This window comes from Amblyraja radiata, chromosome 17 (genome assembly GCF_010909765.2).
Source record: "Amblyraja radiata isolate CabotCenter1 chromosome 17, sAmbRad1.1.pri, whole genome shotgun sequence".
NCBI lineage: Eukaryota > Metazoa > Chordata > Chondrichthyes > Rajiformes > Rajidae > Amblyraja > Amblyraja radiata.
This window is the reverse complement of record NC_045972.1, coordinates 36,124,022-36,175,099: the sequence shown is the minus strand read 5'-3', so window position 1 is coordinate 36,175,099 and position 51,078 is coordinate 36,124,022. Positions and strand designations below refer to the sequence as shown.

The window sequence follows — 51,078 nt, the reverse complement described above, 5'->3', positions numbered from 1 at the left end:
TCTGAACCAGCCCCGACCACTCGCATTCCCTCATCTCCCTATCTCCCTGTGGCCCCATAACCCCTCCTTTTGCAATTCCCCTTGGATTATTTTGCCACTGAACTACACTGGAGGCAGTTTACAATGGTCAGTAGGCAGCACGGTGGCGCAGTGGTAGAGTTGCTGCCTTACAGCGCCAGAGACCCGGTTTCGATCCTGACCACGGGTGCTGTCTGTACGGAGTTTGTACGTTCTCCCCGTGACTTGTGTGGGTTTTCTCCGGGAACTTCAGTTTTCTTCCATACTCCAAAGACGTACAGGTTTGTAGGTTAATTGGCTTTGGTGTAAATTGTCCCGAGCGTGTATAGGCTATTGTTTGTGTGTTTGGATTGCTGGTCGGCGTGGACTCATTGAACCGAAGGACCTGTTTCCATGTTGTAACTCTAAACCAACAAACCAGCCTATGTGCCTGTGGCAGGAAACTGGAGCACCTAGGAGAAAGAACACAGAATCCAGACTGTATATGGATTACACCCGAGGTCAGGAAGATGAACGAGTCTTTGGACATGTGAGGCAGCAGCACTAACCGCTGTGTCACCAGGCCATGTTTTTCCTGGGCCGTGTTGAGTTTAGTTTAGAGATACTGCATGGAAACAGGCCCTTTGGTCCACACTGACTGTTGATCACCCGTTCTCACTAATTCCATATCTCACTTTTACACTCACTCCCTACACACTAGGGACAATTTACAGAGGGCCAGTTAACCTACAAGCCTCCATGTCTTTTGGGTGTGGGAGGAAACCGAAGCACCCGGAAGAAACCCACAGTCACAAGGAGAACGTGCAAAAGTACACGCAGGCAGCACCTGACATCAGGATCAAACCCGGGTCTCAGTGCTTTGAGGCAGCAGCTGTGCTACCATGCCGCCTGGCGTGGATCATTTTAGTTGTTGAATAGTAGAGTCATACCGACATTGAGGCCCAACTTGCCCACACCGGCCAACATGCCCCATCTAAACCAGCCTCTACTACCTGCATTTGGCCCATATCCAAGTGGTTGGACAGGCTAGATGCAGGAAGATTATTCCTGATGTTGGGGAAGTCCAGAACAAGGGGTCACAGTTTAAGGATAAGAAGGAAGCCTTTTAGGACCGAGATGAGAAAATCATTTTTTACACAGAGAGTGGTGAATCTGTGGATTTCTCTGCCACAGAGGTAGTTGAGGCCAGTTCATTGGCTATATTTAAGAGGGAGTTAGATGTGGCCCTTGTGGCTAAAGGGATCAGGGGGTATGGAGAGAAGGCAGGTATGGGATACTGAGTTTGGATGATCAGCCATGATCATATTGAATGGCGGTGCAGGCTCGAAGGACCGAATGGCCTACTCCTGCACCTATTTTCTATGTTTCTATCCCTCTAAACCTGTCCTATCCATGTACCTGACTAAATGTTTCTTAAACGTTGCGATAGTAACTGCCTCCTCCAACAGCTTGTTCCATACACCCACCAGCCTATGTGTGGAAAAAGGTTAGCCCTCGGGTTCCCATTAAATATCTCACTCCTCACCTTACACACATGTCCTAATGTTGTAGAATCTTTCCCTGTCTGCACCAAAAACTTGGAGCAGGTGCCGTAGCATCTTGGATCACAATTTCCATTTGGAATAAACAAAGCCATTTTTATTCAGTGGTCCAACTATGTTGCGTAACCTAACAACTAAACAGTGGGGCAAATAACCTTGGATTGCATTCTCCACTAATTGGCTAAAGAATGTGGATAATGTGACAATAACAGGCAATAATGGAAAGGTAATTGTAGTATTACGCCAGTTTATAAGCTTCCTTAAAAAGGTGTTAAAGTTGTACATTTTTCCTGGAGTCGAAACAAGGAACTGCAGAAGGGGTTCGGCCCGAAACGTCACCCATTTCCTTCGCTCCATAGATGCTGTTGCACCCGTTGAGTTTCTCCAGCATTTTTGTGTACCTTCGATCTTCCAGCATCTGCAGTTCCTTCTTGAACAACTGCAGATGTTGGTTTACTGAAATGTACACAAAGTGCTGTTCAGGCAACATCTTTGGAGAACATGGATAGGAGACGTATAGGATCGGGACCCTTCTCCAGAGTTGCTGCCTGACCTGAGTTATTCCAATATTTTGTCCTTTTTTGTGCATTTTTCCTCGTATTTTGCACAATTTTCAAAATGTAGGGCAGTTGTTCAAGGCTCCGATAGGTTGCAATTCAGGACCACAGTTAACTGTTCTGCTGTCAACTCTAGCTCAGTTTAATTCTTGTTGCGATATTCCCAGCTGATTGCTATCTCTGCTTTGTTTTGTTCAGAACCTGTTGAGGAGCAGAATAAAAGCTACGGTGAGTCATCAAATAAGTATTTTACCTCTTCGGTTGGGAGGTCTATCCCTGTGCTGGCTGATGGAGAGCAAGGAGGGGGACAAATAGGGGAGTAAGTAGAGGTACAGTTGGCCGAATAGCCCTCTCTTCCCAGAACCAACTGCTAGGATGGAAGGGCTGTAAGGCCTCCTGTGCCTGAACCATTCTGTGTTGATGGTATTTTCTCAACCATCCAAAATCATCAGGGATCTGATTGTTCGATTTGAACGAATTGTGATCCACTTCTAACCGCTTCTTCCCATGGGTTTTTCTTCCTGTTCCAGAGCCTGTTCAAGAATCCGCCCAGAAGGAATACAAGGCTGGTAAGTTCTGTGTCAGTCCAAGTCTTTTGGGTCTTCTCTGGCCCCTTGTTCCCCAGCCCCTGTCAAGGGTCAGTGGTGCCAGGAAGCCTAGTAGGCCAATTCCTTCTTAGTGCTCATCTATTGAGCAGCATCTGTTAGCAGCTGCTTTAACCATAGTTATTTAAGATGAATGCATGGAATTGGCCATATTGGTCAATACATGACTGGGAGGCATTTTGCTGTGGTCAACGCAGTGTGATGCCATAATAATGATTACTAAGTGGATGGCTTGACTGAGGAAATATAGGGAGCCAGCAGATGTAATGCAGCTTGAGTGTACAGAGAAGGGAGTGGGGACAGGGAGGGACTGAGGAAAGAAGAGATGAGGGAAAGAAAGGGGTTATGAGCGGGAGGATGCAAGGAGGCAATAAGGGGGCTGGGGAAGGTGGTGAAAGTAGGGAGAGGTTTCAAGGAGGAGTGGTGGGTTTGGTGAGAACTGGGGAGAGTGAGGGGAGAGAAAGATGGTGGAGATAATTAGAGATTGGGGGCGAGGGGGCCTGTGTAGGGAGGGAACGTCGGGTGGAAAAACAAAAGGCTCTGGGAGGGGGGAGGGAGAGCCTGAGGATGGAGGAGAAAGATGGAGAAGGAGGGGTACGAAGGTGGGTGGGTGGGGGAAGGTGATGGAGAGATGGCGGACTCTACATTACAGCCAGCAAATAACTATTACTGCATTTCCGTCTTTTCCTAGAAGTGTGCCCTGATGCCAGCAGAGAGGAAATCACGAAGAGTGAGTAACTGTGGCATTTGAGAGAAAACAATCCCACAGGAGGCTCCCATCTGGTTGTGTGGCTGAAGGGGATTTTTGTGCCATCATGGACTCGGAGCTGGCTCAGTTATTTGGGTCACCTCCACCTTGAATGTAACTGGTCCCTTCTGACCTTGTCTATTATCTGTGGGCTTGCAGGGCAGCACAGTGGCACAGTTGGTAGAGCATCTGGCCCACAGCGTCTGAGACCCAGGTTTGATCCCGACCTCTGGTTCTGTCTGTGGAGTTTTCACATTCTTCCCGCGAACACTTTGGTTTTCTCTGGGTGCTCCCATTTTCTCCCACATCCAAAAGATGGCCGTTATACATTAATTGGCCTCTGTAAATTCCCATTTGTGTGTCGGGAGTGGATGAGGTAGCAAAGAACTAATGTGAACAGGTGATTGGTGTTGACTCAGGGGGCCGACGGGCCGGTTACCATGCTGGGTCACCAAACTAAAATAAATCTCCCTTCACTTATCCACGACCTTCAGAATGTTGCCGGACAGACTGAGTTACTCTAGCACTTTGTGTATTTTTTGTCAGACCAGAGTCCGCAGTTGCTGTGTCTCTGCTGAAAACACTCAACAGGTCTGGCAACATCTAAGGTGATAGAGAACCAACGTTCCAGGTCAAAGATCTATCATCATAGCCAGATCAGCCAGGCTTTCTAGAAAACTAGAATTTGCAGCTTTTTTTTTAAGTAGTACAAATTGTATTGAAGAATATATTGATGGTTCTGCCACAGAGCACTACCCCATTGGGAAAAGATTGGAAGCATTTTAAGCCTATGTATTGGAATGCCTTTATTCCGTTTATGTTTCTGGTCTTTGTAAGCAAATGGCATGTTGGCCTTCATAACAGGAGGAGTTGAATATAGGAGCAAAGAGGTCCTTCTGCAGTTGTACAGGGCCCTAGTGAGAGCACACCTGTAGTATTGTGTGCAGTTTTGGTCTCCAAATTTGAGGAAGGAATTTCTTGCCATTGAGGGAGTGCAGCGTAGGTTCACAAGGTTAATTCCCGGGTTGACCGGACTGTCATATGCTGAGAGAATGGAGCGGCTGGGCTTGTATACTTTGGAATTTAGAAGGATGTGAGGGGATCTTATTGGAACATATAAGATCATTAAGAATTTGGACACACTAGAGGCAGGAAACATGTTCCCGATGTTGGGGGAGTCCAGAACCAGGAGCCACAGTTTAAGAATAAGGGGTAAGCCATTTAGAACAGTGATGAGAAAACACTATCTCACAGTTGTGAGTCTGTGGAATTCCCTTCCTCGGAGGGTGGTGGAGCCCAATGCTCTGGATACTTTCAAGAGAGAGCTAGAAGGGCTCTTAAAGATAGCGGAGTCAGGGGATGTGTGAGAAGGCAGGAACGGGGTACTGATTGTGGATGATCAGCCATGATCACATTGAAAGGGTGGTGCTTGTTCGAATGGCCTACTCCTGCACTTATTGTCTATCTGATTGCAGATATTTTAACGGTGGTTACTTCAACTGAACATATGCAATTGGCCGAATTGATCAATAAAGACTGGAAAGCACTGGCCAGATATTTGTGGTTGACTGATGGAGAGATCAAAATCATCAACTTCGATCACCTGAGTTATTCCAACATTTTGTCCTTTTTCGTGCATTTTGCCTTAACATAGAAAATAGATGCAGGAGGAGGCCATTCGACCTTTCGAGCCAGCACCGCCATTCATTGTGATCGTGGCTGATCATCCCCTATCAATAACCCGTGCCTGCCTTTTCCCCATATCCCTTGACTCCACTAGCCCCTAGAGCTCTATCTAACTCTCTCTTAAATCCATCCAGTGACTTGGCCTCCACTGCCCTCTGTGGCATGGAATTCCATAAATTCACAACTCTCTGGGTGAAAAATTTTTTTTTTTCACCTCAGTCTTAAATGACCTCCCCTTTATTCTAAGAATGTGGCCCCTGGTTCTGGACTCGCCCAACATTGGGAACATTTTTTCTTCATCTAGCCTGTCCAGTCCTTTTATAATTTTATATGTTTCTATAAGATAACCCCTCATCCTTCTAAACTCCAGTGAATACAAGCCTAGTCTTTTCAATCTTTCCTCATATGACAGTCCTGCCATCCCAGGGATCAATCTCGTGAACCTACTCTGCACTGCCTCAATGACAAGGATGTCCTTCCTCAAATTAGGAGAACAAAACTGTACACAATACTCCAGATGTGGTCCCACTTATACAACTGCAGAAGAACCTCTTTACTCCTATACTGAAATCCTCTTGTTACGAAGGCCAACATTCCATTAGCTTTCATCACTGCCTGCTGTACCTGTAAGCCAACTTTCAGTGACCGGTGTACAAGGACGCCTAGGTCTCGCTGCACCTCCCCCTTACCTTACCTAACCTAACCCCATTGAGATAATAATGTGCCCCCTTGTTTTTGCTGCCAAAGTGGATAACCTCACATTTATCTATATTATACTGCATCTGCCACGCATCTGCCCACTCACTCAACCTGTCCAGGTCACCCTGCAACTTCCTAACATCCTCGTCACAGTTCACACTGCCACCCAGCTTTGTGTCTTCCGCAAACTTACTAGTGTTGCTCCAAATTCCCTCTTCCAAATCATTAACATATATGATAAACAGTTGCGGCCCAACACCGAGCCTTGCGGCACTCCACTCGCCACTGGCTGCCATTCTGAAAAGGACCCGTTCACTCCTACTCTTTGCTTCCGGTCTGCCAACCAATTTTCTATCCATGTCAACACCCTACCCCCAATACCATGTGCTCTAAATTTAGTCACCAGTCTCCCGTGCGGGACCTTATCAAAGGCTTTCTGAAAGTCTAGATACACTACATCCACTGGCACCCCTTCATCCATTTTATTTGTCACATCCTCAAAAAATTCCTGAAGATTAATCAAGCATGATTTCCCTTTCATAAATCCATGTTGACTTGGACTAATCCTTTTACTGCTATCCAAATGCCCCATTATTACCTCTTTAATAATTGACTCCAGCAACTTTCCCACCACCGAAGTCAGGCTAACTGGTCTGTAATTCCTCGTTTTCTCTCTCGCTCCTTTCTTGAAAAGTGGGATAACATTAGCTATCTTCCAATCCACAGGAACTGATCCTGAATCTATTGAACATTGGAAAATGATCACCAATGCATCCACTATTTCTAGAGCCACCTCCCTGAGGACCCTGGGATGCAGACCATCAGGCCCAGGGGATTTATCATCCTTCAGTCCCATTAGCCTACCCAATACTATTTCTCGCCTAATGAAAATTTCTTTCAGTTCCTCTACCCCCTCAGATCCTCTGTCCTCCAGTATTGTATTTTGCACAATTGTATTTTGCACAATTTTTAAAATGCAGGGCAGTTCAAGGCCCTGATAGGTGGCAATACAGGACCGCAACTCTGCTCTCAACTCTAGTTCATGGCTCATCAGCCGGATTTTCCTGTTGAGGGGATTGTGGCTGCCAGTGTATGATGTTGAAGGCCAGTTGCGTTATTCCCAGCTGATTGCTATCTCTGCTTTGTTTTGTTCAGATCCCGTTGAGCGGAATGAATGCACTGGTGAGTCATCAAATATTTTACCTCTTCTCTTCAGTTGGGAGGTCTATCCCTGTGCTGGCTGAGCCGATCCCACCTGGGACCAAGGTGAGGGGTCTTGATATCCCTGAAGGATGCTCCTCCTTAGGAGTGAAGTAGATGGCAGTGGAGGTTCAAGTGAGATCTTGCCGTGTATCGTTGCCATGATGGATCTTGGGGTAGTGAGGGATGGAGACGGTTCAGCTCAGACCCTGGAACCCTTTCGCTGAAGTGCACAGGGTCAAACTGTAGAGAGTGTAGAATCAGCCTGAATTCTCCCAATCTCCTGGTCACCTCTCCGAGTAGGGGGTAGTTGTGCCGTCATGGACTCAGAACTGGCTCAGTTCTTTGGGTCACCTCAACCTTGAATGTAACTGGTCCCTTCTGACCTTGTCTATTATCTGTGGACTTCCAGGACAGCACAGTGGCACAGCTGGTAGAGCATCTGGTCCTGGAGGGAGGAGTGGGGGGAGGGTGAGGGGGCCCTGACTTCACCTCCGGGCTCGCCCCCGACCCCGGACCCAGATTCGTCCTTGGTTCCAGTGGCAGCTTCGTTCTCGGCCCCGGTCACATAGTGATGTTTCTCTGGTTTTTTTCCCGATATGGGTGAGTTTTTGGGCTGTTTTTAAAACTTTAAACGAGTAACAATTTTGGAAATATATCGGTGGGAATGTGACGGGAAGATGTTTATCGCCTCGACGGGAAAAATGTGAGTATAATGTGTGAAAATGGGAAGGCTGTGGCCTAGCATTTGGAAGTAGATAGGAATTAACCAGATATTCACGCACTGGCACATTGGAATGTCTTTATTCCGTTTATGTATCCGTTTATTTGGTCTTTGTATCTGATTGCAGATCCTTTAATGGTGGTTACTTCAATTGAATGTATGACATTGACCAAATTGATCAATAAAGACTGGAAAGCACTGGGCAGATATTTGGGGTTGACCAATGAAGAGATTGTAATCATTGAATACGATTACCAAATACATGGCTTGATCGAGATGGTCTACCAGATGCTCTGCAAATGGAAACAGCAGCAAGGACACATGGCCACCCGAGCTCAGTTGGTGCAGGGTCTGAAGAAGATCCAGAAGCAGCATCTGTGGAAAGAGTTATGGAGTTGATGCTGGAGCATTAATGGATTTCCTGAATGCTCTGATTTATTTCCAAACTGTGGAATCCCTTTTCCTGCCTTTGGATTAAAGACTTCTCTTACTTTTCAGAATTAATTGTAATCTTGACTTGTGTCGGAGGTGCAACACGTTCATTCATGGGAATGCAAGACCAGTCTCCTACCTTAGTTTTGCCCAGGCTCCTACACGATCTGTTGCCTGTAAACTGTTGCAAATTGATGTGCAAGACAAACGTCGTGTGAGGCTTGCTTGCCCGTACACACTTCTCTGGTTCATGAGACTGTGGGTTTCAGGCTAACACTCCACGCAGCGTCCTGCTGCACGTACTAACTGTCTGTTGGAGGCGACATTGAATTGATTCCATATCTGGCCTTTTAGGACAAGGCAATGAATTCCTTGACAACACTTGATGAAGAGGCAGGGCAGCACGGTGGCACAACAGTAGAGTGGTAGAGCCTTACAGTGGCAGAGATCTGGGTTTGTTCCCGTCTACAGGTGCTGCCTGTACGGAGTTTGTGCATTCTCACCGTGACTGCATGGCTTTTCCCCAGGTGCTCCTGTTTCCTCCCACATTCCAAGGACGTACAGGTTTGTAGGTTAATTGGCCTTTGTAAAAATTGTAACTTGTCCCTAGTGTTCAGGATAGTGTTATTGGGATAGCTGGTCCGCGTGGGCTGAGGGGCTTATTTCCCCCTGTATGTCTAAACTAAAGAGTGGAATGTCACCCGAAACATCACCTATTCCTTTTCTCCAGAGATGCTGCCTGACCTGCTGAATTACCCTAGCATTTTGTGTCCTATAATAGTTTTCCATCACCTGGTGTTGCCAAGAGCTGTAGTTCACCCATTGAGCATGAAAATTGTGTAGGAAGGAACTGCAGATGCTGGTTTAAAACAAAGGTAGACACAAAATGCTAGCGTGTGGCAGGCGACATCTCTGGAGAGAAGGAATGAGTGACGTTTTGCATCATGACCTTTCTTCAGACTAAAAATTGGGTCCAGCTTTCTCTGTTTATGAATGAGATTTTCGAAACACACTGAAGACTCGGCAAAGAAAGGTTTCAAAGGTCTTTTATTGTCACATGTGTCAATTAAGGTACAGTGATATGCGAATTGCCATACAGCAATAAGGTGGGAAAAAGCAACAAGACACGCAACTACATAAAAGTTAACAAACATCCGCCACAGCGGATTCCTCACTGTGATGGAAGGTTTAAAAAAAAGTCCAATCTTCCTATTTATTCTCCCGCGGTTGGGATAGATGAACCATCCATCAGGGCGTGTGGAATTCTGTGGAATTCTCTGCCTCAGGTGGAGGCAGGTTCTCTGGATGCTTTCAAGAGAGAGCTAGATAGGGCTCTTAAAAATAGCGGTGTCAGGGGATGTGGGGAGAAGGCAGGAATGGGGTACTGATTGTGGATGATCAGCCATGATCACATTGAATGGTGGTGCTGGCTCGAAGAGCCAAATGACCTGCTCCTGCACCTATTGTCTATTGTCTAATGTCTATTGGCGGTCGAAGCTCACGCTCAACTCGAATATTTTCTCATCCATTGATCGTTACAATCATTGACTTGTATTCCAACAAAATATTGAATTATGTATTAGCTCAGCGTATAACTATCAAATGTTTTCAGTATAATAAAGGAATGAAAATATGTAGCATCTGTATATTAATGCAGAGTACAACCAATAAGCAGTGCATGGTGACCCATTAACTTTAGAGCAGTGTTGACTGAAGAATGTGTAGAAGCCACACTCTGGTTGTAGCCTGTAACTGTAGGAGTCAGGCAGAGGATGAACCTCTTCTTGCGCAGGGCATGCACAGCCTAAAATTGTGGGTCAACTTGTACTATTTGATCCATTTGTTTGTGCATGTCGGGTTGATTGCATTAGTCGAAACGGGATGGACCACCCCAGAGGATGAACTGCCACAGCAGCACAGCTGGTAGAGCCACTGCCTCACATCACCAGGGACACAGGTTCGATACTCTCCCTGGGCACTGTCTGGGTGGAATTTGCATGTTCTCCCTGTGACCACATGGATTTCTGCGTAATTTCTTCGCAAATCCCAAAGCTGTGTGGGTTTGTACGTTAATTGGCCTCTGTCAAATTGTCCCTAAAGGGTAGGGTGTGGATGGGAAAGTGGTATAACATGGAACTAGAGTGAACGGGTGATCAATGGTTGGTGTGGGTTTGGTGGGCCAAAGCACCCATTTCCATGTAGTATCTTTAAACTAAAGGAAGGAAGAGATTGGACATATTGGGTTGTTTTCCCTGGAACACTGGAGTTTGTGGGGAGACCTGATGATTGAATGTAACATTATGAGGCATAGATGCTCTTCACCTCTATATTGACAATATGTTCCTGGGTTAGGAGATCAATCAATGTTTTAGTTTTTAAATAGACGTTCAAAGCCTCTATATCTTCCAACTGAACCTTATCCTGCTCTGTTCTTTGGCATGTCATACAAATATCCTACATATCTACTGTAAATGGACTAGGACCTTTTATTTGATGGGCCACCTATGCCATTATTTTCCTTGAAGCTTCGTCTGTTACAAGACTCAAAGGAAACTCATCGTGTGACACACTTTAGAATTATAGCCCTCACTTATTTCCCTGAGCCCAGCCTCACTATAAGTGCTATTACTACCTGGCACAGTGGCTCAGCAGATGGTGCTGCTACCTCATAGTTCCACTGACCCAGGGTTAATCCTGTCCTCCAAGGCTCTTTGGGTGGAGTTTGCACGCTCTGCCTGTGACTATGGGTTTCTGTAGGATCCTCTGGTTTCCTTTCACATCCCACAGCTGTGCGGGTTGGTGTGTTTATCATCCATTGTAAATTGCCACGGAAGGTGAGTGGAAGGAGAAAATGGGTGGAGATCTTTTGTGAGAAAATAGATTACAGGGAAATGAGTGGGGGAATGGGGATACATGGGATTGCTTTCAAGAGCTAGTAAAGACATGATGGGCCAAATGGCCTCCATCTGTGTTGTGAGAAAAGCTATTATTTATATTTGATTCCACATTTGATATAGTACACAAAATCCAATGGAATAAATAGTATACATATATTTTATTGTAATTAAAACAATTAGCTCCATACAGAAAGCAAGATACTGTTGGTTGCAAAGTTCATGCATATTCTACATTAAACGTACAGTAAAGAGGATTAATCTCATTATTTTACAAGCCGCCTGGTCACACTCTATTTCACTCAACTAACATTCTAATGTTTATGCTATAATTCCAGATTATAAATGTCAATCAATCTTCACACCCAAGAATTTGTCTAAAACTTCCTTAAACATATCCACTAATGGCCTCCACAGCCCTCTGTGGCAATGAGTTCCACAGATTAACTACCCCCTGACTAAAGAAATTCCTCCTCACCTCTTTTCTAAAAGAGCACCCTTTAATTCTGAGGCTATGACTTCTGGTCCTAGACTCTCCCACCTGTGGAAACATCCTCTCCACATCCACTCTATCTTTGTCCTTCATTGTGTTCTAAGTTTCAATGAGGTGCCCCCTCAACCTTCTAAACTCCAACGAGTAGAGGCCCAGTACTATCAAAAGCTTATCATATGCTAACCCACTAATTTCTGGAATCATCTTGTAAACCTCCTCTGGACCCTCTCCAGAGCCAGCACATCCTTCCTCACATATGGGGCCCAAAGGAGCGGGTGATGAAGGCAGGAGAGAGATCCGTGGGTGGTGAGGGGATTCTGAGGTGATGAGATCTGTGGTAAACTAGTGTCAGAGCGGAGGCTGCCCAGTCAGCCATTGCACATTGCTATATTTAGTCCCTGTTGAATAACTCCTACCACCATCTCACTGGGACACGGTGTAGAATCCTGTAAGGAGGTTTTCTCTGTCAGTTTATTCATATGTCATTGTCCTGTTCAATTAATCTACTCATTCACTATTAAAACCACTAGAGGCGATCCACGATCCACAATCTGTGAAACCAGCAAGGTCATTGCATAAACGTATGGGGTTCCTATACTTGCCAAAGATGAGTTGTATTACCTGACAAAGGCCCTCCCCATGTTACCACAGGGTTCTGATCTTGGCAACTGTTTTGTAACCCGAGCTCTTTGTAAGTTGGCAATGTGGTCACCCGGCAATATATTTAAATGAAGACAGAAGCCAACCGAGGGCAGCTTGTGGTTAAACCCGAGCGTTTAACTCAGCCACTCAGCCATGGCCACAAACCCATCTCCCACACAGCAGAGGATGCCTGCGGCCATTCAGCGCACAGCAAGTCCACCCAGACAAGCACCTGCTCCTCACTACAGTCAGGAATTCATACAGTAACTCAGGGAGCATCCTGTATGCAGAATGTTGCCCACACATATCTAGCCACACTGAAGATAATATAAGATACACTTTGGTTCAACCTATCTAAGCAATTTAATATTTGGAAGCAGCTCCTTGGTATCAATAAACCACCTTCCATGATAGGTCATCTAAACATTGTCATGTTTTATTTCCCATAGATTTGAGGTGCTGCATTGACTAAGCCATGCACATCACTGTTGATGCATCGATGCTAACATATTCACATTGATATAAGCCAGTCTGGGTGCACTTAGTGACTGCAACTCTAATGCAGTACTTCCTACTTGCCCTGAGCAATTAATATTCTGCCACATTATATTTGCATTGGATGGAAGAACATCACAGAAACAGGCCCCTTGGTCCACGGAGACTGCACCGACTCAAAAAAAAAACCTCACTACATCCAACATCAGAACCAACCATGATTCTGCAGGTTTTCAGTTCTGAACTCTTTAGATCGGAACAAGGTCAGTTACAAAAATAATTGTTTCAATGTTATGGCAAGTTTGAACGTGAAATGGTTATGATGACTAAACATAAACATTATTACAACATATGCTGGAAATGACAGCTGCATATATACTGTATATCCTCATAAAATGCCTATTTCTTGTTTAAATATATGCAACTAAGAAGATAAACTCAATTATAATAAACTATTGAAAAGTAAAATAGAAGATAGACACAAAATGCTGGAGTAACTCAGTGGGTCAGGCAGCTTCTCTGGAGAAAAGGAATAGATGACATCTCTGGTCCAGACCCTTCTTCGGAGTCTTGAGTCTGAAGATAGATTTCGACCCAAAATGTCATCTATTCCTTTTCTTCAGAGATGCTGCCTGACCCACTGAGTTACTCCAGCATTTTGTGTCTATCTTCGATGTAAAACAGCATCTGCCGTTCCTTCTTACAGATATGGTATTGTGAATTGAGGTAACTTGTCTGCTATAGTATAACTTTAATTTCCAAGAGTGTTGGTTTCACTTTCTAAATCTTCTTTTCTCAAGGTGGGAAACTCATAGAATGACTCAAGACCAGTACTGGGGGTGTGATTGTTGCAGTTAAACCACAGAGGTGGCAGCATTCTTGTGATCCACAAGGGATCCAACCTACTGGGAGATGTTAAAAACATTGATGGCCAAATTTCAACCAAGTGTTTCGGTGTCACGTTGGAGTTGCCGCCTTACAGCACCAGAGACCCAGGTTTGATCCTGACTACGGGTGCTGTCTGGATGGAGTTTGTGCGTTTTGCCCATGACCACGTGGGTTTTCTCCAGGATCTCCGGTTTCCTCCCACACTCCCGAGATGTACTGGTTTGTAGGTTAATTGGCTTTGGTAAAGATTGTAAATTGTCATTAGTGTGTGGGATAATGTCAGTGTTTGGGGTGGTCGCTGGTCAGCGCGGACTCGGTGGGCCGAAGGGCATGTTTCCGCCCAGTCGCTAAACTAAACTAAACTAGAGTAAAGGAATATTTTCTGAGTACTATAGCAGACAATTTTGGTTATAGATGCACAACAGGTCTAATATTACAAGTTAAACAGTAAAGGATCTTTGGGGAGAAAGGAGTTGTTGACATTTTGTATCAAAACCCTGCATCAAGACTGACGTGGAGAGGGTAGATAACCAGTGCAAAGGGGAGAGAGGAGGTGGTGGGACAGGAGCCATTGGTGATTGCTGGATCAACGAGGGGTGAGAATGATGGTCAAATGGAGATAGGTAGGTGAGGGGGAGGGATGGAGTTGAGAGGTAGATTACAGGTGGATAATAGATGGAAGCAGAGCAAAGGATAAAGAGAGGCGGATGGATCTCCATGGGAAGAAGGGAGGGTGAAGGTGGAGTCAGTTGGTGGAAGATGATAAGCAGGAACTCGATGCCACCCAGTGCAGGAATCGTAGATAAGTAAGGAAGGTGATATTGGGAACCATTAGGCGAGGGGTTGGGGCTGGGAGGGCTGGACGGCAGAACCGGAACCAGATGGTAGGAGGTGAGCCTGGGGTGACATGTGCGTGTAGTAGGTGGATGGAACCAGGAGGGGGAGTGGGCAAGAATGGGTGATGGATTGGGGGGCATGGGATAGGAATACAATAATGGGAGAACCAGAGGGGAATTGGAATAAGAGAGAGGGTGGAGCAGTGAGTACGAGAGTGGGAAGGTTCTAAATTCAATGTTACCCACAATTGGACAATCTCATGTACCTACTATTGATTGTAGGCTACCCAGGCAGAACAGGGGAACAACACCTTGTGCTCCGCCCATGTAAACTGCAACACAACGGTATGAGCATTGTATTTTCCAATTTTAGGCAAAACTCTCCTTGAGTGAGTTTCTCCCCCACAACCCCTTAATTACAAATTTAAACCTTTTTGGGAAAATTATTATGTCGATGAATGTAGTTTTACTTCCGTTTCTTCTTCATTTATCTGAGGTGTAATTTGTGGATTGTTCATTGGCTGATCTTTTTACAGCGCAGTACCACAAGAATATGAAAAATCCTGCAAAGATTCAAAAAGAAAATGGCATCTGGATGTTAGAATTTGTCAACAGTAACTACTTAATAAGCTAGTTGTTTAGAACTGATTTTTAAAATTTAAATTGCGAGTTCCACACTGGTGCAGCTGGTAGAGCTGCTGTTTCACAGCACCAGAGACCCAAGTTCATCCTGACCTCCAGGTGCTGTCTGTGTGGAGTTTGCGTGTTCTGTGAAAACGAGGGTTCCCTCCGGGTGCCCCTTTTTCCTCTCACGTCCCACAAGACGTGCGGAATTGTAGGTCAATTGGCCTCTGTAAATTGCCTCTCGTGTGTCGGGAGTGGAGGCGAAAGTGGGATAACATAGAACTAGTATGAATGAGTGATCAATGGTTGGTTTGGACTTGGAGGGTTGAACGGTCTGTTTTTATGCTGTGCCTCCAAACTGAAAGTAAATATATTAAATGTACCCCCTGGAGGTAGTTAATAAAAAATCATATTTAATGCCCTGTATTATTTTAAAAAACAATCATAAGATGAATTAAGAAATTAATAAGCTGAACACCCATAACTATATTATTACCATTGCGTGCCAGCTGTTACTATGGCATGCATGTATATTCATCACAATATAACTGGAGAATCTTGCACTAACCTTGCAAGGAATTGAGGATGCAAAACAGGTACATTTGAACCTTCTGTTCTCCAAATGAAAAGAAAGCCAAACCCCAGGTCATGCCCAGTAAAACGCTGAGACCAAGGATGGCCCACATGTCCTTACACACAGGTCTCGACCCAGAATGGGTATCGTTTCGCATCTGAGTTAACTTGGTGCAGACGGTGATCATCATTGCAATGTTCATCAACCATATCAGGCCGAAAAATCCACAGTTTGTAACATAATGAATTGTGTTATTTTTTATCCAGCACCTGTTTAAAAAACATATGCAAGTCATTAAAGTATTCAATTTGGAGGTTTAATTTAGGACTCATCTTTCAATGCATCCAATGTTTTGTTCCACTGCCAAACTTGCCCTAAACCTTCAAGCTAATTATTTTTCTTTGTGTAAGCGCTGCAATCTGGTACCAAAATGCATCTTGAACATAGAATATAGAACATAGAACAGTACAGCACAGGAAAAGGCCCTTCGGCCCACAATGTCTGTGCCGAACATGATGTCAAGATGAATTCTTATTAGCCTGCACATAAGCCACGGACCTCTATTCCCTGCATATCCATGTGCCTATCTAAAAGTCTCTTAAATGTCACTATCATATCACTTAAGTAAGTAAGTAAGTAAGTAAGTAAGTACGTTTATTGGCCAAGTATTCACATACGAGGAATTTGCCTTGGTTCTCCGCCCACAAGTAACAACATGACATATAGTGACAGTTACGAATAGAAACATAGAAACATAGAAATTAGGTGCAGGAGTAGGCCATTCGGCCCTTCGAGCCTGCACCGCCATTCAATATGATCATGGCTGATCATCCAACTCAGTATTCCGTACCTGCCTTCTTTCCATACCCTCTGATCCCCTTAGCCACAAGGGCCACATCTAACTCCCTCTTAAATATAGCCAATGAACTGGCCTCAACTACCCTCTGTGGCAGAGAGTTCCAGAGATTCACCACTCTCTGTGTGAAAAATGTTTTTCTCATCTCGGTTTTAAAGGATTTCCCCCTTATCCTTAAGCTGTGACCCCTTGTCCTGGACTTCCCCAACATCGGGAACAATCTTCCTGCATCTAGCCTGTCCAACCGCTTAAGAATTTTGTACGTTTCTATAAGGTCCCCTCTCAATCTCCTAAATTCTAGAGAGTATAAACCAAGTCTATCCAGTCTTTCTTCATAAGACAGTCCTGACATCCCAGGAATCAGTCTGGTGAACCTTCTCTGCACTCCCTCTATGGCAATAATGTCCTTCCTCAGATTTGGAGACCAAAACTGTACGCAATACTCCAGGTGTGGTCTCACCAAGACACCGTACAACTGCAGTAGAACCTCCCTGCTCCTATACTCAAATCCTTTTGCTATGAAAGCTAACATACCATTCGCTTTCTTCACTGCCTGCTGCACCTGCATGCCCACTTTCAATGACTGGTGTACCACAACACCCAGGTCTCGCTGCATCTCCCCTTTTCCTAGTCGGCCACCATTTAGATAATAGTCTGCTTTCCTGTTTTTGCCACCAAAATGGATAACCTCACATTTATCCACATTATACTGCATCTGCCAAACATTTGCCCACTCACCCAGCCTATCCAAGTCACCTTGCAGTCTCCTAGCATCCTCCTCACAGCTAACACTGCCCCCCAGCTTAGTGTCATCCGCAAACTTGGAGATATTGCCTTCAATTCCCTCATCCAGATCATTAATATATATTGTAAATAGCTGAATGACTCAGAAAACACTAAACATTAATAATAATAAAACGTTAATGATAAAACACCATTGATCAAGCATGTGAACCAACAAAATACCAGATCAAGGGAAGCCTACAGATTTTTGGCTGTTGAGTAGAGCAACTACTCGTGGATAAAAACTGCTTTTATGTCTGGCTGTGGCAGCTTTGACAGTCCGGAGTCGCCTTCCAGAGGGAAGTGATTCAAAGAGTTTGTGGCCAGGGTGAGAGGGGTCAGAGATGATCTTGCCCACTCGCTTCCTGGCCCTAAGCAAGGATATGGAAAGTAGATAAGTAACCTCTTCATAAACATGCCACATGCTACATGTACTTCACTGCAACCGCCCATCTTCTTTGTCCCCCGAAATGAAATAGCAGAAACTGTGCTGTGTCTCAATTGAATGCTTCTTGTTCCACACGCCTGTTTAAGTCATTCATATTTATTACCTATCCTGCCACTGGACTGGCCTCTCCACCACCTCTTCCTAAATGATATTGATGCTTTATCAGCTCACTGACATTCTCCAATGTTTCTCTATGACAACGAGTACTGAATGCAGGAGAAATCACCCAAGGATTTGGTGCTGCAGGAAAGCGTGGAATGACCAAGGAGCAAACCGTGGTGCAGCGGTAGAGTTACAGCCTTACAGCGCGAGAGACCCAGGTTCAATCCCGACTACGAGTGCTGTATGTACGGAGTTTGCACGTGGTCCCTGTGACACCGTGGGTTTTCCCCGGATGCTCCCGCTTCCTCCCACACTACACAGATGTGCAGGTTTGTAGGTTAATTGACTTTGGTAAAGACTGTAAATTGTCCCTAGTGTGTAGGACAGTCCTAGTGTGGAGTGCTAGCTGATCGGCATTGACTCAGTAGGCTGAAGGACCTGTTTCCATGCTGTATCTCTAAACTAAACTAAACTAAAGGACCATGTTTGATTGCTGGACACAATATAGATAAACTGACCCTGTTTTTCTCCCCTCCCCCAAGGCATTCTCTAACCTTCAGAATGGTAACATGGTCACCACAAACTTCCGGCTATCAGCGGACACAGAACCTGAGAACACCTTTCCCCGCATGGCACAGTAGATATCTAGCTCAGTTGCAATTTAACAGCGGAAGACAATCAAGTATCAACATTATTGTTTGAGGCAAGGCTAACTTGACCTACATTGAAACAGAGCTGTTTGTGTCCAGTGTATGAATCTCAAACGTCCCATAATTGTCCGGGTTCACTCCAACACACACAAACACCACCACAGCAGGAATGCCTGTCAATAGAAGAAAATGATATGCATTCATCACTAAATCAATACTTAACAAATATTACTCAATGTGTGCCATGTTGAGAATATTAAGAATTAATTACTTCATCTTTTTGAGGATTGGCATTGGAGACAGGCAATTTTATAATTTTTGCATTCAATGTATGTTCAGGAATGGCACACGTCAGATTCAGATTAATTTATTGTCACAGACACCAGGGTGTGAGGAAATTCCTTGCCCACATGAAGTAAGGCATATTTAGTTTAGTTTAGAGATACAGCGCGGAAATTGGCCTTTTGGCCCACCTAGACCGTGCTGACCAGTGATCCCTGTTACGCTAACACTACCCTACACACTGGGGACAATATACAATTTTACCAAAGCCAAATACCTTTAAACCTGGTGGGACAGGCAGCATCTCTGGAGAGAAGGAATGGGTGACATTTCGGATCGATACACTTCTTCAGGCTGAAGATGGGCCCCGACTCAAAACGTCACCCATTCCTTCTCTCCAGAAATGCTGCCTATCCCGCTGAGTTACTCCAGCATTTTGTGTCTACCTTCGATTTAAACCAGCATCTGCAGTTCTTTCCTACCTATAAACCAGTATGTCATTGGAGCGTGGGAGGAAACCTGAGAAAACCCACATGGTCACAGGGAGAATGCACAAACTCCGTACAGACAGCAACCAGAGTCATGATGGAACCCGGGTCTCAGGCACTGTAAAGGAGCAACTCTACCACTGTAGTTTCTTCTGTTGGATGTGACATTTCAGTCAGTCTGGTCCTAGCAAACAACATATTTTCTCAGTGATTTGTTTAGTAAGTTTCATCTTGCATAACACAACGTTAAGTAAACTCAGTTTTGTGAACATAACTTATACCAGCTCCAGAAATGGGAGATATATTGGCCTCATCATCACGAGTTATATTTAGGAGTGCCAGTGCTGAACAGATATAACAGGCATGTGCTATTTGATAAAATATTCTACTGGGTCAATGAACATTTGATGTGTAAAGCACAAAGTGTCATCAAAAAGCAAAATAGATGACTGATACTCACCCCAACCTGCGAAAGCCAGTTTATATATGTAATGTCTGACATAGATGTTGAACACTTTGATCAACATCAAGTAGAGATGAAGGCCTTCAATTGCCATCCATGCTAATGTGCTCAGCAGTGAATAATGAAGGAACACAGCAATGGCCTTACAGAGTCCATCAATCGCCAGCTTGCTCAGCCACTCGTTGGCCAGGAAATTCACGTTCAGAAGAAAGCAGGCAATGCAGAGGTTAATGTGGATCTTGGTGGTATGATCCCTCTGGTTCTTCCTGAAGCAAAAGATAAACAGACACCAACTCTGTGAGCTACAATCATACCTAAATAACTTTTGTGACTCGACAGACACGGATCACACGAGAACAGACAATTTGGCTCTGCGGTGTTGTTCACAATATTCTCATTTTTTAAATGTTCTGTGGCTGTCGGGACAAGAGTGAAGGTCGGATGGGCATTGGTGAGTGAATGTAGGATAGGATGCCTTGTTTCATGTGGGATGGAGAAGCAGGATTCTCTTTACCAAAGGCACAGCTTTGTTTCCAGGCAGAAAACAGTTCTTTTTTTTTTTAATATATTTTTTTATTAAAGGTAATCAATTACAATGCTTCAAACAACTTTATATCAAATTAATTCAATTTGCATTAAGTAAAACACTAGTAATACTTATCTACTGTTTTTTTAGAAATAATGATAGAGAAAGAATAGAGAAAGAATAAATCATTAAGAGAGTGATTAAATAATAATTTGATTATATATAAGAAAGAAAAGAGAAACGAAAAAAAAAAAAAAAAAAAAAAAAAAACATTTTTAGTAACCACAATATGTATTATTAATAACACTACTACAAGTGATAGTATCAATAAAGACATATATGTAATTCCAATATAAAAATTAATTATACTCACCAAATCCCGCAGGGTGCACGTCGAGCTGTGTTGCCAAGAACAGCTACTTCTCTAAATACTGTATATATGGAGACCATATCTGTTCAAAAGAATTATACTTGTCCAATAGGACAAATCTAATTCTTTCCAGATGTAACGTCTCCATCATCTCTGTTGCCCACATTTTGGTTGTGGGGGATAATGTTCCCTTCCAAAATTTCAATATGATTTTTTTTCCAATTATTAAACAGTAATCAAAGAAATTTCTTTGATTTACTGTAAGTGATAGATGTAAATCCGGAATTCCAAATATTATTAGCTTTGGGTTAGGGTCCAATTTAACTTTGATGACTTCAGAAATAACTTTAAAGATTTCTGTCCAGTAATAATTCAATTTAGGACATGTAACGAAACTATGTATTAAATTTGCCTCTGCTTTCTTGCACTTATCACAAATAGCGGAGAGATTCGGAAAAATACTATTTAATTTAGTTTTCGAATAATGTAACCTATATAATACTTTAAATTGTATCAGTATATGTCTGGCGTTTAATGAACACCGGTGTATTCGTTGTAGACTTTCTTCCCAGTTTTCTTTTGTTATAGCTAATCCCATTTCATTTTCCCATGCTTGACGATATACTTCCGTTATTGGATTCTCCTTATCCAAAATGATGTTATATATATAGGCTATTAAATTTTCTGTATTTGGATATAAATTAAACAGTTCATCTAACAATCCTGCTTCTTTATTTTTATAATCTTGTGTATTGGATTTAATATAATCTCTAATTTGTAAATACCTAAACAAATGTTGTGGAGACAATCCATAAATATCTTGTAACTCCTGGAATAAAAGAAATTTTCCTTTTCTATACAGATGTTCTATCCTTGTAATTCCTAAATCATCCCATTGTTTAAACCCCCCATCTAATATAGCAGGTTTAAACGATGGATTATTCATAATTGGTAATCTAAATGAGAGATTATCCAAGTGTAGAGTCTTAACTATTTGTTTCCAAATACGTCTATTATTATATATTATTAGGTTGTCTTTATAATATTTTTTTTGTACTTCCGTTGGTGCAAAAATTATCGAACCTACATTGAAAGGTAGACAGTCCTCCTTTTCTATATTTAACCATGTCGGTTCATGATCCATATTTACCCACCAGAAATTCATATTCTTAATCTGAACAGCCCAAAAATAATATAAAAAGTTTGGAAGTGCTAATCCTCCATTTATCTTAGCTTTGCATAGATGTTTTTTATTTATTCTGTGATTTTTATAATCCCAAATAAAGCTATTGACAATATTATCAATTTTTTAAAAAAAAGTTTTCGGAAGAAAAAAAGGAATAGCCTGAAACAAATATAACAACTGCGGTAGAAATACCATCTTTATGGCACTTATTCTACCAATCATGGATATAGGCAGTGTTTTCCAATATAAAATATTTTTTCTAAGTTTATCTAATAGTTGAGGATAGTTGGATTTTATTAATGAGTTATGAGTTTTAGTTACGTTAATCCCTAAATATTTAAGTTTGTCTGTAACTACTTTTAATGGGTATTGTTGTAATGTATTAAGATTTATTCCTGTTATTGGCATAATCTCGCTTTTATCCCAATTAATCCTATACCCAGAAAATGCACCAAACTTAGTTATAATGTTTAGCAGGTTGGGAATACTAATTTCCGGTTTTGTAATATAAATCAAAACATCATCTGCATATAAAGAAATTTTATTAATTGTTGTATCAGTATTATAGTCATATATTTCAGGTTCAGATCTAATTTTTTCCGCCAATGGTTCTATCACCAATGCGAACAATAAGGGTGATAACGGACATCCCTGTCTGCATCCCCTAGAGAGTTTGAATTTGGCTGATAAAATTTGGTTAGTCAAAATTCTTGCCATAGGATTCGAGTATAAAATTCTTACCCATTTACAAAATCTATCCCCCAATTGAAACTTTTCCATTATATTAAATAAATACATCCATTCCACCTGATCAAATGCTTTTTCTGCATCTAGTGATATAACCGCTAGTTCCGTATCTCGTATTCTTTTTGAATATATAATATTAAACAAACGTCTGAGATTATGGGATGAGTAACGTTTTGGGATAAAACCTGTTTGATCATAATGTATTAATTTAGAGATCACTAAACTTAATCTCCTAGATAAGACCTTAGTTAATATTTTTTGGTCTGTATTTAAAAGGGCAATCGCTCTATATGATCCAGGATCTTCCAAATCCTTATCTACTTTAGGGATGAGTGTAATTGTGGATTCATTTAAAGATTCTGGTAATTTTCCTTGGTCATATGCATATCTATACATTATTTGTAATCTTGGGGAAATCAGATCTTGAAATTTTTTATAAAATTCTGCACTCAGGCCATCTGGGCCCGCTGCTTTTCCGTTCTTAAGCGAACTAATTGATTCTATAATATCTTTTACTGTTATTTCAGCATTTAACAATTCTCTACCTTCCTGATCTAAGCTATTGATTTGACATTCTTGTAAAAATATTTCCATACTATCTGTTTGTCCTGTTAGTTTTGACGAATAAAGATTTTTATAATATTGTAAAAATCTATCATTAATATCTTTTGGAGTAATTAATATATTTCCATACTCAGATCTAATTCCGTGTATCATCTTCTCATCTTCTAATTTTCTAAGCTGTCGTGCTAGTAATTTTTGTGGCTTATCTCCAAATTCAAAATACACTTGCTTAGTTTGTTGAAAAAGTTTAATCACTTGATTAGAATATATTTTATTTAATCTATATTTTACTGATGCAATTTTATTACTTAACTCTTTGGAAGGCTGTTTTATATTTTCATTATCTAGACGTTTTATCTCATTTTCTAAATTTTGTTCTATTTTTCGATTTTCTTTATTGAGATGTGCTTGTGCGGATATTATTGCGCCACGCATGAATGCCTTAAATGTGTCCCAAAATAGTGATGGAGAAGTTTCAGGATTATCATTAGTTTCAAAAAATAATTTAATCTGATCCATCACATATTTACAACAGTCATTGTCCTTTAATATCTGAGGGTTAAATCTCCAGGTAGTAGTTTTATTAGATATATCTTTTAATTTTATCTTAAATGTTAATGGCGCATGATCCGAGATGATAATATTATGATATTTTGCATCATACGTAAAAGGAAGTAATTTAGAATCTATTAAAAAATAATCTATCCTCGAATAGGTTCCATGTACGGGCGAGAAAAAAGAATATTCTCGTCCGGATGGGTTATCTAACCTCCAGATGTCTTTAATACTAGATGTATTGATAAAAGCATTTATGAATTTACTTGATTTCGAGGCAGCTTTCCTTTTTGCGGATGATCTATCTAGATAATTATCTAAAGTACAATTTAAATCACCTCCAATTATTAAATTGTGTTGAGTGGATATAGGAATATTATTAAATATTTTCTTAAAAAATAATGGATTATCAAAATTAGGGGCATATATATTCATTAAAATTACCTTTTTTGAATATAATTCCCCTGTAATTATTACATATCTGCCTTCTTTATCCTCTATAATAGAACTTTGTATGAAAGGTATACCTTTGCGAATAATTATTGCAACTCCTCTAGATTTATGAATAAATGTAGAATGATACACCTTAGAAATCCATTTAGCTGTTAATCTATGTTGAGCATCTTTTTTAAGATGAGTCTCTTGAAGGAAAATGACATCTGTCTTCAATCTGTTCAACTGAGCTAATACCTTTCCCCTTTTAATTGGTTCATTAATTCCTTTTACATTCCAACTGCAGAAGGTTACTCCATCACCCCCAGTCTTCACCTTTATATCATGCATTTTACTATTAGGGCGGCTTTTTTTGGAGTAGCCTTCTTGACTCACCCAGCTCCCCGTTGCACCCGGACATCAATCCAATGAGAATTTCTTTCCACCTTAATCCACATCTATGTCTTCTTAAACTAAATACACAATATCCTTCACATCTACATTCAAATAATATATAATATAAGATCAATAAAAAACAAAAACAATAAGAAATATCAATAATAAAAAAAAAGTAAAGGGTGTTAATAGGGTGCTCAGAAAAAAAAGAAACTACACTTGTATAGTGTGTAGTATGTGAAGGTGAAAGCCACACTAACGTGGCCATTAATCTAAAGACTTCCGTTTTTTTAATAAAAAAAAGATGTTGATTATACCAGCTCCTATCTCAAATGCTATATATATTGGGGTGGGGTACTAACTTTATATACTTAGTACTTAGTAATTATTTCTATTATTCATATTACTATTTGCTAATTACTAATATCAATTGTATTTAATACTATAATATGTAATACTATTATCATGGAATAATTAAATATTTTCTAATAATTAATACAGAACTACTACTAAATGCCCATTATTCCACTTCCTTCTAAGTAAGTATTTCATAACCACAGGTCGATGATAAAAGTTCAGTCCTCTCCTTCTCCCTCGGGTTCTTCCTCCGCATCTTCTCTCTCTTCATCTTCTGGCTTCTGCTGTATGCCTCGGGCGAATTTCAATGCTTCAGTATGCTTAACGAAACGATATTCCTTGTCATCATAAGTTACTCTCAGTATTGCTGGGTACATCAAGCCATATCTCAGATTCTTAGTATTCTGTACATTCCTCAGGATACCTTTTGTTTCTTTAAATAGAGCTCTTTTCTTGGCCACTTCTGCTGGGAAGTCTCTAAAAATACTGATGTTGTCTCCCTCGTATTTCAGGTTTCTCTTTTTTATTATTATCTTCATCATTTCTTCGAAGACATGGTCAAAGGCCACTTTTACAATCATTTGTCTGGGCGATGAACCTATCCCAGGGGCCCGTCTTAGAGCCCTATGTGCACGGCTCAACAGGGGTTCATGATCCAAATTCAAAATATCCATTAAAAGTTTTGCAACAAATTTTCGAGGATCTTGACTCCCCTCACGACCTTCGCTCAGACCAACTATACGCAAATTTTTACGGCGTTGGCGTCCCTCCAGATCGATACATTTCTCGTTTGTTTTATGTAATAATTCTAAGAGGCGTTTGTTCTCGGCACGGAGTTTTTCGGTCTCCTTAGTATTCACTTCAGCAATTTTAGTTAGCTCTTTAATTGCTTCGCCTTGTTGGTCTAGCGAAATTATAGTAGGATCTATCTTGTCATCCAGCTTTCTTTCCATCCCAGCAGCTATTTCCTTTACATCCTCAATTTGAGTTTGTAACTCGGCATTAGCCTTTTCCTTCCACTCATCCATCATACTTTTTACCGTCGTTATAACTTGTTTTATTAAGTCTTCTTTATCTTCTTTATTTTTCTCGTGAGACACCAGCATATCCGCTTTTAAACTTTTTATCTCCTCCATATACTCCTTCCTCTGCTTCTTTATCTCCTCCATATACTCCTTCCTCTGCTTCTTTATCTCACCTAGAATGGTAGTCTTAAGTTCCTCCATTTCAGCTTTCCTCTGTGAGATATCTTCTTGAGAAGCAGCAGTTGCACCCGAGCTGAGGCCAGTTTCCCTTCTCGTAGCTTTTTTTCCAGCGGTGGGGGTGGGGGAGCGCTGGGTCATAATTTCTTCTTAAAATCGCGCGCCTGATGACGTCACGCACCTTTTAAACGCTGCCGGAGCCGTTCACAATCGATCTCCTGTGGTAAGTGCGTTTGTTTGACCCTTTTACCCCCGTTTTAAATTCAGTTTTTTTCGGAGCTGTAATGGTGCGATTCCACTCACATCGTGGCGCCAACCGGAAGTTTTGGCTCTGCGGTGTTGTTCACAATATTCTCATTTTTTAAATGTTCTGTGGCTGTCGGGACAAGAGTGAAGGTCGGATGGGCATTGGTGAGTGAATGTAGGATAGGATGCCTTGTTTCATGTGGGATGGAGAAGCAGGATTCTCTTTACCAAAGGCACAGCTTTGTTTCCAGGCAGAAAACAGTTCTTAGCATGGACTCTTACTGTCCTACACCGGCAGCTCTTATCAGGCTCCTTCAACACCCCCATCTTCTCTCATCCTGTCTCCTCACCCAGCCTTCTCCTCGCTCCATTACTTTCCCTGCTCCTCTCCTCTCCTCTGCCATATCCTCTCCTCCCTGTCTCTCCTCTGCTGCTCCTCTCCTCCCGTTCCTGCTCCCTCTCCTCCCCGTGTCCTCTCCTCCTCACCTCTCCTCTTTGTTTTCCCTCCACCTGCTTCCTCTCCTTCCTCCTCCACCCAATCTCTCCTCTCCCGCTCCCCTCTCGCCCCCATGCACCTGCGCCCTCTCCTCTCCTCCCCCACCCCATCCGCCCACCACCTGCTCCCTCTCCTTCCTCCCCCTCCCCTATTTCTCCTCTCCCACTCCTTCTCTCCCTGTACCCGATCCCTCTCCTCCCACATATCCTCTACTCCCCCGCCTCTCCTCTCCTCTCCACATTGTCCCTCCTCCACCTTCTACCTCTCCTTCCCCGGCTTCTTCTCCTCTTCCCCGTCTTTCCTCCGTCCACTCCCTCTCATCTCCGTTTCTCCTCCACCTCTTGTTCCTTCAGCTGCTGTCCCTCAGCCCACCGAGACCATACGACAGCAAGGATGAGCAGCATTCTGCGCCTGCCCTGACTGAGGACCATTGTGCCTCCACAGCATTGCACATACTGATACGCACAGCAAGAGTTGGCGGAACTAGCACTGCAGCGTTTGGTGCTCTGGCGTGGGACCCACACTGACACCAGGAGCTGGCTGATTAGAGGATCGATCACTGCTTTGGCTAATGGGTTGACATGTACAGTGGGACGGCTGCTGGTGAGACGCAGGGAGCTAAGCTTCACCGTGAATTAAAGATGTTTGAGCATCAGTGGACATTCAAGGAATGCGTGCTAGTCCCTCCCAGAGTCCCACTTACCCACTGTCTCTACAGAGTAATTGCGTGGGTTTTCTCCAGGAGCTCCGGTTTCATCCCACATTCCAAAGACGTACAAGTTTTTAGTTTAATTGGCTTTGGTATCATTGTAATTTATCCCTAGTGTGTGTAGGATAGTGTTAGTGTGTGGAGATCGCTGGTCAGCATGGACTTGGTGGGCCGAAGGGCTTGTTCCTTCTCTAAACTAAACTAAACTAATGCCATGCACCTTTAGCATTGAAAGAACCTTTTCCAATCCTTCCTGTGTTGCACAAGCATTGTCAGTGACTGGTGGCTTAGCTCTTGACAGATTAGTGAAGTTGTTGGAGGCATGTCAGTGCTGGGTAACTTGAGTGGCAGTGATGCTACTGGGTAATTAGTACAGAGATAAGCAGGGGTGGCGCAGGAGTAGAGCTGCTGTCTTAAAGTGTCAGAGACCAGTGTTCGGCCCTGACTGCGGGTGATATCTGTATGGAGTTTGTACTTTCTCCCTGTGACCACAAGGATGTACTCCAGTTTCCTCCCACACTCCAAAGACATAAAGGTTTGCAAGTTAATTAGCTGCTGTAAAATTGTAATTGTCCCTGGTGTGTGTGTACGATGATAGTGTCTGGGGTAGTCGCTGGTCAGCACGGGTCGAAGGGGCTGTTTCCATACTGTATCACTAAAATCTAATAATAAGTGGCAGGGGCTGCTTTGGGTAAGTGGCAAGAGATTAGTGGCTGTCAATGCTGGATGATTAGTACAGAGTAGTTAATGGCAGTGCTGGATAATTGGTTGAGTAGTTAGTGACTGTCTCAATGCTGGTGATCCATGCTGGGTAATTTGAAGAGTAGTTAGCAGCAGTGTGAATGATGAATGATCAGATTGCTCATTTCCTTTAGTGATGTAAGGAAAGGCAAGTAGAAGGTTTGCAGAAGAGATTGATTTGCAAAATATACTTGTTGATAAGTGGACTATGTTCAGTGTTCATGTTATAGGAAAGATCTTGCCAAGCTGGAAAGGGTGGACAGAAGATTTACGAGGATGCTGCCAGGACTTGAGAGATATAGGGAGAGTTGAGCAGGCTAGGACTTTATTCCTTGGAGTGCAGGAGGATGAGGGGTGATTTTACAGAGATGTGCAAGATCACGCGAGAAATGGATAAATAGGTAAATGAACAAAGTCTTTTATCCAGAGTAGGGAAATCATGAACCAGTCATACTGTACTGTAGGTTTAAGGTGAGAGGAGAAAGATTTAATAAGAATCTCATGGGTAATTTTTATACACAAAGGGTGGCAGGTATATGGAACAAGCTGCCGGAGGAGGTAGTTGAGGCAGGTGCTATCTTAACGTATTTGAGACATTTGGACAGGTACATGGATAGGATAGGTTTAGAGGGTTATGGGCAAAGTGCAGGCAAGTGGGACAAGTGTTGGTTGGCGTGGGCAGGTTGGACCAAAGGGCCTGTTTCCACGCTGTATGACTCTATGACTCTGCGACTGAATGTAGTGTGATCACAGAATGCCGTCTGGTCACTAGACTCACCTGATCACGCAGTAAACAAACACCGTGACGGCTACGAAGAAGGCCGAGATCCCACAGCCAATCTTCGAGATGTACGTTAATGCGGTCAAGTCCTCCTGATCCAAAACGACTGTGTCTGCGCGCGGATTCTTCAGGAGATAATAATGACCAATGAGCAAAGATTCAACCCATTCTCACTTTGAATTATGTATTTCTAGAGATGATTCCAACAATTGTGAATAAAGTTATGTGAATATTAATAATGCTTGATGCATGCAATTGTGAAAAAAAGATACAAACTGCTGGAATAACACAGTAGGTCAGGCACTTCGGAAAACATGGATATCTATCCTTGCCTGACCCACTGAGTTACTCCAGCACTTTGTGTCATTTTTTGGTAAAACCAGCATCTGCAGTCCCTTGTGTCTTCATGTAATTATAAATTGAAAATGATGCTGTGAACCCTGTTGAACACAGACAGCGGTTTAGTTTAGTTTAGAAATACAGCGTGGAATCAGGCCCTTCGGCCCACCGAGTCTGTGCCACCCAGGGATCCCCACACACTAAGACTATCCTACACACCAGGGTCCATTTATATTAATACCAAGTCAATTTTAGAGTGTGGGAGAAACAGGGAGAACGTACAAACTCCATGCAGACAAGTACCCGTAGACGGGATTGAACCCGGGTCTCTGGAGCTGTAAGGCAATAGCTCTGGCACTATGCCACCATGCCGCCACTGAACACCTTCCATACATGCTGAAATAAGGCCCATATGTACCCACACTTCCCAGTAAGAGGGACGGGTAAGGGGAGCGAGGGAATCTGTCACCGCTATCTTCCCAAGTATCCAATGACGCAGCCCAGTCTTGCCGAACTTCCCAGTCCTGCACAGTTGCGCAGCGGTAGAGTTGCTGCCTCACAGCCCCACAGACCCAGGTTTGATCCTGACTATGGGTGCTGTCTGTACGGAGTTTATACATTCTCCTTTTCTCTGCGTGTACTGATTTTCTCCACATTCCAAAGACACGCTGGTTTGTCGGTTAATTGGTTTCTGTAAATTGTCCCGTGTGTAGGAGAGGACTAGTGTGCGGGTGTAGTGTATTGATCAGTGCTGACCCAGTGGGTTGAAGGGCCTGTTTCTCTGCCCTCTCTCAAAAGTAAACTCAGCTAAACTAGGGAATCAATACTCAGTCAAGCCTAACAGTTCGTGAGGGGCCATTGATTTCAATGGGGATTATATAAAGTCTACGATTAGCAGGCAAACAGAAGGTTTTTGCTGCTCAAAATGATTTTGTTTCATTTTCTTTTGTATAATTCCAAGTGATGTAATGTGTTTTAATGCACTTTAACTCTTTATCTCAGCTTCAATACCTTTTAATTATCCCCGAATTTCAGAGGCATTTAAACATCCCTCATAAATGAGTTAGGGGGCAAACTTCCACACCCGACCATGGCCTCATTGAGGCTGGTCATGTTAAAGTGAGGGAGGCCCACTCTGTCTACTGCCTGAGGTCTAGTTGCTCCTAGGACCTTTATGGGCAGCCAGCGAGAGTGGACCTCCGTGTTTGGGCCAGTGAATTGCAGGCTGGTGAGGCCCATTGATTGCCCATTCTGGGTGGAGGCTCAGATCCAACAATGTCTTTGTAACCTGATGAAGTGGAGCATAGGCGAGAAATGTTGCCATTTCTGGGACAAAAGGAAATGTAGAGTGCAGTGGAGGCTGGCTCCAGAGATTCCGCCCCTCACTTAAAATCCCAGCAAAACCCAGCTGGGGTTGGTAGTGCTGCTACCTAGACGCATCATCCATGTATTCAACATGTTTTTATGGGGGGTGTATTTTGAAGCACGTGTGCTCTTAGCTCAACCTGCTAACCTTCAATGAGACCTGATGTGAAGTGAGATTTAGTGTGGGGCTAGTATAAATGAGGGCTTGATGGCTATCATGGGGTCATTGGGCCGAATGGTATTTCCATGATATATGTCTCTATTTTCCCTGTGGTGAGAGCAGAGGGAAGTTCTGCAAAGTAATGGAAATTTCAATGCCTACTCCACCTTGTTGAAAGTTGCCATTGATAAAATACTGCGTAGTCTGGGAATTTTTGGTATTAATGCTTTCCCTTGGAGTGGCACAGAGGTGCTCACAATACTGTCAGGTACATGTTGTTGCACCATTAAGAGTGCAGGTGCACATTCTCAGTACATGAATAACTCTATCAGATTTGGTTTGGGGGATTGGACAGGTTCTGTCATGAGTCAGAATACAGAGTCACTGAGTCAGCGCACAGTAGGTATACTGTCACAGGGTGATTCAGCGAAGTAGGGGAGATCGACGACTTTGAAGCACGTGCAGAACAGGCTGTAGAAGATGAACTGTTGAAAAGAAGAGGATAAAGGGAAGGGCATAGTCAGCAGAACCGCTGCCTCACAGCGCCGGAGACCATGATTTAATCCTGACCTCTGTGTGAAGTGTGCACGTTCTCCCTGTGGCCCCATGGGTTTCCTCCGGGTGCTCCAGTTTCCACCCACATCCAAGAAGATGTGGTAGGTTAATTGATTGAATCTGGATACAATGAGATTAGTGTAGGATTGGCGTAAATGTGTGGGATGCTCAGACTTGGTGGACTGAATGGCCTGTTCTGTGCTGTATTAATCAATGACTCTTTAACTCTGTACTAGATTAAGGGATGACTGAGATGCTCTCTAGAGATGACAAACATCGCGCCATCCCTCATCTCTGGAGAACAAACACACATACAACTTACCATTAGCACAGCAAAGTAGGTGAGGTGGTTACATACGCATATGGTTTGATTACCCTCCACTGTTGTACTACAGCCCGTGGAATTCCAGGAATCCGCGATGTTATCTGTAACATTAGTTTATGATCTAAAGATTATACTTTAAATAGATTTCCCAACACTAACTGTAACCTTTAAACAGTCTTCCACCTACCATCATCACTTTCAAACCAGAATACACATTGATGGATATATTCATTCTGTAATAAATGGAATAGTTTTTGTTAGTTTGTGTTTAACAATAACCTCTTGCAATGACTGTTCAGCAATAAACTGTGGGTACCAGGATCTATAGAAACAAATCCTGGTGCTACAAAGTGAACAAAACTGATAATCACACGTCAAACTAAGATCATGGAGAGAAGCTGTACATCTCCACTATACAGAGTCCCACTTTCCTGCTTTTATTCTTTGTAATGTCATGTAAACATCAGCAATGGAGTCACTTTCTAATCTTGTTAAAATGTTTGGAAATTAATTAAGAACAGCATCAAGAAATCGAGCGACTTTCTGGAAAAACGAATAAAAGTCCTGATTAGAATGGATGTGGAGAGGATGTTTCCACTAGTGGGAGAGTCTAGGATCAGAGGTCATAGCCTCAGAATTAAAGGATGTTTCTTTAGGAAGGTAATTAGGAGGAATTTCTTTAGTCAGAGGGTGGTAAATCTGTGGAATTCATTGCCACTGACGGCTATGGAAGATCAGCCATGATCAGCCATGATTGAAGGGTGGAGTAGACTTGATGGGCTGAATGGCCTAATTCTGCAATCACATGAACTTTACAGGGAACAATCAACTTTACAGTTTTTGACACAAAGGGTGGTGGGTGTATGGAACTATGCTGCCGGAGGAGGTAGTTGAGGAAGGTACTATCGCGATGTTTAAGAAACATTTAGACATGTACATGGATACGATAGGTTTAGAGGGATTTGGGCCAAGTGCAGGCAGGTAGGACTAGTGTAGATGGAACATGTTAGTCGGCGTGGGCAAGTTGGGCCAAAGGACTGTTGCCACACTGTATGAATCTATAACTCTATGACACGATGAGTGAATCTCACAGAGTTGCGGTTCTATTAGAGGTGGCACAGTAGACCTGCTCCCTCACCGCTCCAGAGACAAGGGTTCAATCCTGACCTCAGGTGCTGTCTCTGTGGAGTTAGCACCGTTTCCCTGTGAATGTGTGACTTTCCTCTGGATGCTCTGGTTTCCTTCCACATTCGAAAAAATTGCAGGTTGTTAGGTTAATCGCCACTAATTTGGAGGTGTGTGGTAGAATCTGGGTTGAGTTGATGGGATTATGGGGAGAATAACAAATTTGATAAATATGTGTTAACAGGTTGTTGATGGTCGGTGCGGTCTCAGTAGGCCAAAATGCCTGTTTCTATGATGTTGCTTCCATCCAATTCAAATATAATGTGGAAGAATACTAATTGCTCGGGCAAGTAGAAAGTACTGCATTAGAATTGGAGCCACAAAGTGCACCTAAACTGGTTTATATCAATGTGAATATCTTAGCGTTAATGCATCAACAGTGATGTGCATGGCTTTGATGCAACAACTTAATCTATGGGAAATAAAACATGACAATGTTTAGACGACCTATCATGGAAGGTGGTTTATTGATACCAAGGAGCTGCTTCCAAATATTAAATTGTTTAGATGGAATGAACTAAAGTGTATCTTATATTTTCTTCAGTGTGGTTAGTGTTTGGAATAAGTTATCAATTTTGATATAGTGTGACTGGGTAATAAAGAGACCAACTTTCATTGATTTAAATGAGCATTGTTCATGAGCATTTTTCTGAATTACTGACAAAACTCTTACCGGTGTTGAGACACTGTGATTAATTTTAATGGAAACACCTTCTTTTAAGTTCTGAAAGCTTGAGTTTCCCACAGAAATTCCAAGTACTTGTTGATTTAATAGTGTGCTATTTTTTTCATCCTGCAGGGGAAATAAACTGTGAGTCCTTCCAGCAAGGTGCAGTGTTGAAGAACATGGCATGAAATATTGTTTATATCTTTTGGAAAAATCTGCGGTCAAATTTGCCTCCTTGTCGGGGGTGCAACGTCACAAATTAGATTGGGATCAGGATGCAAATGAATCCAGCATTGCTTCAGAGTTCATGGAAAGAGCAGTCTTACTGCATCGTAACCCAAGCAAGGGTCGGAACAAACACATAGGAGGAGGTGAAGTCAGGGCATGGAGTCATTTAAACTTTGCACTGACCACCAGCGGCATCTACCCTAATTAGAGTGGACGTGGAAAGGATGTTTCCAGTAACTGGAGAGTCTGGAAATAGAGGGCACAGCCTCAGAAAAAAAGGATGTACATATAGACCCGGCTTGTACTCGCTAGAATTTAGAAGATTGAGGGGGAATCTTATAGAAACGTACAACATTTTTAAGGGGTTGGACAGGCTAGATGCAGTAAGATTGTTCCCGATGTTGGGGAAGTCCAGAACAAGGGGTCACAGTTTAAGGATAAGGGGGAAATCTTTTAGGACCGAGATGAGAAAAACATTTTTCACACAGAGAGTGGTCAATCTGTGGAATTCTCTGCCACAGAAGGTAGTTGAGGCCAGTTCATTGGCTATATTTAAGAGGGAGTTAGATGTGGCCCTTGTGGCTAAAGGGATCAGGGGGTATGGGGAGAATGCAGGTACAGGATACTGAGTTGGATGATCAGCCATGATCATATTGAATGGCGGTGCAGGCTCTAAAGGGCCGAATGGCTTACTCCTGCACCTATTTTCTATGTTTCTATGCTTCTATAGAATGGAGATGAGGAGGAATTTATTTCTTCAGAGAGTGGTAAATCTGTGAAAGACATTGCCACGGACATCTGTGAAGGCCAATACATTGGGTATTTTTAAGCAGAGATTGATAGGTTCTTGATTAGGGGGTTAAAGGTTACTGGGAGAAGGCAGGAGAATCAGGTTGAGAGGGAAAAATAGAGCCGCCATGATTGAATGTCAGAATAGGCTCGATGGGCTGAATGGCCTAATTTTACTCCTTTGTCTTGTGGTCTTATGGGCTGGTCCTTTTGAACTAAGTACACAAGGTATCATTTCATTACACTGGAAAATATATACAAGCTTCAATGTCACTTTTGAATGTTTTACCTCAAATAGTTCAGTGTCATTAAATACGGTAAAGGAGAACCCTGATAGATCATTTTGATTCTCTGCAGCTCTCTCAGTCAGTTCGGCTGGAAGGATCACTTCTAGTTCAGCATACTGATCATCACTAGAGCGTTCACCAATCTGTGCAGGGCAGAGAGACACCATTTCACCATTCTCCAATTATTACACCGATAATGGGTATAGATTAAAACCAACTGATCTGATTGTCAAAGAGTAAAGACCTTGTCAACTGGAATCACTCAAATCCATGTAAGTAAAAAGAAACACAGGTTCTAGAAATGTGACATAGACACAGCAGAAAGTATTGCAAACATATAGCTTATCAGGCAGCATCTGTGGAAAGAGAAATAGTTAATGTTTCAGGTGAAAGATGCTTCATCAGGATTTGCTAAGGGAATGGATAGGACAAAGTGACTATCGTGGACAGGTCTTGAGCAGGATTGCTGTGGAGTGAGCCTCGATACTATACGCCCTGGGATCTACCTCTGATGGGGCCATCCCACCTGCACCCTAACAGAGAAATTTCCTTTGTCCTATCCATTCCTCCCCCATCCAGCCTGCTGCTTTTTTTGAATTGATTGAAAGATATAATATGCAAACAAGCCCTTCGGCCCATCTAATCATGCCAATTATTGATCACCCGTTGCACAAGTTCTGCTTTCCCACTTTTGCACGCACTCGCTACATTCTAGGGGTTATGGGTAATTTATAGAGGCCAATTGATCAACAAACCCACACATCGCTGGTATGTGAGGAGAAATGGGAGCACACAAAGGAAACCCATGCGGTCACAGGGAGAACGTTCAAACTCTACACAGACAGCTCTCGAGGTCGGGATCAAACCCGGGTGTCTAGCGCTGTGAGGCAGCGGCTCAGCCAACTGCACCACTGTGTTTCATACAGACTTATTTTCTCTTCTTCCAAGGTCTGACCAAGAGCCTGATTTGAAAATTTAACTCTGCTTTTCTTTTCACAGATGCAGCCTGACCTGCTGAGTGTTTCTGCTTTTAGTTTAGCATTCATATCTTTTGCTGCACCTTGCATTGCAGCAAATGACATCCCTTATGCATCATTGCTATGATGAATTTCTTATCTAAAGAAATTGAAGCACAGCAGCTTCGACCCACCAAGTCTGCGCCGACCAGCGTTCACCTTGTACGCTAGCTCTATCCTACACACTAGGGACAATTTACATTTAACAGAAGCCGATTAACCTACAAACCTGGAAGTCTTTGGAGTGTGGGAGGAAGCCTGAGCACCCGGTGAAAACCCACGTGGTCACAGGGAACAACGTGCAAACTCCGTACCGACAGTATCGGGGACTTTAGCTTTGGTGAAATATTTTTTTCTCCCAATTATCAGAAGGTAACAGCTGATGAATGCAATATATCTGTCACATCATTCATCAAGAATCAAGTTGAGAAACAAAAGTGTTTAGTTAACATATGCACCAGGTCAAAGTCTGTACTGCATCCTATACAAGGTCTATTGTAGTTCTATGCTGAGGGAAGGTCCGATGATGCTTCATCATTCCTTATCTTAGGAAAAGGAAGCCCAAGTCTGTGGCGCTGTAAGGCAGTTCTCTACCGCTACGCCACTGTGCCGCCACGTATAGTTTTAATTTTTGCCCATTTTGAGGGTCTTTAGAAGTCACTGGGAGGTCAGCATCTATTGTCAGTCCCAAGATCCTTGTTGCAAGATGATTTGTGACTTGAAGTTGGTCTTGTGGAAAGTGGTGTTTCTACATGGTAGAGATGGGTTGGGAAACTGCCGTCAAGGAGAGCTCTCACAGTGCACTCCGTAGATGGTTCAAGGTTATGGTGTGTTTGGTGACACATGCAACTATAGTCTGCAGAAGGGTCTCGACCCGAAACGTCACCTATTTCTTTTCTTCAGAGATGCTGCCTGACCCTCTGATTTACTCCAGCATTTTGAGTCTATCTTCAGTGTAAACCAGCATCTGCAGTTTCTTCCAACACATTGTTTTTAAAAGATGTTTAACAGACCACCAGGTATTAGATGTGACAACAATGAAAAGCCAATGGATTAAAAGGGGTCAGTGGAAGCATTGATACAACATTGATTGAAGGATAGTGAGTAGACATGCTGATGAGATGGCATAAACATTTCAGTGGGTAATGCTTCAGAATGGTTAAATTGAACGAGTGATCTAAAGATTGGTTGGCTGTGTGTCGATGGACACTATTTGAGTTATGTAGACTTACCCATGATGAACATGAAATGAGTCTTATTGGTTTATTTCTGGGGAATTGCCTTTTTCCATAGGATCTTAATTGAGTCCCCATCTCTGAGATAACTTCATACGAACCAAAACAGGGTAATATCTTGGTTAAGCATTCCTTTTTAATTCTGTGAAATGAGAATATATGAAAATATATAAACAGGGTTATGTAACAGGTACCATTACAGTTGTCTTAATGAATAGGAATGTCACTTGCTTCAGCTAAATGCACTATTATTATTCTTTGTTTCCTTTCTTTACTTTCTCCACCCATCCTCACCTTTTACAGCACCATCTGTGATAACCCCCCAGCTGGTGTTACCTTCACCTGAACATTTCCAACATCAGTGCAATCGTGTATTTGAAGAAGCAGGTGGCTCGTGAGTAGATAGGTTCAAGTAATCACCATATAAGATACATGCTCACCACTTCTGCTACATTCACACATTTCACATACAGACACATACATGCACGCACGCACGCACACACACACATGCACACGCAGGCGGCATGGTGGCATAGTAGTATAGTTGCTGCCTTACAGCTCCAGAGACCCGGGTTCATTCCAGACTATGGGTTTTGTCTGCACAGAGTTTGTACATTCTCCGCGTGACCTGCCTGGTTTCCTCCGGGAGTTCCAGTTTCCACCCACATTTCAAAGACATAAAGGTTTGTAGGTCAATTGGATTGGAAATTATCCTAAGTATGTACGATAGTGTTAGTATGCAGAGATCGCCGGTCGGTGCAGAAGGGCCTATATCTGTGCTGTATCTCTAAACTAAAGTAAACCCCCCCCCCCCCCACACACACACTGAAGCAACACACACACAGAAACACCACACACAGAGAAGCACCACACACACACACACACACACACACACAAACATACATACACGCAAACACACACACAGCAGAAATTAGAACTATATTCTTGGTGAATGAGAAGTGATCTAATTGAAATGTATAAAATCCTAATGAGATATGATAGGGAAAAGGTTGAGATGTTTCTACTAGTGAGAGAATATCAAGAAAACATCATGACAGAATGGTCATTTGAAACAGATTTGCATAGAGACTTCTTCTGGTGGAAGAAGTATTGAATGTCTGGAATTATCCTGGAAGGGTAAGGAGGCTGGAACCAGAGGGGTCATTTAACGAGTAAGTAGGTAGATTTTTCAGAGAACGGCGAACTAAGGACCTTGGGATCTGACGCAGAAGAGGAGTGGATAGGGGCCACCTGCGGAAGATCCGGGATGCAACACAGCATGGTTTGGGAATAGCTCCATCCATGACCGCAAGAAATTAAAGAGAATTGTGGACGCAGCCAAGACCAACAACAAAGCAACCTCCGTTCCATTGACTCCATTTACACCTCACGCTGCCTCGGCAAGGCCACCAGCATAATCAAGGACAATTTTCACCCCGGCCGTTCCATTTTATCCCCTCTCCCATCAGGCAAAAAGATAGTAGTGTGACAATAGACAATAGACAATGGGTGCAGGAGTAAGCCATTCAGCCCTTCGAGCCAGCACCTCCACACCTCCAGATTCAGGGACAGTTTGTTCCCAGCTATTGTCAGGCAACTGGGCCATCTTACCAACAGCTAGAGAGAGGTGCTGAGCTACTATCTACCTCATTGGAGATGCTCGGACTATCTTTGATCAGACTTTATGGGACTTTATCTTCCGCTAAACGTTATACGTGTTATTCCCTTTATCATGTATCTGTCCACTGTCGATGTCTCGATTGTAATCAAGTATTGGCTTTTTGCTGACTGATTAGCATGGAACAAAAGCTTTTCACGGTACCTCAGTTCATGGGACAATAAACTAAACGTATATCAAGATCAGCTATGATATTGAATGGCAGGGCAGCTTTGAGGGACTAAATGGCCTGATACAATCAACGATACACGTTTCTGTACCCCGTCAAAAGAAAATCCCCTCTCTGCTGTTGTTCTGTGAGGGAATCTATATTAACCTCACTGGTTATTATAGTTTATTACTGACAGTGATGGATATCTGGGCTGAGGTCCAATTTCCTCTTTGACTTGACCATCGAGGCCATCATGTCCCAGCTACACTAGTCCCACCTGCCCGTGTTTGGCTCATGTCCCTCCAAACCTGTCCTATCCCCTGTACCTGTCTAACTCTTTCATAAATGTTGCGATAGTCCCAGCATCAACTACCTCCTTTGGCAGCTTGTTCCATACACTCACCACCCTTTGTGTGAAAAAGTTACCCCTCAGATTCCTATTAAATCTTTTCCCCTTCTCCCTAAACTTATGTCATCTGGTCTTTGATTCAGCTGCTCTGTCCCTGATGCACCTTTAACTTTGAGAAAGTGAGAGGAGTCGAAAGATAAGTTGTTGAGGGTGAGGACAGGTTCCGTTAGGCAGACGAGAGTGTTACTAGAGGGAATTGGTTGTGTCTCTGATCAAGGAAGAAACTGAGGGCCTTCACTCTTGCTCCACCTATTTTACAGAAGTTGACTTTTGTATTTATATGTGGTATTATCTGATCTGATCGGATAACATGCAAATCAAGCTTTTTCACTGCACCTCAGTATACATGACAAAAATAAACCTAAACTTATCATTTCTCTACCACACCCTCCAGGGTAATTAGAACATTTGACTACATTAACACAGGCTGGCCCAATGATCTAAAATTGATCCTTTTTATGTCATAGAGTGCCTTACTCCAAGTGTATTCATCATTTGTGTGATGAATAATTTGCACTTTAGATTTATTTAAACATGCTGCAAAATACATGATCAATTAGTTTAGTTTAGTTAAGAGGAAATAGGCCCTTCGGCCCACCGAGTCCGCACCGACCAACGATTCCCGCATTCTAACATTATCCTAGGGACAATTGACATTTATAGCAAGCCAATTAACGTACAAACTTGTATGTCTTTGGAGTGTGGGAGGAAACCGAAGATCTCTGAGAAAACTCACGCAGGTCACCGGAAGAACGTACAAACTCCATACAGACAGTACCCGTAGTCAGAAAGGAACCCGGGTCTCTGGCGCTGTAAGGTAGTAGCTCTATCGCTACGCCACCATGCCGCCCCTAACAACAACAACAACAATAGTGCTTCTATATTCTCTGACCACAATTCTTCTTCAGACATAAATGTTTTCACTTTATTTCAGGCAGCAAAATAAAATTGATTCAAATGAAAAAAATACTTGTTAGCTCGCTTCGTTTGTTTTGAATTCTTTGTTCCGTCCTGTTTCTTTTTAAAACACACACGAAGCAAACCTGAAATGAAGTAGTAGAGAAAATTGTTTAAAGGATTTTAGAAATAATTTGTGTCCCATTTGTTTTAATTTGTCTCCTCTGTTAAGCAGTGGTTAAATGGTTCAACAACTCTGAAGCAGGGGAGCTTCCTACCAACTACAATATCTGCAAGGTACAAGGAGTTGCAATTAATTAAGCAAGGGAACATGAGTGCTCAGTTGGTCAAGGGAAAGGGAGAATTCCATGCTGTATTTTTGTCTAAATGCTAAACAGCATCTTTCGGAAAGGTGCTGTTTGGTATTTAATCAAAAATACATCGTGGAATTCTCTACCTCAGAAGGTAGTGGAGGCCAATTCACTGGATGTTTTCAAGAGAGAGTTAGATTTACCTCCTAGGGTTAAAGGAATCAAGGGATATGGGGAAAAAGCACGGGGTACTTTTTAGATGTTTAAGAAGGAACTGCAGATGCTGGAAAATTGAAGGTAGACAAAAATGCTGGAGAAACTCAGCGGGTGAGGCAGAATCTATGGAACGAAGGAAATAGGCAACGTTTTAGGTCGAAGCCCTTCTTCAGACTGCAGAAGGCTTTCGACACGAAACATTTCCTATTTCCTCGCAGAGGGATCTAGGGGTGCAGGTACATACAGTGCATTCAGAAACTATTCAGACCCCTTCACTTTTTCCACTTTTTGTTACGTTACAGCCTTATTTTAAAATGGATTAAATTCTTTTTTTTTAATCATCAATCTAGACACAATACCCCAGAATGAAGAAGTGTAAACAGGTGTTTAGAAATTTTTGCAAAGTAATTAAATATAAATAACTGAAATATCACATTTACATAAGTAATCAGACCCTTTACTCAGTACTTTGTTGAGGCACCTTTGGCAGCGATTACAGCCTCAAGTCTTCTTGGGTATGACGCTACAAGCTTGGCACACCTGTACTTGGGTAATTTCTCCCATTCTTCTCTGCAGATTTTCTCAAGCTCTGTCAGGTTGGATGGGGAGCGTCGACGCACAGCTATTTTCAGGACTCTCCAGAGATGTTCGATCGGGCTCAAATCCGGGCTCAGGCTGAGCCAATCAACGACATTCACAGACTTGTCACAAAGCTGTGACTTGTCTTGGCTGTGTGCTTCGGGACGTTGTTCATTTGGAGGTGAACCTCTGCCCCAGTCTGAGGTCCAGAATGCTCGGGAGCAGGTTTTCATCAAGGGTCTCTCTGTACTTTGCTCCGTTCATCCTTCCCTTGATTTTGACTAGTCTCCCAGTTCCTGCCGCTGAAAAACATCCCCACAGCATGATGCTACAACCACCATGTTTCACCGTGATGAGCGGTGTCTGGTTTCCTCCAGACATGACGCTTGCCTTTCAGGCCAAAGAGTTCAATCTTGGTTTCATCAGACCAGAGAATCTTGTTTCTCATGGTCTGAGAGTCCTTTAGGTGCCTTTTGGCAAACTCCAAGCGGGCTGTCATGTGCCTTTTACTGAGGAATGGCTTCCATCTGGCCACTCTACCATAAAGGCCTGATTGGTGGATTGCTGCAGATATAGTTGTTCTTCTGGAAGGTTCTCCCATCTCCACAGAGGAACTCTGGTGCTCTGTCAGAGTGACCATCAGGTTCTTGATCATCTCCCTGACCAAGGCCCTTCTCCCCCGATTGCTCAGTTTAGCCGGGCGGCCAGCTCTATGAAGAGTCCTAGTGGTTCATAAGTTCTTCCATTTATGAATGACGGAGGCCACTGGCAATGGGACCTGCAATGCTCCAGAAATTGTTTTATACCCTTCCCCAGATCTGTGTCTCGACACAATCCTGTCTCAGAGGTCTACGGACAATTCCTTCATCTTCATGGCTTGGTTTTTCCTCTGACATGCACTGGGACCTCATTATAGACAGGTGTGTGCCTTTCCAAATCATGACCAATCAATTTAATTTAACACTGGTGGACTCCAATCAAGTTGTAGAAACATCTCAAGGATAATCAATGGAAACAGGATGGGGTGGAAGATTGCAACCTTCACGTGGTCCGCCCTGTCTCGACTAATGCAATCAACTCGACGTGCACAAATGGAAGATCAAATAGAACAATTTGTCCAATAACTTTAGGCTGTGCACGCCACACGAAAGGAGAAGAATGGAAACAGGATGAACCTAAGCTCAATTTTGAGTGTCATAGCAAAGGGTCTGAATACTTATGTAAATGTAATATTTTAGTTATTTATTTTTAATTACTTTGCAACAATTTCTAAACACCTGTTTTTGCTTCTTCATTCTGGGATGTTTTGTGCAGATTGATGATTAAAAAAAGTGGATTTAATCAATTTTAAAATAAGGCTGTAACGTAACAAAATGTGGAAAAAGTGAAGCGGTCTGAATACTTTCAGAATGCATTGTAGTTCCTTGAAAGTGGCATCACAGGTAGATAGGGTCGTCAAGAAGGCTTTTGACACATTGTACTTTATCAGTCAGACTATTCAGTATAGAACTTGGGATATCATGTTACAGTTGTACAGGACATTGGTGAGGCCACATATGGAGTACTGTGTTCGGTTCTGGTCACCCTGTTATAAGAAAGATGTTGTTAAGCTGGTTCAGATTCAGATTCAGATTCAAGAATTCAGATTCAGAATCTTCAGAGAAGATTCATGAGGATGTTGCCAGGACTGGGCTATAGGGAGAGGTTGACCAGGCTAGGACTTTATTCCTTGTAGTGCAGGAGGATGAGGGGGGATGTTATAGAGGTGTATGAGATCATGAGAGGAATAGATAAGGTGAATGCACAGAATCGTTTTACCCAGTGTAGGGGAATCAAGAAACAAAGGACATTGGTTTAAACTTATCCACACCGGCCAACATAAAGTGATATAATGTGGAAACAGGCCATTCGGCCCAACTTACCCACACTGGCCAACATTGCCCAGCTACACTAGACCCATCTGCCTGCGTTTGGTCCATATCCCTCTAAACTTATCCTATCCATGCACCTGTCTAACAGTTTCTTAAATGTTGGGATAGTCACAGCCTCAACTACCTTCTTATTTCATACACCCACCACCCTTTGAGTGAAAAAGTTACCGCTCAGATTCCCATTAAATCTTTTCCCCTTCATCTTGAACCTATGTCCTCTGGTCCTCGATTCTTCTATTCTGGGCAAGAGATTCTGTGCATCTAATGGACAGAGATGGAGAGAAGGATAGAGGTCTATTGCTTGGTTGGGGCAGTGACTGCCACGCTGGTCATGATGAAGTGATAATGGGAGGAGATCGCTCATGAAGGGGTGGCGTATCAGGTTGAGACCCTTCTTCACACTGTGAGTCGGGGAAAGGTAAACGAGTGATATAGATAGTGGGAGGATATCGCTCATGAGATCAGTGCTGGAGTCAAGCACTGAGTTCACGGTGCAGGGCAGGAAAGACTCAGTCACCTCATGGTCACAGTTAACAAGCCCATTGTAGGGCTCCACCTTCTAACCAGGACACCACAATTCACACTCTGTTTTCTGCACAATAATGCTGGTGGTGGAAACTACATTAATCTGCGTGTCATGCTCCCCCAGATTTCAATAAATTCCAAAAGTACTTCATTCTGATTTAATTTGCCTGTGGCTGAGAAAATAGAAATATCATTGTGACATTTCTAAGCCTTCCTGTATCTGTGTATTTATATTTGTCATTAATTTGGTTAATGAAGGAAAGGATTCAAAGAGCTTTGAGTTCCTCATGCTGTTAAAAGTACTGACCTTCACATTTCTCCATAGATTTGTCATTGCAACATTGTTCTGTCGAGACAAGAGAAAGAATCACAGTTAGGGTTTGCTGCAGTCCCGTGAAGGCTTGGATCTTTGTACTTCCAAGGCTTTAAAGATCACGATCATCTGGGCAAGAGGGCTGAGGAATGGTTGATGGAATTTGACGCAGATAAGTATGAGGTATTACAGGACCTTCCAGTGAATGACAGGGTCCTGGGGATTGTTGTAGAACAGAGGGATCTGGGGATGTAGGTATATAATTCCATGAAAGAGGTGTCACAGGAAGATAAAGTGATCAAGATGGCACTCAGTACATTGGCCTTCATCATTTAGGATATTGTGTATAGAAGTTGGGATGTTATGTTATAGATGTACAACACATTGGTAGCCCATGTTTGGAGTATTGTATTCAGTTTAGGTCACCCTGTTAGCATAAGGATGTAATTAATTGGGTAAGAGTGCAGAGAAAATTTACGAGGATGTTGCCAGGACTTGAGAGTCTGAGCGAAAGGGAGGGATTGTGCAGTCTAGGAAGTTATTGCTTGGCTGAGGGGTAATGTCATAGAGGTGTATGGAATCACGGTGCAGGGCAGGAAAGACTCAAGTCATCTCACATTCATAGTCACAGTTAACGAGCCCATTGTACCATAATCGTACTCTGTTTTCTGCAACATCTATATTACTAATAATCGATCTTGACCGCTTTTGGCCCACTTTGGTGCGATTTCCGAGAGAACGCCGCCACCTATGGCCGTCATTTTTGGCCACCTCGCTCAGAGCCCATGTCCGCCTTCCTGGACCAGAGGATTTTTCCCATCGATGAAAAATCGGAGAGATATTAATGTTTTTTTTAAATTGCCATTCTCTCTGCTGCCCCTGCTGGAGGGAGGGGGAGGGACTATAAAACCAGGAAGTGGTGTGCCTCACTCATTCTCTGCAAGATGGCGGAAGCAAGAGGGTCACGTCTCTCTGAGCTCTGAATAACACTGAACACATGTCTACTCAACTGTGAGTTCCCTTAATGTGGTTTGAAAATGAAAATATGGTTGGTTTGAAGTAAAAAGGCACTGCCTGCAAATGGTGGTTTGGGTGCTTTGGCTTACAGTAAAAAGGCACTATTGCAAATGGTGGTTTGGGTGCTTTGGCTTGAAGTTGAAAGGCACTACTTACTGCAAATGGTGGCTTGGGTGCTTTGGCTTGAAGTTGAAAGGCACTACTTACTGCAAATGGTGGTTTGGGTGCTTTGGCTTGAAGTTGAAAGGCACTACTTACTGCAAATGGTAGTTTGGGTGCTTTGGCTTGAAGTTGAAAGGCACTACTTACTGCAAATGGTGGTTTGGATGCTTTGGCTTGAAGTTAAAAGGCACTACTGCAAATGCACTTACTTCCTGTTTGCACTGTATATTGATTTTAGATTAAAAAACGCTACCACTTATGGCTGTGATTTTTGGCCATCTTACTCAGTCCCCCTCCGCTCAGCAAGTGCAGAGAATTCTTCCCATCAATGAAAAATAAAAGTGTTATTGGTGTTTAAAAAATGTTGAGAATCTCTCTCCTGTCAATCACGCCATGAAGGCCGCACTTTTTCCGGTGGGAGGGGGAGGGGTTATAAAACCCGGTGGTGTGGGTGTGGCTCAGTCTCTGCATGATGGGGAGGGAGAGGTCACGACTCTGTCTGAGCTGTGAATCAACTGAACACACTGAATGTCTACTGAACTGTGAGTTTGGTGTTTTGTGTGGTTTTATGGTAGTTTTATGGTGGTTTCACCGTGCATGAAATGGTATGAAGCTGCATTTGAATTTGTTGGCCTTGCACCCTGCTTGAAATGGAATGAAACTGCACTTGAATTTGGTGGCCTTGCACCCTGCTTGAAGTGGAATGAAACTGCACTTGAATTTGGCGGCCTTGCACCCTGCTTGAAGTGGTATGAAACTGCACTGAATTTGGTGGCCTTGCACCCTGCTGAAAGTGGTATGAAACTACACTTGAATTTGGTGGCCTTGCACCCTGCTTGAAGTGGTAGGAAACTGCACTTGAATTCGGTGGCCTTGTACCCTGCTTGAAATGGTAGGAAAATGGATTTGAATTCGGTGGCCTTGCACCCTGCTTGAAGTGGTAAGAAACTGCACTTGAATTTGGTGGCCTTGCACACTGCTTGAAATGGTAGGAAAATGGATTTGAATTTGGTGGCCTTGCACCCTGCTTGCACCCAGCCGTGAGTGAGCTGCCAGCAGATCAGGCTTGAGGGACTGAGCTGCCACCCCAAGAACCCATACCAGCGCTCCAGGAAGCCCCCCCACTGGCCACCAATATTGGAATTGGTGGAGAGGTGGAATATTGTGTCGCGGGACCAGCCCTCCCGTGTAAACATGGGACCCAACGGGTCCCACTTAGTCTAGTACAATAGAATGCTAGAGGTAGGAACTTGACAAATCTGGATGTCATTTCCTCAAGATTGCAATAGCTTCCGAAATATGACATTCTGATTTACTCTGGGAAAACATGTAGCTGGGAAAATAGACATATAATTGTAATATTTCCGAGCCAAACTGAATATGAGTACGTAATTATCATTGCATTGGTTTATAAAGGAACGAGTTCAAAGAGATTTAAGTTCCTCATGTTGTTAAAACTTACTGACCTCTGCACTTTTTAAATGCGTCTTTGCAACAACCTGTAGAGACAAAAAGATTGACCTGCTGTCAGGGAAGTGCTGTAGTCCAGCAATCCTTGGGATTTTGTACTTTCAAAACTTGTGAATTTTCAGTTCTTTCATAATTTTTTTTTTTTTTTCAATCACTTACCTCGACGGAGATGTGATTTTTCTCCGTATCGTACCTCCGTCCCCCCTGCGGCCTAACATCTTTCGGGTGCGCGGACTCTAACATCGCGGAGCCTGCGATCCTTTGCCAAGGATCGACTGTGAAGAGCTCCAACTCCAACTATGGACTTTAACACTGTGAAGCCCGCGGTCTCCGTTAAGAAGAGGCCAACTCGGAAGCTCCATGCCGTGCAGCTATGCAGCTATCCTCATCATGCGAATGCTATGAGGATGCAGGGTGACTTGGACAGGTTGGGTGAGTGGGCAGATGCATGGCAGATGCAATTTAATGTGAATAAATGTGAGATTATCCATTTTAGTGGCAAAAACAGGAAGGCAAATTATTATCTGAATGGTGTCAAGTTGGGAAATGGGGAAGTACAACGAGATCTAGGGGTCCTTGTTCATCGGTCACTGAAAGTAAGCTTACAGGTACAGCAGGCAGTGAAGAAAGCGAATGGCATGTTGGCCTTCATAAGAGGAGTTGAGTATAGGAGCAAAGAGGTCATTCTGCAGTTGTATAGGACCCTAGTGAGACCACATCTGGAGTATTGTGTGCCGCTTTGGTCTCCAAATTTGAGGAAGGACATTCTTGCAATTGAGGGAGTGCAGTGTAGGTTCATGAGATTAATTCCCGGGATGGCGGGACTGTCATAGGTTGATAAAGCAATGGGGAGAGACAAGTGGTGTGTGATTTGGATCAATCTTTGAAAGAGCAAGTACAAAGACTATGGGTGAAATGGCCTCTTTCCATTCCGTTTCATTCTAAGTTCATATGATGATATGAATTGAGGAATTCTATATTATGACTACTGCCACAGGATACAACACAGACCTACATTATTTTTTGCCTGTGGTCAGAGATATATTAATGTATACAAAATATGGCTTCATGCTGATGCAGGCTATGAAGGAGATTTCTGTGGACAAGGCATATTAATAACAATAGGCACATCTCAAAGAGTTTTCATTATGCTATTTTGGTATGCTAGCCTTTATAAATCAGAGCATTGAGTATAGAAGCTGGGATGTAATGTTAAAATTGTACAAGGCATTGGTGAGACCAAATCTGGAATATGGTGTACAATTTTGGTCGCCCAATTATAGGAAGGATGTCAACAAAATAGAGAGAGTACAGAGGAGATTTACTAGAATGTTGCCCGGGTTTCAACAACTAAGTTACAGAGATAGGTTGAATAAGTTAGGTCTTTATTCTCTGGAGCGCAGAAGGTTAAGGGGGGACTTGATAGAGGTCTTTAAAATGATGAGAGGGATAGACAGAGTTGATGTGGACAAGCCTTTTCCTTTGAGAATAGGGAAAATTCAAACAAGAGGACATGACTTCAGAATTAAGGGACAGAAGTTTAGGGGTAACATGAGGGGGAACTTCTTTACTCAGAGAGTGGTAGCGGTGTGGAATGAGCTTCCAGTGGAAGTGGTGGAGGCAGGTTCGTTGGTATCATTTAAAAATAAATTGGATAGGCATATGGATGAGAAGGGAATGGAGGGTTATGGTATGAGTGCAGGCAGGTGGGACTAAGGGAAAAAAAGTTGTTCGGCACGGACTTGTAGGGCCGAGATGGCCTGTTTCCGTGCTGTAATTGTCATATGGTTATATGGTTATTACATTTGGAACCAATTGCAAATACACTGGCCTTTTGCAGCATTTAACAATCAACGGTTGTCCTTGTCTAGCTGTGTCAGCCCGCAGTATTTGCATAGACCTGCCACAATCTGATAAAATCAAGGCATATCAGCTCAGTTACAAGTTCTATTTTCTGCTTCTTCCGGCATGTTGGATGAGAAATTACAACACATAATTAGTAAGTTTTCCAAATACACTAACAAGAGTGGTATTGTAGATAGTGAAGACGGTTTTCAAAACTTGCAGCAAGATCTTGATCGAGTGGGCTGAGGAATGGTTGATGGAGTTTAATACATAGAAGAGCAAGGTGTTGCATTTTAGGAAGTCAAACCAGGGCAGGATCTACACTGTGAATATCAGGGCTCCGGGGAGTGTTGTAGAGCAGAGGGATCTGGGTGTGCAAGTACATACAGTGCATTCAGAAACTATTCAGACCCCTTCACTTTTTTCCCATTTTGTTACGTTACATCCTTATTTTAAAAGGGATTAAATTCTTTTTTTGTATCATCAATCTATACATAATACCCCAGAATGAAGACGCGAAAGCAGGTGTTTAGAAATTTTTTAAAAGTAATTAAAAAATAAATAACTGCAATATCACATTTATATAAGTATTCAGACCCTTCACTCAGTAATTTGTTGAGGGTCCTTTGGCAACGATTGCAGCCTCAAGTCTTCTTGGGTATGACGCTACAATCTTGGCACACTTGTATTTGGGTAATTTCTCCCATTCTTCTCTACAGATCCTCTCAAGCTCTGTCAGGTTGGATGGGGAGCGTCGATGCACAGCTATTTTGAGGACCCTCCAGAGATGTTCGATCGGGTTCAAGTCCAGGCTCAGGCTGAGTCAATCAACGACATTCACAGACTTGGCATGAAGCCACTCCTGCGTTGTCTTGGCTGTGTGCTTCAGGACGTTGTCCTGTGGGAAGGTGAACCTCCGCCCCAGTCTAAGGTCCAGAATGTTCTTCAGCAGGTTTTCATCAAGGATCTCTCTGTACTTTGCTCTGTTCATCTTTCCCTCGATCCTGACTATTCTCCCAGTTCCTGCCGCTGAAAAACATCCCCACAGCATGATGCTGCCACCAACATGCTTCACTGTGATGAGCGGTGTCTGGTTTCCTCCAGACGAGACGCTTGCCTTTCAGCCAAAGAGTTCAATCTTGGTTTCCTCAGACCAGAGAATCTTGTTTCTCATGGTCTGAGAGTCCTTTAGGTGCCTTTTGGCAATTCCAAGCGGGCTGTCATGTGCCTTTTACTGAGGAATGGCTTCCATCTGGCCATTCTACCATAAAGACCTGATTGGTGGATTGCTGCAGATATAGTTGTTCTTCTGGAAGGTTCTCCCATCTCCACAGAGGAGCTCTGGTGCTCTGTCAGAGTGACCATCAGGTTCTTGATCATCTCCCTGACCAAGGCCCTTCTCCCCCGATTGCTCAGTTTAGCCGGGCAGCCAGCTCTATGAAGAGTCCTGGTGGTTCATAAGTTCTTCCATTTATGAATGACGGAGGCCACTGGCAATGGGACCTGCAATGCTCCAGAAATTGTTTTATACCCTTCCCCAGATCTGTGCCTTGACACAATCCTGTGTCAGAGGTCTACGGACAATTCCTTCATCTTCAAGGCTTGGTTTTTCCTCTGACATGCACTGTCAACTGTGGGACATTATAGACAGGTGTGTGCCTTTCCAAATCATGACCAATCAATTTAATTTAACACTGGTGGACTCCAATTAAGTTGTAGAAACATCTCAAGGATAATCAATGGAAACAGGATGGGGTGGAAGATTGCAACCTTCACGTGGTGCGCCCTGTCTCGACTAATGCAATCAACTCGACGTGCACAAACGGAAGATCAAATAGAACAAGTTGTCCAACAACTTTAGGCTGTGCACGCCACACGAAAGAAGAAGAATGGCTGCCGCTCGAGCTCCGCACGGGAGCAGGCGGCCAAATTTGCAGGCCGCTGTGGGGCTACATAGGAGCTGGAATGCTGGCTGCCGGCATCAGCTCCGAATGGGAGCAGGCAGCCAGATTTGCAGGCAGCCGTGGGGCTCAGTAAGGTGCCAGGATTTCATTGTTTGTGGCAGGAGGTTTTAGGAGCTACCGCTCAGGTAAGCTCAGCTGCCATAGCACCGAGCAATTTTAACATAGTTGCTGCTAACTAAGGGGTTCAGCTATGCTACAGCAGGACATAGTGTATGTTATTTTCGGCAGCTATAAATAGAGTTAGCATCAATAGCAGTTGCCACTCGGTCACGTTTGTGACTATTGTAGTCAATAGCATTCAAAGGTCATGTTTAATTCTTTGGCAGTGTAAAGATATATCTTATCATGCCAATAAAGTTTATAGTAAATGATAATTACAAAGGACATTTTTTATCACATACACCAATGGTGTAGTGAAATTGG

The 51,078-nt window shown here is 42.9% G+C and overlaps 1 protein-coding gene and 1 long non-coding RNA gene across 2 annotated transcripts; one reads left to right on the top strand and one right to left on the bottom strand.

Annotated features, from left to right (window-relative positions):
• The first annotated feature begins 2,129 nt into the window (after window positions 1–2,129).
• On the top strand, window positions 2,130–9,844 carry LOC116982745. The gene is made up of 4 exons (XR_004414527.1): window positions 2,130–2,344; window positions 2,647–2,685; window positions 3,413–3,451; window positions 7,906–9,844. It is a non-coding gene; the product is annotated as an uncharacterized LOC116982745 (long non-coding RNA).
• Window positions 9,845–13,980: 4,136 nt separating this feature from the next.
• On the bottom strand, window positions 13,981–35,103 carry LOC116982913 (adhesion G-protein coupled receptor G2-like). Its single transcript, XM_033036467.1, has 9 exons — window positions 34,939–35,103; window positions 33,639–33,758; window positions 31,968–32,013; window positions 31,778–31,881; window positions 29,034–29,161; window positions 19,726–19,994; window positions 18,569–18,668; window positions 15,651–15,925; window positions 13,981–15,021 (listed from the first exon to the last, which is right to left on the bottom strand). Exons 1-9 carry the CDS (start codon window positions 35,101–35,103, stop codon window positions 14,942–14,944), a joined length of 1,287 nt encoding a protein of 428 aa, XP_032892358.1. The 3' UTR covers window positions 13,981–14,941.
• Between the last annotated feature and the right edge of the window lie 15,975 nt (window positions 35,104–51,078).

What these genes read in the sequence shown, in the direction of transcription:
- LOC116982913 (XM_033036467.1), bottom strand. Translation starts at nt 35,103, where the DNA reads ATGGTGTCTCTCTGCCCTGCACAGATTGGTGAACGCTCTAGTGATGAT. An exon ending in CTGGTTTGAAAGTGATGATG is followed by an intron (nt 31,882 to 31,967) that starts GTAGGTGGAAGA and finishes CTAATGTTACAG; the next exon opens with ATAACATCGCGGATTCCTGG. An exon ending in ACAAACAGCTCTGTTTCAAT is followed by an intron (nt 15,926 to 18,568) that starts GTAGGTCAAGTT and finishes TTTTTTAAACAG; the next exon opens with GTGCTGGATAAAAAATAACA.